This window comes from Oenanthe melanoleuca, chromosome 15 (assembly GCF_029582105.1).
Source record: "Oenanthe melanoleuca isolate GR-GAL-2019-014 chromosome 15, OMel1.0, whole genome shotgun sequence".
NCBI classification, from domain to species: Eukaryota; Metazoa; Chordata; class Aves; order Passeriformes; family Muscicapidae; genus Oenanthe; species Oenanthe melanoleuca.
Window position 1 is genome coordinate 13,389,388 of NC_079349.1, and position 69,571 is coordinate 13,458,958.

Below are 69,571 nucleotides of genomic sequence, written 5' to 3' on the forward strand. Positions count from 1 at the left end.
GAGTTAAAGCCCAGATAAGTGAATCTATTTCTCTCCACTGACCTTTGGCCCCTGTCCTGCACAGAATCCCCCAAGGATCCTGTGAAGCAAGCACAATCTGTCCCATTCCCTGCCCTGCCACAGGAGTCAGTGAGTCTATCCTGCAGCACCACATCCCTGTCACAGGAGCCTGGATCCGCTTCTGCTGCAGTGCCTCTGACACAGCCTGCTCCTACCTGGGCACCTCTTGGCCACAAGTCCACATTGCCTCTGCCTCAGGAAGGAGGGGAGAAGGAAACACTCTCAGTAGGCAGCACTACAGGAGCCCAGGGCACTGCACAGCACCCCACAGTGCAGCCACAAGCAGGGCACCATGTCCATGAGGAGCAGAGAGAGCCTGCAGCAGAGGCTGCCATGGAACTAGCATCTGCTCAGGACATGGCTCCAGGCTGCAGCCTGGTCCCTGGCTGTGTGCCTAGAGGACTAGAGTGCTTGAAAAAGGGCAGGGCCTCGGTGTCAGCATCTCCAGCAACCACAGGGCTGCCAGCCTGCAAAGAGTGGAACCTCCCTTCCCTGCTGTATGCTGGCATTTCCAAATGGATCTGTGCATGGTCCTTGTCCCCCTGCACAGCCACTGCTGCCAGGGCCTGCAGAGGCACTCTGTGGCATCTGAACTTCCCATGGAGCTGTGCCCCTGCTTAGATGGCACTGGTAGCCTGCAGAGTTTCCCGTCCAGCCTGGCCAGACCTCCAAATATCTCTTGTCTGACTGTCCTTTGTCCAAGGGGTTGTATCCCTCCCACCGTGCTGACCCACAGGATCCTCATCCAGCTTTTCTCTGCACCTTGAGCAGTGGTGAGAAACAGGGTCCCAGGGGTACCTCAGCTCCTGGCCACATCAGAAGCTCTGCCTGGAGAGCTGGAGAGAAATATCTTTGTGCTATCAGAACAGAGGGAAGCTCCAGCTCAACTGCAGCTCTGAGAGCTCATGTGAAGCCCTGACTGTGTGTTACACTGAGGGAGGTGGCTTCAGCATTTCCACAGACAGGACATTCCTGGGAGGTAATCTTCTCTTCTGCCTTTCCAATTTCTTTGTCATGCTGAATTAACACAATTCTTTTTTTTTTTTTTTTCACCTTTTTGAGACACCTCAAAAGCCCATAGATCAAATGTTCAGATCTGCTGTGGCCAAGAAAGGAAAGATTTGGAAAAAGAACAGTTGTTCAGGAAAGATGCCACTCCTGGTCACTTACCCTAAAACCCAGGCTCCAGACATCTTCAAATACTGCTCAGCCTGGAGAAGGCTCTACAGAAACCTCATTGCAGCCTTCCAATATGTAGAGGGGTAGATAGTGATAGGGTAAGGGGGAATGGTTTTAAACTTGACAGAGGAGAGATTTCAATAAGATGTTCTTCCCTGTAAGGATGGTAAAGCACTGGCATATTGTCCAGAGAAGCTGTGGCTGCCCCACCTCTTTAAGTGTTCTGGGTCAGGCTGGACAGGGATAGTGGAAGGTGTTCCTGGCCATGGCAGGGGAATGAAATGAAATGAAATGAAATGAAATGAAATGAAATGAAATGAGCTTTGAGGTCCCTTCCTATAGCCTGAACTATTCTGTGAAACATACCAACCCTTTCAGAGCTTTCCCAGGAGATTGGAGAAGCCATCTGCATCCAAGAATCCTCCCTGTCAGTTAGGAGTTATTTTGACCCCTAGGCCAAAATAGGCTGGGAGGCAATCAAGGAATTGTTTTCCAGATTGCCCTAAAAAATGGCTTTATTCACAAGCTGTATGTCAACAGCAAGATCACTCTTCTTGCAGCGATGGGTTTGGGGAAGGTGCCCCAAATCACCATGACTAGAGACCAAAGTGACACTACTGTGCACAAGCAAGGCCAAACAGACCTGGGTAGAGGTGGCCAAACCCCCTCGACTGTCCAGGTCCTCTCAGCAGCCTTGTGCCAAGGCAAACAGACTGCTTGTCCTGGAGTTGCAACACAGCCTGCATGGAGGGAGACACAGCCAAGTCCAAGTGCAAGGTTCAGCCGACACTCACAGGCTGGCTGCAGGCAGCTCTGGCTACAGGCACAACTTCTCCTCCAGGACTGAGGAGCTGGGGACAAATCTGCCTCAGCACTCAGAGGTTGCTCTCTAATGCAGCATGGAAATCGCACCAGTGCCATACGACTCCAAGAAATCTGGAAGCTGTAATGTTATGGAGCACTGTACATGACCAGACCTGGTATTTGCTAATGAGCCACATCACAAAAGACAGTTGGGTGTGCTGCTCCCAATGAGTCATGTCCTACCAGCTGGTGGAGGGCCTGGCTGTGTGTCACACCTCTGGGCTTTCTGCTGCCTGTGGTTGGTGATGGCTGCCCCATGCTCCAAGACTACCATGTCCTTATGGACCAAAAGGATGAGTTTTCATCTGCTGCTCTCTGGTGACAGCTCTGTTTGCCTCTACACCTTCTGTAGAAGAAGAAGTAGGAGAAGCCAGGAGGAAAACACTTCCTTCTAAATGCTTGACTTCAGGGTTGTTTTCTTGGATTGTATTGAATTGACATGGAGATGCAACTCATGCCCAAGAAAAGGCAGAATGTTTTTGATGCTTTTTGATGCAGCTCTTCTCTGTCAGTGAGACTGGCATGCTGTGTCTGAAGGAGAACACCCCATGGAGGCAGCAGCATATTTCACAGCAGAAATTCCCATTCTGTACAGGGAGACAATGAGAACTCATCACACAGCAGAGGCAGCACATGGCATGGAACGAAAAAATGAACCAAAAAGCTGTGAGACAACATGATTTCAAGCCTATTAAAGGAAGCTGCTTTAACGTTCTTTCTACAAACTCAGGGCAATGGAAAAGAGATCCATGCCAATCTGGCTACTGGGGCTTGCAACTGCACTCAATCTTCTTAGAAGTACCAAGGTGAACACTCAGTAGAACAGCACTAACCTAGAACTTCAGCAGCTTCTGTCATGATATAGACAGAGGACCTTGCATCCAAAGGCAATGCCATTTTTTCCTTCCAAAAAAATGAAGGATAAAGGAAGGACCAGTAAACACCTGAGGACTACTGGTGGTGTCTGATTTATTTTTCACTGCCTGCTTATTTCACTCTTGACACTGAAAACTTCATTTCTACAATGCAAAGTTTTACATTTCTTCACATACATAAGCACGGATAAAGCTACAATTAACCAACAGGGTGTGGAAAAGATACACCGATGCACTAATGGCACTTGTCTGATGCAGAATCTAGTACTTACCACTATAATGACTCCTGCATTAAGTACTGGCTTAGAAGGCTAGCTTCTTAAAATACAGGGGAGAAAAAGAACAATTGTTGACTCAAGGCCCACACAAGTGTAGAAGCAGTTACCTTCAACTTGCAGAACAATGGCCACATAAATAAGCCCTTCAATGACCTCAGGCTATGGCCTGGAGTCCAGTGGAAAGAGGCTTAACAAAAGCTATGCCAGAGTAAGGACCCAGCAAACACCACACTGCATGGGAACCCACACCACAGCCTAGAAACAGATTTTGAACAGTGTGGAATCAAAAGACTAGTTTTACAAGAGGACTTGGGGATTATTTCAGAGTAAAAGCTCAGCTTTAGGGTTAAAGAATAGCAGTACAGTTTGCCCCAAGCTCCACTTGTACAGGCTGGACAAACCACCAATGCATGGGTCATTTATGAGGAAAGTTATGTGCACCAGAACAAACTGCTGCCTTCTACTGCATTGGAGACTTCAAAGATGAGGGGGTATTGCCTGTGACACCTGAGCAGCCAGACTTGTTTTGCTCATACTGCAAGATGGAGAGATATTCGGACTGAACAGGAACTCAGGGAAATGGTGCTGGTAGCAGAAGGAAAATAAAATAAAAAAAAGGTGAGGTTGCCTGTCGTAATCAGTATAACTGAAAGATCTAGAACTATTTGAAGAAAGTTTAGGAAGAGAGTTTCCAAGGAAAAATAGCTGCCCCAAAAAAGGATAAATGTGAATTCCAGTGGGAAGACTTCAATCTCTAAAGTACTGAGAAATTCAGCAGTTTGCAGCAGTGGTACACAGGCCAAACAAGCTTGTTATGTCTCTATCCACGGACAGAGAGGTTCCTGTCAAAGCATAGCTCTGCCATGGCCAAGACAGAACTGTGATGTAATCTAAATGCTGCTTTGCATAAGAAGAATTAATTTCATTACACCTTGGACCAATGTCTGGCAACTCAGAGAGCCAGCAAAGGAAGGTATAAATCTTCCAAGACTTGTGCAAGCGAGACCAAAGAGGCTTGGGAAAGTATAAGAATGAAATTCTCACTTCTCTTTTGTCAAATCGATCACCAGCAAATGGTGAGATGGTGATGAGCAATTTCCTGCCGGAGCTGGCCAAATGAAATAGATCTGCAACATACTGGTCTTCTACCAAGGGCCAATGGAAAGGATTGCCATACAGCCAGCCCATTATCCAAACAGGTCAGATCCCATAGGAGCAGCCAGAAGGTGTCCAACTGCTCTGTCCACAGTGCTGCAGTACCCCGATGATGTTATAAACCTCTCCAACACCAGGAAAGAAACATTGGTTCCTCCCTGAAGGTAAGACGATGAGACAAAGTTCCTGGTAGGCACAGAGACACTCACTACCTGAGAGGACAAGGTTGATATGATGCGTAAGTTCAGGTTCATGTTCCTCAGGAACACATATTTGGGTAATTACCTTGCCCTTATACTGGTAGGATTTATATTGCTATTGAATATCTGCTGCTGATACTGACTACAATGTGACAAAACAAAAGCTGAGCACAACAGACCATGCTACAATCTTTAACAGACTCATTGACTGTAATACACCTAATACACCTAAACACAGCTCTCGCTCTCAACAGTAATTTTCCTAATTCTTTCATGCCATTTGATGTCCTGCTGCACACAGCTTTTCAGAGATAAGGTCTACAAGAGCCACTGCAGACACATGCACAGTGATTTTTTTACACCTTCACAAGAATACAGAGAAATCCCTGCCAGGAGGAATGACATAACTTGCTGGCCTAAACAGGCCAAACAGAGCTAAATACTGTTCTGCAAAGTTCTCAGGCCAAAGCTGCAGACTTATTAACTCAGGCTCACAGACCACTGGAGATGGGGAAGTCAAACAATTCAAATATGAAACTTAGATTTTAGCCATTTAATCATGAGTAAGATTTAAATTTAATTTTTCACCACTATCTTGGATACCACAGAACCATGGAATGGTTTGGACTGAAAAGGATTTTAAAACTCATCTTGTTATATCCCCTGCCACGGGCAGGTACACCTTCCACTAGGCCAGGTTGATTCAAAAAGCTCTGGCCAGCCTGGCTTTGCATACTTAGAGGGATGGAGCAGCCACAGCTTCTCTGGGCAGCCTGTGCCAGGGCCTCTCCATCTTCCCAGGAAGTTCTTCTCAATAACCCTGTCCTCTGGCATTTGACTTATTCTCCTTTCTCCAAAGTCCCTCTCCAGCTCCCTTGGAGCCCTCTCAGGAACTAAGAGGCTGCAGTAAGGTCACCCTGGATGCTTCTCTTCCCCAAGCTCAATAATCCCAACTCCCATAGCCTTTTTTTTTATTTTTTTTCCCTGATAAGTTAGATTTTATTGTTAGAAAATTAACAAAATAAAGTGTGTGGGTTTTTTTTTTTTTGTTTGTTTTTTAAACAAAACCTTTGCATTTTCCCTGTGGTTCCATATAAATAAAGTATCAAATAATGTTTATCCTTTTTAAATCTGCAATCTTACATGTTTCATTCTTGCTGGACATTCTTCAAGAAGAAATATGCCACAATAATTTCTTCACAGACTGAATTACTTCAGATTTTGCATTAAGTTCTGATTCCTACTACCCAAGACACAGCAGACACAGTTATGCTGTTTCAGCGTCCATTTCAGAAGGACAATTGGGGGTATTCTTCCACTGGACAACTCAGGTGCTCAGACAAGTATTCCTGGAGTTCAGGCTGCATTTTTGGGGGGCACGGTGGGGGCAGGACAGAGGTAGGACAGCCCCTGAGTTCAATCCCTTCCCATTTCAAGATGAAACAAAGGCACAGAATTGAAACAAGAATATTTACAATTTTTATATACCCTGTGCATTAATTTTTTTGGGAAATACAAGCACGTTCAGGAGCTTCTCCTCGGTGACTTCCCAGAGCCTTCACCGGCGCAGCAGGACCGGCACCCGCCGAAATCCGCGCGGAGCCTCCGTAAGAGTTCAGCGGCGCGATCCTTCCACCGAGATGCATCTCAGCGCCGCCTCCGAGCTCGGAACCGCCGGGCCTCACCCGCTCCGAGCTGGCGCCCAGCGTCACCGCCAGCGGGTGCTGCCCCGCGCACGCAGCCGGCACCGCGGCGATCGGCCCCTCCCGGCTCCGGCGAGTTCGCGCAGGGCCGGACGGGCCCCCGGCTCCCGGGCCCGGCTGCACCACACCCGCTCCCCCACCCAAGGAAGCCGCGGCGTTTGCTCCCGCTGCGCTGAAGCGCTCGGCTGCTGCCGGAACGGAGCCTGGGGGAAAGCAGGGCTCCCGCAAAGGGCCTCGGAGGGTCCCGGAGCGGCCGCGCACACCGCACTCACCCACCTCCGCCGCTCCCTCCCGGCCGCGCGCGCCCGTCACGCGGCGGCGCAGAGCCCACATTGGCCGCGCCGAGGCGCTTGCATCACGTGCCTCTTCTTGACCAATGGGTGGCAGCCGCGTGTCTCCGCCCCGCGGGGGCAGTTGCGGCGCCGGGTGCGATCCCAGCGCGGCGGAGACAAAGCGGGCCTGTGTCGGGCCGGCACGGCACAGCACAGCACGGCACGGCACGGCACGGCACGGCACCGCACCGCACCGCACCGCACCGCACCGCACCGCACCGCACCGCACCGCGAGGGGGCGGTGGGGCGCGGCATTGCAGTGCAGTGCAGCGCCGGCTGCTCATCCGGTGGGGGGCCGTGACTGGTAGGGGGCGGGGAGGGCTCGAGGCGCGCGCGCGGCCGCTGCTGCATGCGGCGCGGGCCCGGGCCCGATGGCGACCGCCGCCGCCATGTCCCTGGGCAATTACAGCAGCCTGAACCGGGCCCAGCTTACCTTCGAATACCTGCACACCAACTCGTGAGTACCGGCTGGGGTGGGGTGGGCCTGGCCGAAGCCACGCGGGCCCGTGGGGCTCCGCGGCCCCTGGCCTCGGCGCCTCGTGGTCCCTCCGGGGGCCGGCTGGTTCACCGCGGGCAAGTCCTCGCGTCACGGAGATCCAGTGTGTGGGGACAAGAGGCCCCGAGGGGAACGGAGAGGCCCCTTGGGCAACGAAACCGGCACAACCAGACCTCTGCAGAGCGGTGTTTGCGCTGCCATGCCAGCCACCTGCATCTGCAGCCATCTGCAGCATCTGTCTTTGTGTGTGACTGAGAGTTTTGTCGGTTTATTTTTAACATGATTACGATACTCCTTTTCCAGTCAGATTTTTGCATGTCGCCAGTGAACCCCCCCAAAATAACACCTCTTGAGAAGAGGCAAAGCCATTATTTGAAATGAATTTCTTCTGAGCGCATGTCTAGAAAGCGAGAAGCATCATCAGGAAGCAGCGCTTAGCGGGGTCAGGCACCCATCAACATCTGCCTGCTGCTTCTAAGCCTTGTAATGCCATGTATAGAGGAGATGAAAGAGCTTGTTCTGTCTGAACTGGAAGAACTCTCTGGAACCACTTGACGTAGCTTCATTTTGATCAGCTGTTCGGTCACCGGCATAAGATTGTCTGTTGATGTTCTATGGAAGAGTTGACTTACTGTTATCCATCAACAGAAGAACAAATAAAGTGCAGGTTTATTTTTTTTCCCCTTTTCAACATGTGAAGGATCACAGTGGTCTGTAGCAGTCTAAAGATGGCACAGAAACACTGGCAACTTGGTTTCAAAATACTTTTGTCTAGTTCTGTTGAGATGAGATACATCTGCAAGAAGAGTTAAGACTAATCTCACATATTCCAAGATCATTGCAATCCATTTATTTTCAGAATCAGGAAAGTAATGGGCTTTGAACAGGGAATTAAACCTAGTAATGGCTCCATGTCACATTTGGGTCTGCTCTCTAGCTTGGCTGGTAGCAGTTGCATATGGAGTGAACAGTCTGGTGCCTGAAGATGGACAGTACTGAGTCATGTTGTGGTGCATTTGTTAATTTGTGAAACTCTCATGTCCAGCTCCAGAAGACAATCTTTTTTTATGGATTAGAAGACTGTGCAGATGATGGCAGTGCTCTGTGAGCAGGTTGTGTATGCCTGCAAAGCTCCAGAACTCCATCCATCTTCATAAGAAGATAAAGCCTGTGCTGTAGAAAAGACTGAGTTGTTGCTGCTGCTCTCAAGTATATTTAAGCTACTTCATGTTGCCATTGTGCTTACGCTGCTGTCTGCTTGTGTCCTGCGTGTCTACAGTGATACCTGCACTACTGAATTCTTGGGAGGAGCTGGAAGCTAATGCTTGGATAAACCAAAGCCAGAGCTTCTTGTTCATCGTGAACAAAGAGCCTTTTGAGGTTATGGGAATCAGTGCATAAGTTAAATGCTTCCCTAAGAATGGCAGTGGGAATAATGGAAGTCATAAAAACAAAGAAAACGCCAAACTAAACCATAACAGATAACCTTTCCTGCTCCTCTAGTAAAAAAATGAGCAAAAAATTAAAAGAGCCAATCCCCAAATCAACCCAAGGCCAGCACAGGGATTTTGATAGAGGAGACTGTTCTTTTGGACTGTTCTCTCTTGCTAAGGAAGGCCATTCCATCATAGATAAATTCTAGTTCAACGCTAAGCATGTTCTCAGTCAAGGAGGTAGAAAAAGTTTAAATTGCAGTGAAAGACCAGCCATCTGGCTGTTAGGATACAGAAGAAAACCATGCTTTTTTTTTTTCTTTCTTTCTTTCTTTCTTTCTTTCTTTCTTTCTAAGACCTTTCAGAAAAGTTTCTGTATGTCTAACTCAGAATGCTTGGTCTGAAGTGCTTTACGGGAGACAGTTGATCAAGTCCCTGAGCTTGAGGACTTGCAGCAGATCTTTCCAATAGTGGCCTAATGCTTACATGTCCGATGGTACATAGAGTTGAGCCTCCAGCATCTACATTAATTGATTCAGTTGCCATATTTTTTAAAAATAAAAATATCACCATGCTTTTCCAAGTTCTTTATTTGATGAGTTGAGTGGAGACAGACTTTTTAGTAAGTTCTGTAGTTATTAGACAAGGTAATGACTTTAAACGAAGAGTGTAGATTCAGACTAGATAGAAGGAAGACATTCTTCCCTGTGAGGGTGGGGAGGCCATCCCTCGAAGTGTCCAAGGCTGCTTTGGGTGGGGCTTGGAGCAACCTGGCATAGTGAAAGGTGTTTCTGCCCATGGCTGGAGGTTGGACTAGATGACCTTTAAAGGTTTTTTTCAACCCTTAATGTTTCTGTATTAAAGTTCTTTTAGTTCCTAGACTGAAAATCAATGTGCAAAAGCACATGAAAATTACATGTGCATTGTTTTATGACTTTCCAGTCACCTGCTGGTTTTCCTTAACAATTAAATGATGTTATATTAAGATACTTCCAGAGTTATTCATTGAGATGATGCCAAAAATATAAGAGAGACCAACCAATCTGTATTTGCGTATTTTGAATATTTATAGTAAAAAATTGAAGGAGTTTGTTAAAAGTTGAGGACCTGAAATTGTCTTCTAGCAGTAGGTAGCCTTTAGCTTGTAACTTGTGTGTTGTTGTGTAACTAGAATTGTCCTGCTAAATAGCTGAAGTGGAAGAAGGTCACTCAAATAGATTTCAAGATGACTAAATGATGGACTTGAGGATAGTTAGTAATAAATATCTCCCTATCCCCCAAGTCACCTCTTGTGCTTTTTGCCTGTTTTTGGTCTGGAACAGGATGCATTACTTAGAGAATGGCTGGTTTTCCTGATACATGTTTTAAAATAAGACATTTTCCCAGATGCGTCCTCCTTCAGAGCAAAAGTGAAGTCTTAAGTCTCTCATTAGTTACTAGGTACTTGTCTGCAGAGTCTGGAGTCGAGCAGGAGGTTCCTGTAGGAACTGCTCACAAAAGCAGCTTTTCTTCCCTTGGGACATTACTCAAAATGATTCTTTGTGGAGGTGTTTGAAGTTGGTCGTGTTTTAGAGCCGTTTGACTTGACCTTTTGTCACCTATGTTTCAATAAATTGCCAATGTTGGACTCCCTTGTTCTATTCCTTTTCAAGCCTCCAGTTCTGCATGGAGCTGGCTCAAATGGAAGAGGCACACTGTGGGATGGTCCAGGCCAGTCTTTGTCTACCCAGATGAGCTGTTGTTGACACTATGGATTTTGATAATACTTTCCTCCCTTCTGTATGTTGTTTCATCCAGTGTATGGCAGTAATAGCTGTAGAAAGGGTGATAAAGTATTGGAATGGTTTGCCTGGGGAGATGGTGGAGTCATCATCTCCAGATGATGATTTTTTTTTTTTGTAAAAAGACTGGATGTGGCACTTGATGCCACATTGTTGAGGTGCTGGGTTGGGTTGGACTTGATCTTGGAGATCTCTTCCAACCTTGTGATTCTGTGTGTGTGTGATTCTTTGTGTGTGATTTGGATGCTCTGATGCAGGCTGTTGTTGCCTCTGATGATGCCTGTCTAAAATAAGCTCACCGTGTTTGCAGGTTACATGCAAGCTCTGACAGACTTCATTTTGCCAACAGCTTCTCATGTATTTTTAAAGTTGTGTTGCAAGTAAAAGAATCCCAAACTTTTTTGGGGAGATGTGAGAAATGGTCACTGGTTGATCACGATGGATGTGAAGTATTTTAGGCACTTTTAACTGTAAGGCAAGACCATGGGATTTGTTTACGATTAGTTGATTAAATCAGGCCAAAGCACTTCACTTGACTTTAGTTAGATATTGACAAGCATGTTCAAACTCATAAATTGAATAGAAGACTTTTATAGCATATATTCATTTCTGTTAGTGGTGAATTTCATTGGCTTGTGGCAAGGTTTCCCTTTGCTTGTGTCAGCACAAGAGGTTATAGTTTTGGGAGATGGTTGAGGTATGTACGGTGTTGGGCTATGTGGAGATGTTTTGTTTTGCCTTTCTTATCATCTATAGCTGTGTTATCAGTTGTTTTGTTCCAGCATCTTTCTTTGGAAATCCTTATTTGTATTTTATTTGTATCTGTTCTTCGAAGGATTCCTAAACTGTGGAGTAAAAGGTGTTCATGAAGCATAGTTACTAGTGCTAAAGCATCCATTTGCTTATGGGTTACTTCCTAAATAAGGAAGTATGTGGTGTTGACCTGTGGAGCTGAATAGACACTTGTAAACTCAAGAGAACACTTGAAATCTGTAATCGTGTTACATATCTGCTCACCCACCTCCCCAGTGGGATGGGGAGGTGAATTGTACAAGGCTATGACCCGTGGGCTGAGATAACAGCAGTTCAAAGATGGGAGTGAAGGAACGTACAATAATAATAGAAAAAGGAGAGGGAGGAACAAACCCCGAAAGTCAGGTGATGCTCAATACAATTGCTCAGCACCCACTGACCCATGCCCAGCCTGTCCCCCAGCAGCGATTGGCCCCTCTTGACCAACTCCCCTGGTTTGTAGGCTGAGCAGAACATTCTGTGGTATGGAATATTCCTCTGGCTGGTTTGGGTCAGCTGTCCTGGCCATGCTCCCCCCCAGCTTCTTGTATAGCTGACTAGCATAGGATACTGAAAAGTCCTTGACTTAGGGTATGCATGGCTTTGCACTAGACATCAGTGTGTTTTCAACATTATTCTCACACTAAATCCAAAGCACAACTCTGTGCTTCACACCTATTGGGAAGAAAATTGACTCTATCCCTTCTGATACTGGGACAGCATGAAGTCCTGTTCAAAGGAGGGAATGCCAAGATTGTGTCTCTCTGTAAGTTTTCTGATGGGGTAGATACCGTTCCCATTGGTCTTGTCTCTGCAGGAGAGTGGAGATGTGGAAATCTCTGTTCCCATGACTTTAGTGATAACTTTGTAGGCTGATGTGTTTTCCTCTGACTGGAGCTGTGTTGATGGGTTCAGTATGATGACCCTGAAGATGAATATGAAAGTTTGTTTTGGATTATTAACAGTGTGGACAGCTGTATATTTTATCTGTGGGAAGTACGTATGTATGGGAAGTACTTGGAAGTGCTTCTGTTCTTGGAAGGCTGAAAATATGAACAAATACCTTCTCTTTAGTCACCTGTTGGCTTTATGTGAGAATTTTGTACAAACTGAAACATGTTGATAAAACTAATTTCTGAGGTCTTGGTCTCTTCATTGAACAGCCTAGAGAAGCAACAAATCCCATCAACTGTTTCTCCACATCTTTGCTGTTAACATTATGGTGGATGTGGCTCATCTATGTTTGAAATAATTGTTAGATTTTGAAGTTAGGTTGCCAGCTTGGGCATGAAGTGGAGATATGACACTTATGTCAACAGACAATGTATTATAATGATTTTTATTAGCTGCATTAAGTTTTTCTCACCATCTATATTGTTTCAGTGTTGAGGCATGTAAGTAATGGCTTTTAAATGGGAGCTGCTTGTAAGAGGTGGCAGTTAAGAGGCTGGAAACTAAACATGTCTCTTGAGATTGTGCTGAAGCGGTAGTTGCAGTTGCACCTGCTGACGTTAGTCAGGATCTGGAAGCTTTTTTCTGTCACAAATAACTTCTGCAATTAGACTGTATGCATGGGGGAGACTCACCTTGTTCATGATGTTGTTCACAAATAACTTCTGCAATTAGACTGAATGCATGGGGGAGACTCACCTTGTTCATGATGTTGTTCACAAATAACTTCTGCAATTAGACTGAATGCATGGGGGAGACTCACCTTGTTCATGATGTTGTTCACGTCTTGTTGCCCAGAGCAACTGTGGCTCCCACATCCCCAGAATTGTTCAAGGCCAGGTTGGATAGGGCTTGGAGCAAGGTGTCACTACTCATGGCAGGAGGATTGGAATGAAGTAAGCTTTAATGTGCCTTTTGACTCAAACTGTTCTGTGGTTCTATGATAATCCTCATCTGGCCATATTTACCTATAGACAGTATTTAGTTGCCATGAAAAGACCTGTCAGTGTGCTGAATAAGGACTTCCATGATCTCTTAACTGGGTCATAGGCTGGTTCATTGGATCATCATGTTCTCTGTCATGTCTGTATAGCTGCAATATGTTCTAGAAACAGTGAGCTGCAGTTTTGGGCAGACTGGCTGCTGCATGGAACTAGTCTGCTGTCAGCTAGACTGTAGTGTTGTACCCATTTGCTGGATTTGTTTAAAGTGTAGTTGAGATTCTCATTTATTTAAAAGTCTCTCATTTTTTAAGTGTTGGTGTAACCCTGCTGACTTCTGTGTTTCATTGCAGAACTACCCATGAGTTCTTGTTTGGTGCCCTTGCTGAACTTGTAGATAACGCCAGGTATGTACCTGAGACTGCCTAATTCCCAAGGTAACTTTCGTTAAGGTTTAATTCACCTATATGTTAATTGATCTTAAGCAATTTTCACTTCTAGTAGACTTTACAAGAAAATAGAAGATATTGCTGCAATTTAGTATGACTATTGCACTTGCTCCTCTTACACTGCCACATCAAACTACTAAAAAAAATTATTCCTTGAAAGACAGGTTTGAATGAATCCTGGAACAACTCATATTGGAAAGGAAATTGATAGCAGACACAAGATAGATTTGAAGAAAAAACTAGTCTGCCTTTTTGTGTAAAGAAATTGCTAAAATAACTATTACAGGAGCTTTGACTCTTCTGATAGCTAAATAATCATAGTATCAAACATGACAATGAAAATCAAATCAGAAGCGGGATGCTGAAAAATAGAGCAGTAACAGCTAAAGGAATTTTGACACTTGAGGAGATACAGTCTTTGGAAATTGCAGATGTTGGGTCACCTGTCTCGTGTGTGGGGACTCCCTGCTATAGCCGCCTCCCAAGCCTTGCATGCTTTTCTCTTGAGCTGCAGGAAGTACATGGAAATATTTTGAGATTGTTTTCTCTCAAATGTGATTTGTCACTTTGTACATTGTTTTCTCTCAAATGTGATTTGTCACTTTGTACATTTTATGATGTAAGGAGCTGAACCTGGGGCATTTTTGAGCTGGAAAGCTTCTGTTTAGGGAATCAGCTCTGTGTGCACGTGTCTATGCGCCTGCGTGCCTGGGAACTGGTGATGTGTTCAGGGTTGCTAAAAGGTAATAAAAAGTAGGGTCTTTGGCGGTGGTTTTTCCTTGTGTTGGTTGCCCTCTGGCTATAGGGAGGTAGCTGGGCTGGGCTGAAGGTACAAAATTGAAACAAAGTGGCTGTGGGGTTTGTCAAGAGGTGTTTTGTTATGGCACTACAGATCCAGCCTCTAATCAGCTAACCGAGGTTGGTTTGAAAAGAGGGCTGGAGTGCTGTACACGCTGTATCTTCAAACACAGAGGAGGATCACTTCAGTGATCTTGTAATGACAGTTTCCTGTAACGAACCTGAATGTATTGGGATGAAAATTTATGTGGAGTTGCTAAACCTTTTGTACGCAGCTTGACAGAAAAACTGTAGGTATTGTTTGTTTTGTACAGGAGGGAGCTCAGAAGTGTGTACTCATTTGATTCCCAGTCCCAGAATTACTTTTGTTAGAATGCCAGTGGTACTTCCTGTCACCAGAACTGTTCATTCATGTGCCAGCAATGTCTTACGCTGGAGTATAGGTTCAAATAGCAAAAAAGTAGGACAATGTTTTCTCTCTGTGATGACTCTGAGGCCTCTGTGGACTTTGATCTGTGCAGCCAGTTATTTTGGGAATGATTGTATATGCCTGGATTTTTAGCTTCATTTTTGTCTAACACTTGAATAACAATTGTGGTTTTATTTTATAGAGATGCAGATGCCACAAGAATAGACATTTATACTGGTAAGTCATTTCCTAGCATGTCAGCAATTAAGTCAATAGTTAACTTGGATTTAGGCTGCCAAGTGTATGTTGTCCTTGATAGAATAAGAGTGAAGGTACTTATGCCCAGTCCTCGGGTCAGTACTGGGCTTCTCCAGAAAAGGAAGACATTGAGGGGCTGGAGCATGTCCAGAAAAGGGCAAGGGAGCTGAAGAAGGGGCTGAAGCACAAGTCTGATGAGAAGTGGCTAAGGAAGCTAGGGGGGGTCAGCCTGGAGAAAAGGAGGCTTGGGGGGGCCTACGTGCTGTGAAAACTCCCTGACAGAAGGATGCAACCAGGTGGGGGTTGAGCTTTTCTCCTGGGTAGCAAGTGACAGGAACAAGAGAAAACAGCCTCAAGTTGTGTCAGGAGAAGTTTAGATTGAGTGTTAGGGAAAATTTCTTCACTGGAAGTTCTAGTCGGACACTAGAACAGGCTGCCCAGGGCAGTGGGGGTGTCACTATCTACCTATATTTAAAAAATGTGTACATCTGGTGTTGAGGGGCATGGTTTAATGAACTCAGTTGTGTTACGTTTGTGGTTGCACTTGATGATCTTAAGGGTTGTTTCCAACCTGAATAATTCTATTGTTCTACCTGTGCCATAGTACCTGTTGTCTTTACAAATACCTCGGAGAAGCAATTAAGTCAGCCTTCACGTGGGTCAGGTGAACTGAGTCGCTGTTTGTAATGGATGCTGAACAATTCCACTGACACAATACAGTTCTGTAGTGCAGAAGTTCTTAGTCATTCTGTAACAAAAGTCTAGTGCACTTTCTTACAGCTTAGGCATATTGCAGGTGTAAAATTTGTTGTGTTACTTTTGTTGTTAACAATGATCAATCCTGTTTTACGCAACTTTTACTTATGGGAGCAATGAATACCTCGTCTGTTACAGAGCGACGAGAGGACCTGCAAGGTGGATTCATGCTGTGTTTTTTGGATGATGGAACAGGAATGGATTCAAGTAAGTGACAGAAAGTTACACTTGCCTTTGCAAGCTGGGGTTTCATGTTATGGTTTAAGCTGAATTAACAGCTTAGTTCCATTGAAAATGGAACATGTTTCATGCCTGTATACATGTTCCTGCCTCTCCACTCGCTCTTTCACACCCTATTACATATTAAATCATTTACCTCTTCCATTGCAGAAAACTAATCTGGTCAAAAGAAAATTGTTTTGCTGCATTATAGAGTCGGGTCAGCCTGGCCTGAAGTTTCCCAGTACAGTGAAGTTGGTCTTGGGGTTGAAAGGAAAAGAGTGGAGCAAGAAGGGGAATAAGTGTTTGATGGCATAAGCCTTTTCCCCATCTGGCTGCCAGGTGATCAGTGTATCTCAGCTCTAACCAGAAGGTGTTCCATGACTGAAAGTAAAGGCTCTGCTTTGAAAACAGTTTACCATTGTTTCATCATGGACATTGTGTCTGAGATCAATACTGGACAATATAAAATCTTAGTAATATGAGAAGAATATAACAAATGTATTTCTGCCTTGTAAGTATTGATGTAAATTGGTGTTGTATCTAGCAGGAGAATGCAAAAAGCTTTTCTGCTTTATATTTAGCACCAATGAGCAGCACTGTCAACCCACCTTTGAGTCTTGAGGACTGATAAATCGTCCTGTGAGGAGCTCTGTACAGGGCAGAAAAATTGTGTGAAACTGGGAGGTGAATTTGGAGAAGACAAAGGAAATGGGTGAATAAACAACTAATATTTTTGCACTCAATATTCCTCAGTATTTTTAAGTTCCTCTTGTGATATTTTCATAGTTTAATCCTAGCTGGCAACTCATCCCTACATAGCTGCTTATTCCTCCTCCACTGAGATGGTGGAGAATCAGAAGGGTAGAAAGTGAGAGAACCTATGGGTTGAGATAAAACCAGTTCAAAAGGGAAAACAGAAGCCATGCACACAAGCACAGCAAACCCAGGAATTCATTCCAGACTTCCTATGGGCAGGCAAATTTTCAGGCATCCCCAGGACATCATGCCTCCATCACGTGAAATGGTGACTCGGGAAGACGAATGCTGTAAGGCCACGTGTGTCCCTCTTCCTCCTACTTTCCCAGCTTTATCTGGGGAGCACTACACCAAGTTGCATGAGGCTTGGAGCAACCTTCCCTAGGGGAAGGCATCCCTGCCCATGGCAGGGAATGGAATGAGATGGCCCCTTCTAATCCAGACCATTTGGAGATTATATGATATTGTCTGGAATCTCTTGGGTCAGTTGGGATCAGCCATTCCACACTTGTCCCCTCCCAACTGCTTGTGCAACCTGCTTGCTGGTAGTACAGTTTGAGGAGCAGAAAAGGTCTTGATGCTGTGTAAGCTGTGCTCAGCACTAATGAAAATACCCCTATATTAGCAACTCTCTTCTCTAAAACACAGTCTATGCAAGTTAGCATGGAGAGGTTGAACTCTATCCCAGCCCAATGCAGTACAGATAAGAAGCATTTAATTCAATTTAATTTGTGTTTTGATACACAGATTTGTGACTTCTGTAAGGGAATTTGATTTGAACTCTAAGTACCTTCTGTATATTCTTTGGAATACGATTAAGGATACTAAAGAGGTCTCCCAAGAGTGTTTTTCTGCCACCAGTGTAACTGAAGGAAACAATAAAGCCCATCCATAAAAAAAAAAAGCTCCGAGATAGAGGTGTGGTCTTCTCGTAATCCTTAGGATCTGGGAGAGGAAGTATAACCTTCTCTGCCTGTGTTGAAAACTGTGTGTTTCTCTGGAAGGTGCCAGATGTGTGTTCTAATGCTGCAGAATTTAATGGAAGTTTTTATAGTGTTATTGCTTCTGTATTGATGTTTTTGTGACAAGATGGGATTTAAGTATTGGCTGTTGTCCTGGTTTACGATCATTTAAGGGGGATGCTCTGAAATAAGTTTTGTCCCCTTAGTTTTAACCAAATGTAGCTGCTTAACAAGCAAAGTGAGGTCTGACTTCAGGAACACCAGTTCCTTCATCCCAGGCATCCAGTGTTTCTTATTAAGAATCTTTTTATATGTGCCCTTGATTTTTTGGGCTTTGAAGATCAACCTGCTGTCTTGACCATCTTGAGTGAATTTCTTCAACTGTTTTTTCTCTTCTTTGTTTTGCATAGATCTCTCTCCCCCATTTTTCTTGCTAGGGAGTTTGGCTGTTTTTTTAATCTAGTAGCTCTTAGACACAAGAAAACAAAAATAGTGTGACTAAAATAGCCTTAAGTGAAACACCCTCCAGAGCCTATAAAGAGCTGGAAAAAAAGATTGTGTCTTGATTTTTTTGGGAGGATATATGTATTAAATCTCTCCTAAAGACAGCCTGGAGAGAGGTACTACCTCACTGTCCCCTCTGCTCAGCATCACCTTCATCCCTCTGCCCTAAAAGAAGAATCATAATAGGGTGATTTCAGACATCCAGCATTGAGTGATAAACCATCTGGTCACCTTTCCTGAGAGGGGAAATGCTTTGGATAATTACTCTTTACCCTTTTTAGGCTTCCTAAAAGTTTATTAAAAATAGTTACTGAAAAATGTTTGTGGAGCAAAAAGGTCCCAATCCTTCTTCTCTTTTTAGAATATCCCGTATCTGCTTTCCTTACCAGGCTTTAAAAGTAATGCAGTTATAGTAGTTAGAGTAATAATATCATCATCATCATCACCGACATCCTTACCCAGATCTCAAATATAAGACATTCCAGTGTTTTCTTTCTTTGGCTAGAAGATACTATAGTAGGATGAAGGGAAGGCAGAGGTGCCCTTATCCAGTCCAAAGCTGCTTCTGGATTAGGTGTGGAGCTCCGTTAAGAACAACTGCAGTTGAGGCAGCAAGGTGTTTGCATAGTTGTTCTCCTATATTTGTGTCTTTAAATCTGAATATGATTTCAACTGAAAATGGGATTCTGACACCAGCTCAGTGATGTCACGTCCAACTAATGGTGTTAGTACAGAATATTTTACTGTAAACCTGGTCAACGCTGATAAGCCTGTGTGAGCCTCCTGCATGCTGAAATCTAGCTTGTCTGTGGGCTCAGCCTCCCCATAGTTGCCTGGTGGGTTGAGTGATGACTTGTGCTCCCTTACAGCTTGTGTATGCATTTGTTTTTAGCCCTCATGGTAAGGCACTTTGTGTTCCTTGTCTCTGGAATTAAACTTTATTTTTCCCAGTAAACTCTCTGGTAAAATGATTACTGTCTCTTGGGGGAAGGGAAAGGAATCATTCTGTCCTAGGATGATGTTAAAAGGCTTTATCCCTTGAACAATAGAAAGGCTGAAACTAAAAATCGCAGACCCTCTGTTGTAAAGCCATTGCATCCTTTCATTGTGTCTTGTGCTAATTAAATCCTCTGCTAATTGCTGTAGGACCTGCTTGTGTTGACTTTCTCCCCAGCTGTCCTGCTGCCAGGGCTCCAGCAATGTGCTGCCAAAGTTAGCTTGTGTCCTACTAGTGCTTTAATTAACCAGAGTGTTCAGTTCAGCACTGTGAAGAAATAGCAGTGTTTATTCTGAATTCCTGACCTTTTTAATAGTCCCTACTTATGCTCTACTGCCAGTACTCTCAAGTGTGTGGTGTCATGTGGGACATGGGGTGCAGCAGACCCCCTGCATCCTAGAGTCTTAATTTATGAAATTGATAGCTGTGATGGACACAATAGACCGTTTTTGTGGATGTTTCTTTTTTTTTTTTTGCAAAAAGGAACGTCTTCATGCAGTTCAGATGGGACAGTGAACTAGACTGAAATTTAAGACTCTTTTTGTCAGCATCATGGCGCCTGTTCACAGCTTCTGGTAACATCAGTGCCCTCAAGCAGGGTGTATCTTACAGGGCTCTGGTACAGCTTCAGGATGGAACTTCAGCTTGGGCTTCTTCACTGGCCTGTTTCCAGTGGTGAAGGAGTTACCTTCCTTGTGTATCTAAAAGGGGGGGTGTGTGTCTGTACACTGAAATAAGCCTTTTTTGTTCCCTGTCTCTTGTTGCAGATGAAGCGGCCAGTGTTATCCAGTTTGGTAAATCAGCCAAGCGATCACCTGAGTCCACTCAAATCGGGCAGTATGGGAACGGCTTGAAATCGTAGGTACAACAAGAGCCAGCCTCCTGAGGTTGGGAAGGTCCTAGTCCAGGTGATCGATGTACTTTTTGCTCAGAGGTTACAGCCTTTTTTTCAGGAAAAAAAAAAAAAAAAAAAGCAGGTGAACTCTAAGATACCCTGGTTTGGTAGACAGAAACTCTCTCAACATCTGCTGTAGTTTTCCAGTGGCCAGGAAGGCTCCGTACAGCTAATGACAGTGGTTTGGCACTATGTTTGTCTAAGGCAGAGAATACAGGTCAGAACTTGGTGGAAAGAATGGAAGAGCTGGAAACAAAATGATCAGTTACACTCAGGTAGTAAAATGTGAGCAAAATAGTGCTGCAGCCTCCCAACAGGAAAGTTGTCTGGTGCAAGGCAGATGGACTTAAGCCTTTTCTTTTTGTTCTTAAACCAGACAAATGCAGGGAGAAGGGGAATGATGGAAGCAATGAGAGGAGGAGTGGAATTAAGTGCAGGGGAGCCCATGGGGGAAGGGAATCTTACTGGTTGGAGTGGATTTGCTAGGAAGAAGGAAGAAGTTTTCTGTGTCTTTGGAAAAGTTACAGGGGTTTGTGACTTACTCTGGCTGTTCTGCTTTGTGCTTACCTATGTGACTTAATTATATGCATCTTCCTGGGAAATCTGTGGGACTCTATAACCTGGGGGAAAAAATCCAGGATTAGGGGATCTTGAGACACTGTCGGTTCAGCTGTAGTGCAGGACAGATCCCAGATCCTGACTGGATGCTTCCAGGATAGATCTCTGTCCTTTCTTAACCTTGAGCAAGAGGTGTACTGTATTACATCTGAGAAAATGCTGCCTGAAGCCCCAGCATGTGAAAGGTAGGTTATGGTATTGACTTAAGCCAGTGTGAAGAGAAGTGCGCTGACATAACACTAATACTTCCTTCAATGCAATATTGTTATCTGTTAAGGTGTTTTGGATGAATTTGGTAACAGGATTACTTGGTAGAGAAGATAGAGAAGATAGAGAAGATGCAAAGACACCATTTGTGATAGGAGAGTGGGGAGGAGGAAGGGACTGTCCCTTGTTGTGACAGCAAGCTGCTAAGCTGTCTTAGCTGGAATGTCATTAAGGCTTTAGTTAGGTTAGGAGATGAATTTTCTGTCTTCAGACTGCTGCACTTGATTCTAGGTACAATGAAATGAGAAATGTGCTTGCTTTCTCACTGACATTTCTGCTCAGAGGTTTGAAGGTTATTGTCGCATCCCACCTCAGTTGTCTTTTAATTTTTTTTTTAATTTTTGTTTAAACTTTCTACATGTGTCTACAGATATGTGTCTGCAATGCTGTGCACCTTTTAATTGTAGCTGGTGTTAAATTTTCTGAAACATTGCGAAAATGCCCAGATTGATATGCCTTCTGAAAGGAATTAAATGTTTAGAGAGAAATGGTAGTTGCTGTTTCAGCCTTCCTGCTTAACGTGGTTTTGGCATCTCATAACTGAACATAATGGGAAGAAAGCTCAGTAATGTGGCCTGTGTTCTGAACAGTGTGGTACATCAGGTGTAATACGCAGTCTGGTCTCTGTCTACAGGGGCTCCATGCGAATTGGGAAGGATTTTATCTTGTTCACCAAGAAAGATAACACCATGACTTGCCTCCTCTTGTCACGGACGTTCCATGAGGAAGAAGGCATCGACGAGGTTTGCATGTGCTTCTTGTAGTAAACTAATATAGTAGTAATGCAGCCTCACTTGAACTTGCCCAGCTCTCACAGAAGAGTCTGTGTCAGGGCTAGTTATGACTCTGGTAGGATCAGTGTGTGGTTTTCTTTTGGCATTATGCTTGTAGGCCTTTTGCAAAGTCAACAGAATTTTTTTTCCTTTTAGTTTTAATTCTAATTGAGAAGTCTCCCTAGAGTACAGCAAGTTTGAAGGGCTTGTTTCAGTCACTTAAATGTATGCTTATGCTAAGTTCAGGACATGCCCATACATCTTGCACTTTCCTTTTCCCACAAATTTTGAGTTTGAGATGTGTTTATTTTTAGCGCTCTGATTTGATTTTGTGTAGAGAATTAAAGGTGTTTAAAGTTGCTACCCACAGGTCATTAACTGCAGGTGTGTCTCTTCCTAGAGAGATTTTTGATTTTTAATAAAAAGTCAGTGTAGTTCTACCTATGAAAAACTTGTATATTTTAATAGATTACTCAGGCATTGTTGTTCCAGGCAAATTTAATAATTAAAAGTTTTAAATTTGCACTGGGGTGGTATCTCAGAAAGAGTCTTCCATTATGAGGGAGGGATTGAAGGGACAGATCTGTGCAGAGAACCTGGGGTGGGGGCAGTGCATGCTAGTAGCCAGCCCATGACTGAAACAGGTTGGGAACAGTAAAGTAATTCTAATTCCCCCAGCAGCTCTGGCCACTTTTTGGCTTGACCACAGTTCTGGAATGGGATTTGTGTCCTTGATGTGCAAATGCAGTTTATAATTCTATCTATATCTTTGCTCTAAATGGCAGAAAAATCAAAGACTGAGATCACGAAAAGTATGAGTGAGGGATATCTACGTTCAAGGGAGAAATTAAGCCAGAGTGGTCTTTTTAGTATTACGGAAGTTGCTACATGGGAAGGGGAAAAAAGCCATTGAGTGTGTGAGTAGCCAGTATTTTGTCCCTGTGACTTGGGAATGATTCACTCTGAGACCAGTGTTGTAAGAAGGCAACACAGAGGCTGGCAAAGAGGGTCTGTGAGCATTTGACAGACATGCAAGCTACTGAAAAGCTGGAAAGGACTCTCATGGTGACTTAGGGGTCTGTCAGGAGGGGTGAGTCACTGGACCGTGACCTGCAGGAGGGGCTGACTGGAGTGGGAGAGCCTGAGTCACTCTCAATACAATGGGATTTGCAGGTCATTGTTCCCCTACCCACCTGGAACGCACGGAGCCGTGAACCTGTGACGGACAACATGGAGAAATTTGCTATTGAGACGGAGCTCATTTACAAGTATTCCCCTTTCAAATCAGAACGGGAAGTGATGGACCAGTTCAATAAGATACGTGGTGAGAAAGGTACATGGGGATGGTGCAGGTCACAGGTGAGGTATTTGGGGTCTGGCTGGGATTCACCTGGTCAACTTGTTACTTGCTCAGGCACCCTGGTGATCATCTTTAACCTCAAACTAATGGATAATGGAGAGCCAGAGCTGGATGTGATTTCTGACCCTCAAGATATTCAGATGGCAGAAACACCCCCAGAAGGAACGTAAGTGTGACTGGTGTTAACAGGCTGATCAAATTTGGTGTAGGATGTGGCTATATACTGTGTGCATGGAGTTTTTTTAAACTTCTCTTTTTGTAGTGAGTTAGAGAATTTAGAATATCCATAGTTTGTTCCTTAGCAGTTTGGGGTTTGTGTGTATCAGCCCATGGGCATTGTGCCTGTGTTTAGGGCGAGTGCCTGTGCTGGCTGATCTCAGCTTAGGCAAGGCAGCAGACTCAGTGTCCATTAGATACCATAAAAAAAGGAGCCCTAAGTTATATGTTTCATTTTCTTCACCTATCAAAGATGTTTTTGTCAGAATGAGAGCTGGTTGTGAGTCAGTGCTGCTCCCAAACTGCTTTTCAGTTTTGTGATTTTCTGGCAAAACATGAGGTTCTACACAGGACAGCCTCTGGGTGGATAGTACAGGAGGCAGGTGAGGTGTATCACATCTGTCAGGGAGCAGGGAGCACTCCTCCCTGCAGAGGGGCAAGAAGGATGTGCTCAGAGGGCAGCTGGAGGAGCACAGGGCCCTGTTTAGAGAGAGCAGAGTGTTTGCTGCGTTGGTCACCTGTAGCCTGAAAATGAAAAACTGAGCTGCAATGAGCCAAAAGTTTGATTAAATCCCAGAGCTTCATGGGTACACATAGAAAGCTTTACTTTTTTGATGAGATTACATGCTTCTTCCCTGAAGTGCTTAATTTTTTCATAGGGAGTTTCAGACCCTGTAAAGCATCTTGGTCTATGTATTAGAGTTATGATACTGAACAAATTCCTTGGGGCCCTCCAAGGGACCTCAGTATCTTTAATGCCTGTTTGTAAGGCAGGCATAATTGCCACTGATCACTGCCTCTTCCCTCTGATGTTGTGGTACCATGGTGTCAGTGAGTAGTGCAGATTCTGTGGTAGCGTACTGCTGGTTCAATGAAGAGTAGAAAAGCTCTGGTAGGTGGGCACACTTTTAGTGCTAAATATCCAGTTTACAGCTTTGGCCATTATTATCCAGGTCGCAGTAACATGTATCAGTGTCTTGCAGCAGTAGTTATGATGTATAGCTCAACAAAGAATCTGGAGAAGACACAGGTAGAAAAAAAATTTAAAGAAAAGCTTTGCTGTGTAGTTTCATGGTAATTCAAATAGAAAGACCTTTTCTTTCACCTGTCTGTTTTGCTGAGGGTATCTCTTGGGCATGTTCTGAAGTAGGTGGCTCTCTTGCAGCAAGCCGGAGCGCCGCTCCTTCCGTGCCTATGCTGCTGTGCTTTATATCGATCCCAGGATGAGGATCTTCATCAACGGACACAAAGTACAAACCAAACGACTCTCATGCTGCCTCTACAAGCCAAGGTAAGTGTTGGATCCAAAATCTGTGGATGTCTGGGACCATTTTGAGTTATAGAAAAGGTGTAGTGTTTTGCTCTCCAGGTGTATTTTGCATAATTCCATTCCTAACCCTAGCCCTGAAGCCACAGAATCAGACCATAGGAGAATGGCATGTGCTGTTGATATCATGGGAAGAGAGATACATAGTGGAAAATCTAATGCCTTTGAAAACCAGCATTTGTGGTTGTGTTACCACATTCCCAGCTTCCCTAGGAATGGCCTGTGTCTCCTGAAGGATTGCTTCCATATCTTCTCTTCTCCAGTACCTGTTGGAGCTTGTTTAGCAATATGGGCTGTGCAGGTAGAAATAGCCAGGTCACATGCAAGGCATGTGCCTTCACAAGGACGCTCCAAGGCAGTTGGAATGAGTGTCTTGAAGCTGGTGATGGCTCACAGTGCCATCAGCTAGGACACCCACAGTTGCTTGCAGTGCTCCCTACACCAAAGGAGCGCTGTCCCTACAGTCCCTCCAAGTGCTGCCCTGCCCTCTGAGCTGGGCATGGGGGGATAATCCAGCTTCACTCTGCTTCTCTGTCTTTATTTTCACCTCAGAAGTCAGGCAGATGTGGGTTAAGTAATGTAGTTATGCCTACATGTTAAAAGCATCCTGGCTTTCAGAGTGTGCTGTCGCCTGGCCCCAGATAGCTTTCATCAACCTTACATAGGTTAGAGATGGTGCCACCAAAATCTTGACTGTAGCTCTTGACATGATAAAATCACCAACTGTGATTTCTGGAAGCCTTAGTACCTGCCTGCTTTTGCCCCAGGGAGGAAATCCTTATAAATTGCAGAAAAAAAAGCTTAGCAAAATGTATTTCTGGGAACTGTGCTTATGGTATTAATTTTCTAGATTTGGGTGCAAAGGATTCCTGTTGGTGAGACTACGTCTGGTATCAGTACTAACATCCATGTGTGCTCATCCACAGAAACAAACAAAACTTTTCATCAGTACAAACTTGTTTCTCACAAATCCTGACAGTTTATCAGCCATTTGTGGGGAATTTTGTCTCTCATTGGTATCCAAGTGTGATTCCAATCAGTTGATCAGTCAAGTGTTACATGCCACCCGTGTGTTTTTGCCTCTCTGTAAAGACAGCATTTCTAATGGCTTTTGCTTTAGCTAAATACTGGAAAATTTTATCCCGTCCATTTGGGATGGGATTTTTCCTCTCAGTATGTCCAAAACTTTGTGTCTTAAGATGATCTGAGTTCCTGCAGGCTCTGCTTGTCCTAGGTGTCATCTTTCCTCATGACATGCTTGGAGGTGATACCCATTCATGAGCTTCTGTCTTGCAAACACCCATCTCTCTCTCTGCAGCAGTCAGTGAATTTGGATCTGTATTTGGCATGTTAGAATACAGGGAAGGTGAAACAAGCTGCTCCATGTCCAGCACAATTTACAAGGTTGTGAATCAGAAGTGTCCTGAAACTTGAAGTTCTGGTCAAATTGTTGCTCTGCTTTGAGCTAGCCCTGTGTGAGATGGACCTGACAGACTGCACCTGTGGACAGCTGTTCACAGGAAAGGTTATTTAGCTGTGGTGAGAGGGCTTTCCATATATATTCACTCCTCCTTTCTACTTCTGAAGAAATTGTTTCTTGAGATTTGCTACAAGAATATGGATATATTTCACCTCCACTGATTAATGCAGAAGAAGAGAAGGTATTGTGGTTGCAGCTACTGCTAAGACATCTCTGACTTTAAAAGATTTTGCCTAGCTTCATCCAAGTATGTCCAGTTCATGATATGTAAACCTTCTCCATTTATTGAATATTTTGGGAGGAGTAGAGTAGCATGTAGGTTCCTTGTTCTCTCATGCAGTGATGAAATTTTGGTTTGACCTTACTGCTGAGTTTGCTGATTTATGAATTTTGATCATCACAGGATGTACAAATACACTTCAAACCGTTTCAAGACCCGTGCAGAGCAAGAGGTGAAGAAAGCAGAGCACATGGCGAGGATAGGTGAGTCATCAGGGTATGCATGTGCCCTCATTCAGCTGTTGCTAAGGGAAAGACCAAACCCTTGATTGGTGTGACCTGAGATCACTTTCTTCTGGGATCTGTGGGATTGCTCAGGATCTGAATTATTGCAGCAACTACTGATGACACAGATTTAGGTTCATGCAGTGGAAGGAAAGCACATTGTTCCCAGAGATCATTTAATCTGAGTAGCAGATGCACAGGATAACCCTTGGAGTCCCAGCAGTTTGCCTCCATTCCAGCAGAAGCCTGGCTGAGCCCTGTCACCCTGCAGTTCTTCTCTCACCTTTAATGTACTATGAGCTTTTGGTTGTGTTTTTGTTCTGCGCATTTCCTGTTAAGACAGTTAAAAAAGTAGATTTTTATTCTGTCACTTTAGTGTAAAGGGATTGATCTGGGTGTACAAGGGAGCCCTGGTTTGTTTGGTTTTAACCCTTCCAGGCATACCTTTTGCCAATCTAATTTTCCTTTCCTGTTAAGTCCTGTAATCCTCAGGGAAAACTCAGTTTGTCATTATGGGATATTCAGCATATAGAAATCACGCAAGCATATAAATACAACATTAAACTGTATTATAACTGCATTAAATCTCCAGAAATTTAATGTGCAAAGCAGTGTCCCTCCCTAACCCTTTATGGAAAAATGCTGTAGTGAAGGAAGGAACTTCAAAGTTGTAAGTGATTTATATGTGACCTGTATCTTCTGGTAGGTTTCATAAATCAACTACATAAATCATTCGGAGGCATGTGTCCTCTGACCCTGTGTCAGAGCTGCTTTAGGCACGTCTGTGTGTGGCTGCAGGTCAGATGCACAAGGGATGGTGCCACATTCAGCCTGTACAGCGTCTCAGAGGGTGGTGTGACTGTGACCCTGACCCAAAGAAAAGCAGCAGAGGGAAATGTTGTGAATTGCCACGTTCCCTGTTCCTCCTTCAGGAACTACAGACTGGCAAGATAGACTTGATAAAATGAAGTTTCAGCAGATTTTATTGTGTGCCTCAATCCTCATAGGTGAATTTATTTTTAGATCGAGTCCTATATCCAGGGCAGATCTTGAGCACACACTCTCATTGCTTTTCAAGAAGATGCAAAGAGCAGGATTTAGAGGGGCTTCTTCCCTGAAGCAGTCTGTGAGGATTTCATGACACTTAAAAGATTGGGTTTAGTGTCTGGCGCTGAAAAATAGTGCCCATTGTTGTCCCAGAGACAACAATGTTGTTGCTGAGAACAGGTCCCATTGGAACTAAAATGTCACACATTGCTGTCACCAAACCAGCCTGGTGCCTTTGGATATGCAGGGATCACTGAACCTGCTATGTGCCCAAGAAGGCAAATGGCATCCTGGCCTGTTCTAGAAGTAGTGTGGCCAGTAGGACCAGGGAAGTGATTCTTCCTTCCCACCTGATTCTCAGCACTGTTGAGGTCACACCTCAAATAGTATCAATTCTGGGCCCCTCATTTCAAGAAAGGCATTGAGGTGTTAAGAGTGAGTCCAGAGAAGGGCGATGGTGCTGGTGAAGGGTCTGGAGTGCATGTCCTATGAGGAGAGCTGGGGTCGTTTAGCTTAGAGAGAAGGAAGCTCAGGTAAAACTACCTGAAATGAGGTTGTAGCCAGCTGAGGGTAGGTCTCTGCTCCCAGGCAAGTAGTCACAGGATGAGAAGACGTAGCCTGAAGGTGCGCCAGGAGAGGTTTAAGTTGGACCTTAGGATTAATTTCTTCACAGGATGGGTCATTAGATATTGGAATGGACTGCCCAGGAAGGTGGTGGAGTCACATACCTGGAGGTGTTTAAGGAAGGACTGTGGTACTTAGTGCTCTAGTCCAGTTGGCATGGTGGTTTTTTGTCACAGGCTGGACTCCATGTGTCCTGGTTTGAAGGACAGGTGTCTGCCAATAAAGGCAGAAGTTTCTCTTAGAAATGGAGAATGTAAACCCCCTCCCTCTAAATTGTTATAATTTTGAAATTAAGGGGCTCTCAGGCAAAGATATGGGAATTAGAAATAACAGTTCTTTACTGGGAAAGTTAAAATAGAAATACAGTATTACAAAGAACAATCCCAAAAACACTGACAGAGTCAGAATGCAACCTGACACCCTGTCAGTCAGTCAGGGTGTTGGTAGCAGTCCCATTAAATGGTGGCTACCGTCCTCCTGCAATGGCAGATGTGGTTCTGTTGAAGCAGTGGTCCTATAGAAGGTGCAGTTTTCCTCTGAAGGTCCAGGGATGATGTGGAAAGGTCCAGCTTTCCTCTGGAATCCAGTGGAAAGAAGGTGTCATGCTATCCAAAATCTCAGTTTTAATCTAGGTCGGAAAGGTTTGGCTCCTCCCCCTGGCTGGAGCATCTCCCAGTGGGATGATGTAATTTTATCAGTCATACAGTGGGACTTACTGTCTCATTAGCAGATGATATCTTCCTGGAGGTAGTATGGGTTGTGGAAAAGATGATTGGCCCACTTAGTCTTAAAGATGGCCCATTAGCAGATAGTATGTGCCACGGAGATAAGGGTCATTGCCCCACCTGGCTTCAACAGATGGTGATAGAATACACATTTCTGGCCACATCAACTCAACACACCATGATATCAGAGGTCTTTTCCAACCTAATTGGTACTGTGATTCTATGAGCTGGGCCAGTGCTTCTGGTGTGCAGGGATCACCAAACCAACCCAGTACTTCAGGGAGTACAGTGATCACTAAACAGACTTGGTGCCTCTCGGGGAAAGAGGGTGCTGAGCAATGGGCTTAGAGCACTGTGTTGAAAACTCCCAGCTGATCTCAGACTGTTGCTACAAGAGTGGGAGCCTCCAGGACTAAAACATGCTCGGGGCATTATCCTCGGGGGCATGCATCTCATTGCTTAGCTTGTAAGAAAATAGATTTAATCTGTAGCACCAAGCTTTCTTGTTCTGCTGGTAGAAATGATTAATTTCTCATGGTCTTCAGGACTCCAGAGGGATCCTCACTGAGGAATGATTTACAGTTTTCTCTTTTAAATTCAGAAGTACGTTGTGAGAAATGGTGGGTCTTAGCTGGGTGAACAAGAGTTTCAGAATGCCAGAGATACCTGCCTGCAAGGAATGTTTTGTAATCAGTCAGACTGAGAGATTGCTGAGTCTCTGGAGGTACTTATGAGCTTGTGGAATCAAAACAGGATAACCAAAAAATAGCTGGAGGGGGAAAGATGTATGAGCAGCAGTGACGATTGATGACATGGCTATCGCTTATCTAAAAAGAGCCATGGCTCAGGAGTGAAGGCATACATATATTTGAGATGAGGAAAAGCCACTTTTCATTCCCCAGGAACTAACTTTCTGCCTCATGCAATGAGCTGTAGTATCCAGCTCTCCAAATGAGTGGGTGGATCTAGGAAAAAACTACCATTCCTGGGCAAGGTGGCTGTGAAAGACCATCAACTGTTTTCTGTGTTCTTCTGAACTGTGACTGAATACTGCACTGAGGCATTGCCATTGCCTCGCTTCTTGAAATCCCCTTCCAAAGCTGGGAAAGCAAACAAATGGAAGAGGTGAGGAGTCACGCAGGTGTCAAGTACTGGAAGATAACAGCTCTGTACTGCTCTAGGTAGTATTTCAGATTATTTTGGTGTGTTCAGTGACCTGCTTGGCAGTGCCATGGGTACACCATGCCTGTTGTCCCCTGGGAGGATGTGTATGGGTTCCAGCTGCTGCGTGCTTACTGTCCTGCATAGGACACGCATCTTTATGCCTTAGGGCCTCAGCCTTGTAACTCTATCAGTCCATGTCAGCTGTCTCAGTTGTCACTGCATTAGTGGAGCAGGTTTGACCTATGCCCTTCTGGGTTACCACTGTGTTCTTTCCACTAGCCACAAATATGTTTAGCCACCAGCAACTTCCCTACAAGCTCTGATTGAAGTGGACCAAGTGCTTTAAGCAGCCTCCAGCCTCCTGTTGGCTTGATTTAGCCATGCTGACTCTTGATGATGGCTAGTCACACAGCACAGTCCTCGGTAAGCAGCTGTGAACCCCAGAGCATGCTGCTGTGGGAGTGAGGTGAATAAAACTCCAGTGGGACACTACGTAGAAAGGAAAAGGGATTTCTGTTGTACTGGTCTAAGTGAACTGACTGGCTATAGACTCTAGTTTCCCTCTGGCTGGCAACCAAGTGCTGCTTTGTGGAGAGATATTGGTAATCCCTAGGTGCCAATTGCTAGCCTGTCATCTTCTTGCTTACCTTGTCCTATGTAAATCTTATGCAAGCTTACTCCTTCACTGGTGTGTTTTCTTGTTTTCAGTGTCTCACAGCTGCAGTTTATCTCCCTGTAAGGAGAACAGGGAGGGAGATGTGTGTGCTGTGTGTGCTTCTGGGTGTGCTGTAACCAGGCTGCTGCACCTCCAGGTGTGGGGGTGCAGGCGTTGTTTGCCTTGGTGGTGATGCTATGCCATCCCTCAGCATGCACCTGTTGTATTGCCAAATTACAGAATCACAGAATGACTTTTATTGAAAGGAATCTTAAAGCTCATTTTGTCTAAAGTCTCCCTGAAGCCTTTTCCAGGCTGAACATGCCCAGCTCTCCCAGCCTGTCTCCAGAGCAGTGGTGCTCCAGAACTTGGAGCACCTCCATGGCCTCCTCTGGACTCTCTCCAGCGGCTCCACATCCTTCCTGTGCTGGGCCCCAGGGCTGGAGGCAGCTCTGCAGGTGGGGTCTCACCTGGGTGGGGCAGAGGAACAGAATCTGCCACCCCCTTTCCCCCTGCCCCCCACAGTTTGGGATCGGTCCAGGGCTGGGGGAGTTTCTGGGAGTCAGTGCAAACAGCTGGGGCACTGCCAGCTCTCACCCACCAGCACCTGCAAGTCCCTCTACTCAGGACTGCTCTCAGTCCATTCTCCTTGTGGCAAATGACGTTTATTGAATAAAGTTTAAGTAATACAAGGGTGGTGTGTGCCTATCATCAGCATTACTGTTTGTCTAAGAGCGAGGCAAAAGGGGAGTTCCTTTTGCGTGGTAAGTTTCTTGCATGCGAGGATCATGTGCAGGGTAGGTTCTCGGAATGCTGGGTCTTATTTAATGTGTAGCACAGATTTGTCTTTTTTCCAGGCAAAATTTAGCAATTATCAGAGATAAAAGCGTTTCTGAGAGTAGTCCTTTCCGTTAATCTCTGCAAGAAAATTACCTCTTTGGGACTCCTTTTCAAGCCTCAACTTAGTCCTGGTTTTGTGAGAATCTTTCTCTGAATCACATTACTAGGCAGAGCAGGCAGGGCCACAGGCATCCTTATACTTTCCAGTTCCTTGTTGACTTCCTCATGGATCCTTCCTTCAAATGTTCTTTTGCACAGTTTATCCTTGCTATTGTGCCAGTGGTGACTGTGATCTCTGAGCATGTTTAAGATGTCGTGTCTGTGGGACCCTCTCATGTAAGGTTTGGTTTTTGTATATTTCTGTGCACCCTTGTACACATCAGTGAAGCAAAGGCTCTCTGGAATTGCTCTCCTTGGGTGAATGTCTAAAGATACCTGTTTGTACCAATTGGCTGACATCATCCTTATCCCTGTATGTTTCAGCGGAAGAGAAGGCTCGTGAGGCAGAGAGCAAAGCCCGTGCCCTCGAGCTACGCCTCGGTGGGGATCTCACGCGGGAGTCCAGGGTGAGCCTCGTGCTTTTGGCAGCATGTTGTGTTTTGGGCACCAGAGGATGGTTTGGAGCACTGATGGTGGAGTGATGTTGATTGGGCAGCACCCCGTGGCAGCTGCCATGTGCTGGTTAAGCAGGTGATGGCTCCAGTCAACGGTGAACTGCATTTATGCATCTCCATGGCCTCATCACCACTGGATGTGCTTCATCATCTTCACATGGTGTCCAGCCCAAGTGAGAATGTGCTGGCATTCCCCTGCCTACACCCCAGATATATCCTGCGTGGGAAGGTGACCTCCAGACTCCAGGTCCTGTTTGCTGACAGCCTCTGTGGAAGCGGCCCGGTGAACAGAACTAGAGCTACGCGCTCTTTGGCTGTTCCCTGCTGCCTGGGCAGCTGTCTCTGAGGCGTTTGGGCAGGGGCTTTTGGAGAGGGCCTCTTCGCTTCCTTCCAGTGGGACTGTGGCTTTGAGAGGGACAAGGCTGAGCCCTGGTGGCAGGAGTTGGGAGGAAGGCTGGCAGGGACACCAGGAAGGTCAGCAAGTAACACCAGTTAAAATCACTTAACTACCCATTAGTATGTCATGGAAACAGCAGTATCCAGGTGACCTGGATGTTTCCTTGTGCTCCATTGCCACTGGTTTCAATTTCTTTAATCCTGTTTTTGTGTGTAGACATTTTCTCCAAGCAACTGTAGCTGCTTAAACAAACTAGCATAAATGTGCCCTACATTGGAGTCACACTGGTTGTCACCATTTACATTTACATTTAAAACATTTCTCAGCTCTTTGTGAAAGAGCAGTAAATCATAAATTGAGTGAATTTGATGAATTTCCCAGCTTGACTATGCATTGCCTGTTTCCAGGTGACACTGCGTCAGGTCCAGAACTCGGCCATAACCATGCGGCGGGAGGCTGACGTCAAGAAAAGAATTAAAGATGCAAAGCAGCGGTGAGTGCAGGAGCTTCCACACTCTGGTACCCAGGCTGTTTGCTCCAGGTGCTCATATATCTCTCCTGCTTTGCATGTGTGTTCGGTTCAGCTCAAAGCTTAAATATCCATAGGAATCTTATATGCCTTGGCTGTTAAACCAAGCAGCTGGGGCACTATGCTGATTACCTCTGCTATTCCCCTCTTACCTGCTGAAACACCCATGGGTCTCTAGATTGGGTTGTTTGCTGTAGATGTTTACCTGGTTTTCACATAGTTTTTTTTCACTCTTTCGTTTTTTCACCTTCAGATAAGATTTAGGCTGATGTAGTGTTCACAAGTTACAGTGAAACAGTTTTAGGCATTTTAGGGATGTTTTCTAAAAACAGGCTGAGTTTTGGCGTAGTCACTGCTGTGAAATCCCAAGGAATTCTTCTAGTTTAGCTCTGGTGGCAATTAACTTCGATTTTTGAGGTACTCACGGGAATATTTCACACTTCATATATGCTTGTTTTGCATTTTTCAAATTGTAATGGTCTTGAAATCAAAGCCAGTGAAAGACTCTAAATCAGAAGTACAATTTAATAGGAAAAAGCAGAAAAAAAAAATACATGCAAATGAAAAACTACTGACAGAGTCAGAATAGAACCTGACACCCTGCTGGTTAGGGTGGTGTTAGCAGTCTGGATGAAGTGTTCTTCTCAAAGCAGTGATCCTGTAGAAATCCTGGCAGTGATCAGGGTAGCTCTTGTCCTCTGGAAACCAGTGGGTAAGGGCTGCTTTGGTGTTCCAAATCTCAGTTTTTATCTAGGAAGGAATGGCTTGGCTCCTCCCCCTGGCTGGAGCATCTCCCAGTGGGATGATGGAATTTTATCAGTCATACACTGGGACTCAGTGTCCCATTAACAGAAGATATCTTCCTGGAGGAAAGATGGGTTGTGGAAAAGATAAAGATGACTGCTCCACCTGGTTTTAACAGACAGCTCATTAGCAGAGAATATCTCCCACAGAGATAAGGATCACTGCCCCACCTGGTTTCAGTAGATGGTGATAGAATACATACTTTTCGTCACATCCTGTATTGCAACCTAAGACAACCTTGTTCTTTAATTCTTGGGTTTGGTGATATTAGTGTGCAAGGAAAAATTTTGTGAATAGTCTTCTGCTCTTCCTGCCCATAGGCAAAATACTTCTTCCTGTTACTAAGTTGACCAGCAAAAAAAAATGCTCTGGGCAGGTGTGTGGCTTTCCCTCTATCTGTGTATTCATCACTTGTAATCAGAAGCAGTTCAGGGGATCATGCTTTTCCACATCATTATACTTCATTCAGAAAACAAAAAATTCTGAAAGATATGTATAATAGGATAGCTTGGAGCTAACAAACCATACTAACCAATCCCTGTTGTCTTTTGGAAAATTCTTAACTTACAGAGGATGTCCTAGGACAGTTTTCTGCTGTTTCCCTGATGCTGGGTGCATCAATGAAAGTTCTTTCTGGTTTCCAAAGGCTGTGTAAGATCAGGTTGGATCTGAATCCAGACAATAGGACAGGTACTAAATTTGTAGTAATGAAATCCTGGCGTTCGACCCACCAATTTGCTCTTATGGTTTCCATGATAATTTTACTTTCTGTCTTCTCTGATAAAAATGAGTAGATGTGCTTCTTGTTTTGTAGGTGAGTACATGCTATTATTTGAAGTGTAAGGCTCTTCTTTTCTAGAAGTTAGAAAAAGAAAATGAATCCCTGAGATGGGTATTTTGCCACACTTGCTCATGCTCTTGAATCATGGTTGTCTACGTTGAGGGATGAGACCACAGGGTTACATTCCAGCCCAGCAGGTAGCAGTGTTGAAAATCCCTCTTGGCAAAGGTTTAGATTTAAAATTACTGAAAGCTGCTATTTCAGGTGTTTTCCTAGGAATGTGCTACAGCCACCTGTTTTAAATGAGTGAGTGTTTCATCTGTGTGAGGGAGGATGGCCTTAAACAAAAAATGAATATGCATTTAATTTGGTTTTGGGATTTACTTTGCAAGGTTTCACCGTTAGGACAGACTCAGATCTCATATCTGCAGGTGATGTAGGGTTCATGTGTGCATGGATCAGGTCTTCCTAATGTTTGATGCTAGTAGACAGTCAACAGAATATTTTAAAGAGTTCCATTATCTTCAGCTAACCATTTAAGCAGAAGTCAAATTCCTTGCTAAGATAAAATACATAACTGCAAAAGACTTGATGGGGGCAGGTGGGTGATATAAAGGAGGTCAAAATTGAGAGGAGTGGGCAGGACCACTACTGCCTTGCAGTAGTTAATGGTTTGGACTTTGCATTTGAGGATACCTTCATCCTGAAACTGAGGATCCTTCTTACGAAAAATCATCAGCATGGATATCAGGGAAGCTGTGGAACCTGATAAATTTAGTATGTTGAAGAGCAGGACTTCTGTTTGTGAGACACAGGGATTTTTGTTTGATGTATAGCACAAAGAGATCAAAATCTCAAGGCTTTTGACCTTAATGGAGATAGAATTCGTGGTAACCAAAGATTCAGTTTGAGAAATCCTATAGACTCACAAATGTACTCAAGGCCAACTTTTGTTGGAGTAATCTGCTGCATAGATAAGGGAGAAATCATGCAAATTGATATCCTGACATTCCCAAAAATAAAGCTCTGCCTGGGCTATGTGTTGCATCCTCCAGGTTTCCAACTTAAGGAGCAGCTTTATGAAATTTGGAATTAGGGGAACATCTAGAATTGGAATATCAAGACTATAGTTTTGTATTGAAATCTGAATTTCCATGCTTTATCTAGAAAGGGATATATAGCTGGAAAATACAAATCAAAATAGCATAGGAAAGGACCAATCTGGATGCAACAGCACTCTCATGAATCTAGTTCACTGAATAAAAACATCTGAAGTAAAAACCAGAATCCATTCTGAAGGAGAAAACATATTCAAATGAATAATTAAATTATCTGTCCAGCCTAAATTAGTATCTGTATTGCAAAGCTTTTGTATTTTGTTCATATTCAGTTGTAACATTCTATCAACAAAGATTTTGTATTTTTCCCAAGTAGCTGTTTACAAGATTAATTTAATGCTCAAGGGTGCTGGATTTCCGTACCCTCTCTAACACCAGCAAATAATACGTTTTATTTTCAGCATCTCTTGAGGCTCTGTTTCATTCCCTACAGGGCACTGAAGGAGCCCAAGGAGTTGAATTTTATCTTTGGGGTGAACATTGAACAACGCGAGCTGGATGGCATGTTCATTTATAACTGCAGTCGGCTGATCAAGATGTATGAGAAGGTGGGCCCACAGCTGGAGGGTGGCATGTGAGTCCTGCAGATTTTTCTGCAATCTTTTTGCTTAAACCTGGCACATTTCTACATCTGACTTAGGCTGTGCAATAACTGTGTTCTACATTAATCATTCTTCATGAGGCTGAGGCTTGCTCATTTTGTCAGCCTTCAGTTTGCATTCTGACAAATAAATACTATTTAATACTGCCAAATATTTCCCTGTTTTCTTGATAGAGAGTTTTCTACGCAAATTTTAGTCATCCCTGCAGCAGTATGAGGTGCTTGGCATTTGGTGCTGATGAGTGTTGGTAATAATAGTGCCCCATTGTAGAGACAGGCAAAATAGGTCTTGACAGCAAATACAAATATTTGAGCCCGTCTTACATTTTGCATGACGGTTCAGGTTGCCAGCCTGTCAGTTTAATGTTTGTGACTCTGTCCCTCTTCCAGGGCATGTGGAGGAGTGGTAGGTGTGGTGGATGTGCCCTATTTGGTTCTGGAGCCAACCCATAATAAACAAGACTTTGCTGATGCCAAAGAGTATCGACACTTGCTGAAGGCCATGGGAGAGCATTTGGCTCAATATTGGAAGGATGTTGCAATAGGTAATGAAACTTCATGATTACCAGGGTCTGGAAGGAGAAATTTGGGTGGCTGGAGGGCAGCCAAGAGAACAGGCGGTGATTTTTGTGGTGGTGGCTCTGTGTTGAGCAGGATGTGGTTTATTTTCCAGCCCAGAGAGGTATCATCAAGTTCTGGGATGAATTTGGCTATTTATCAGCAAACTGGAACCAGCCTCCGTCTAGTGAACTGCGCTACAAGCGGAGGAGAGCCATGGAGATCCCCACCACAATTCAGTGCGGTGCGTCTGACCCAGCTGCTTCTCCCTGGGGAAGGGGGGGACACTCCTGGCTGCAGATGGGGACAGTTAAATGCTTAGGAGATGCTTTGGGATGGACTGCCATTCGCTTCCTAGGGCCCATCTCCTCTGCAGTTCGCCTTTGTCTGCACTCAGTGGTGCTCTGTGACATCCTGGCATGAGGCTGCTTTCCTGCACCGTTCACTAACTGATCTTCAGGTGCCCTGAGAGAGCAGGGCGGCTACGGCCAGTAGCAGTGTTTGGGAGCAGGCTTACAAATATCGTGTGAGCTGGAACTCACCAAAGGTACCCATCCCAGCACCAGAATAAGATCTGAAACATCCTCACAGGCAATGGGAAGTGGCCGAGGAATTTGTACCCTGATGCACTGGCCTGCACTGTATCAGCACAGTGGAAACATTTTACCTTGGAATTTAGTGGAAGTCCTCTTCTGGGCACCTCTAACAGCTCTGGCTAAGCTGTTGTTAGAGTAACAGGAAGTTCAACATCATCACTTTGTCACCTGGTGGAGGGACACCAAACTCCCTTATTTTCTCCCTGGACTTGAGGATGTGGTTGTAGGAAGGAATCTAAGGCCTGTGGAATTCTTGTGGAATTTTTTTTAGGCTCTGTTGGTGGTTGTCTCTTGATAGTTGTCTTGGTCTTTTCAAGGTTCTTCTTGAAGGAAGGAGGGGCTTGATATCCTTCCAGAGCCTGATTTAAAGATGCTTGGATTTTCTTGGCAGAACTTGATTTTGTGAAGTTGTTGGTTTCCTGGTAGGCCAGCAATACTCTGGAAGACAAATTTGTGTTCCTGGTTCATCAAGAATTGAATAGTTTTTTTTTTTTGGGTTTTTTTTTTTTTTTTTTGTTGTTGTTGTTTTGTTTTGTTTTTTTTGTTTTTTGTTTTGTTTTTTGGGGTTTTTTTTGTAGTGGATAAGTCTCTTATTTATGTTACTTTGATATCATTAAGAGACAGCCTGATTGCTGGGCTGAGTTGTGATGTCAGGACTGGCTGTTCAATTCAGTTTGTATGTGTCATTGTTGCAGCAGGACTGGGAGGTCCTCTGGTGTTGGTTGATGCCAGGCCTCATTGCATTCTTGTTAGGGTTGTCTTTGAGGGTTTCGTTCAAGTGTTTGGGAGCTCAGGGAAAGAATTGACTCAATATATTCTGTGACTGTCTCACAGGTCTTTTTGGCCACTAAAAGTGTTGTCGGATACACTTTGGTGTCATCCTTGGGCGATAATTGGGCTATGGGAAAAAATAATGTGTCTCAGCCTGTGTGCTTCTGACTTGCAAAGTGTCTGTCTAACAGATGTCTGTCTGAAGTGGCGGACTCTCCCGTTCCAGCTGAGCTCAGTGGAGAAGAACTACCCTGACAGCTGGGTGTGCTCCATGAACCCTGATCCTGGACAAGACAGGTAAGAACCAGTTCATATTAAGACTTCTGCAGGGTGCCTTATCTGCACATTTGTAGCTTTTTTCTGGTCGTCTGTTCTTTTAAAACAGTTGGAAGGATTCTGTACCTTTAAACTGTGCTCTCAGTCTGTGGAAAGGCAGCAATGGCAATTGTACAGGGAGCTGAATGCTGGGTGAGCATTTGCTATGTGCAAATTGCAGAGGACATCCTCAGCAAGTGATAGGTGACACCAAACTGGGAGGAGCAGGTAACAAACCAGGCAGTCATAGATCCATCCAGAGGGACCTGCAGGTTGGACAAATGAGCCAGCAGAAACCTATCCTGACATTCAATCAAGAGAATGCAAAGTCCTGTCCTTGAGGAGGACAGCCCAAGCAGTGGTGTGTGCTGTCCATCCCAGAGCTGAGCAGGCTCAGAGCCTTAATGTATACAAACATCTAAAGGCAGGATGCAAAGAGGATGGAGCCTGGCTCTTCCCAGTGGTGCCTGTGGCAGGATCAGACACTGTGGGCCCAAACTGGAATGCTGGAGGGTCCCTCTGCACGTCAGAAACAGGTTTTTCCCTGTGAGGGTGACCAAATCCTGGCCTAGGTTGCTCAGGGGGATTGTGCAGTCTCCATCCTTGGAAATATTCCAGGATGTGGTCCTGGGTTCCTGGTGCTAGGTGGCTCTGCCTCATCAGGGTGGAACCAAATAGACCCCAGAGATGCCTCTAGCCTGTCAACCAGTGATATGGTGAAATTTAGAGCCTTGGTGAATTTTCTGCACTGGCACTAGAAATACTATTGTAGGTTTGGATTATATTAATTTTGCCATGGGCAGAATAGATGGCAGTTGAAGAACTGTCATAGTGCAGGCTGGGAGTTAGGTGAGTTTGGGGGGGCGCTTTGCAGTTGTCTTTATTGTCCTATTGGTCCCACCTATCAGAGACCAAACTGCAGCAATTCCACTTGGTTGGGTGAGCCCAGGAGGGACATTTTGCGTGCTTGAGGGAGCAGCACAATGGTTCACTTTCATGTATTACAGTTCCAAAATGTAGGTAGAATCTAGTCGTTTATTTGAGTGAAGAAAATGATTGCTCTAGGCTGCTTTTCTGTGGAGAGCAGCACTGCTGGAAGCCAGTTTTTGTCTGTATTGTGCAAGGAAGGGAAGCTGCTCCACTGTAACTCAAGGTCCCTTGGCTCAGGGTTTAAAGACAAAGGGGATGAACCAGGCAGTAGCTTTTGATTGGAATAAAAAATTTAACATCAGTGGCCAAAAATTTTGCAGAATATTGATGCTATTTCGAAGTATTGACTTTCTGTCTTCTTCCTTTTGGTACCTCCCAGTGGAAAAATACCTGCGCTCACTTCCTTGTTTGCTCCATATGTATGTAGAGCTCCTGCTGTAGAACTCTGAGGAGTGTGGCAGTTATGAGGGTGTTCCTGGACAAAATGCTGGGGCAGGGCTGAGCCTGGAACCTTAGAAGGGGCTGCCACATCCCCAGCCCTTCAGGTGGAAGCAGTAGTGATGCTAGGAAGATACTGCTTGTAGACACACATGAGCACAGACAGATTGTGTATGTACACACATTCAGCCTCACAGATAGCAGAGGTGCGTATGTGCAGCCCTCCTACAGACTGCACCAGCAGCTTCATCCTTTTCCCTCTTGGCTCATCAGGATTAAGGGCCACTAGTGGAAATACTCATGTCCATATCTGGCCTCCAGATCCCATGCCTCTGGTTACAGGCCTGCAGTCCCAAGGGGTGAGGTGTACAGACCTCCTTCTATGATTACACATATCACACACACACTACAGACCTCCCAGTGTCTCACACTGGGCATCTCTCTGTCTTGATTGAATCGGGATCTTTGTTCTTCCCAGGTGCTTTCTGCCTAGAGACACCCACAGCTCCACCTATACCCCTATATCCATCTCTATCAGCTGGGCAGGACTCACCTGTGCCTCCAGTAATCAGCTCCTGCAGGTCACCCTTAGACATCCCTTCCCCTGCTCCCAGGTAGCCTCCTGGTTGGCTCCTCTGGCCTGATGTTCCTGTGGCTCATGTTCATTCACTTGTCTGTAGTCACAGCACCTGGTGGCACTCAGGCACATGGGTCACTGTCACCAGTGGTTCCGCTCCAGCTGCTGGCACGTGCACTCCAGGTGCACACTCGGAACAGAGTCCCTCACCTAGGAAGGAGGGCGATGTGGAGGTTAGTACACAGAGGTGTACTGACCAACCAAAGGTATATGTACAACTGGCCCTTGTTATAGTCTATTTTTCCCATGCTTGTTCTTTCCAAATAATCTCAGTTCTTTATTTACTTTTTGTTCCTCCTGTTGGTACAAAAGATGTTTCAGAGGGCTGCCCCCATTGACCAGACACGGGGGCTGAGGTGGCTGTAGGGCATTTCTGCCAGGACCCCAAATGGGGTGTCTGTTCCTCTGAACAGACTTGCATTCCACAATTCCCGAGAAGCCAAATTCACATCCCCTGAGCTGCCTTTAGGCCTCTGGGCTTGTGGAAATGGACCCTAGATGGGCTGGTAGCTTCTGGGAGGGATGTTACTCAGGTTCCCTCACCTACCATTATATTTGTGCACTTCTGTCTGCAGATGGGGTCTTTATGGTATCACCTACCAGGAACCTGATTTATCGATGAAAGAATTTAAATTTTTTGTTTGCAATACTTTGAAAACTGGGGATGTGTGAGGGTGGCTGGCTGCATTTCACAAGAGAACATGTTGAGGTGCTGTTTGGAGTGAGTCCGAGTGCCTTCGCAGTGCATGCTGTGCCATCCTACATCCCCTATGCAGGAAGCTGGGAAAGAGCAGGTGGTGCACCTGGCATGAGTGAGCCAAACTTCTGGTCATTTTAGCTTCAAAAGGGATCTCAGGAGTCTTACTCTGGAAGAATAACTCCAGGAAATTTTTTTATTAAGTAGGCTTACATGTGCTTTCCAGCAGCAAGTGGAGTTGTGTCCTTTACATGAAGCAGAAGTTGCTCCACCATTTCTCTGGCTTTTGGCTGGGGCCAATTCCAAGTGCTGCATTGTTGGGTCCTTTTGCAGGCTTTGGACACCTTCACATCTGTGTCCTGACCATTCCAGGTATTTTTAATGTCTGAAGTATGACAGGATTTGAGAAGCACATGAGTGGCGTCCTCAAGCTTGTGTACTGTGAGAGTCTGTGCAGGGTCTCATCCAGTCAAATTGGAAATGAAGCAATGTCAGAGCAATGTCAGGTCTTGAGACTCTACTGGCATCAGAGATCGTATGGTAGTTTTGGCTGCCTCAGCACAGTGTCCACTGTTGGTGCTGAGCTGTTCCCCACTCTTCTGGTTTGTCCAGCTACACTTCAGTGGCTGCTCATGGTATGGTGTTCCAGATCATGGGAGCTGAATGCCCTTCTCAGTCTCTGTCATGGGAAACAGTCACTCCCTCCAGTGCCAGTGTCTGTGTTGTGGTCAGCACCAGGTGCCACCATTTCTCACTTTGTTACAGAGAAGGCAGCGTCCCTGTTTCACTCTATGAAATAGTGTCAGACTTGCTTGCCTCTATTCTGCTATCTGATATCCAGTGGGATCCTAAATGTCGTTTGAATGGGGGGCTAAAGGACCAGCTGAAGATGACTTTGTGTCTCAAAGCTCCTTGACCACCACCAGAGTTTTGGTTTTAATCCATTCTGACTACCAAGATAATTCCTTTGTTCTGATTTGCTGCCTCCAGTGATGCAATCTCTGGGTTTGGATGCCATGAGTTGTCTGAATTTCTCTTGTTGCAGAATTCAAGGTACTTTCATCCTTTACTGTGCTGTAAGACACAGTTTGGCAATGCTTCCAGCCTTGCCATGGGCTGAAAGACATATTTCTGTGCTGGGAAACCTGTGTATGGTGCCATTTGTTCAACTTAATCTTTGAGAACTGCAGATTTTGTGTCAGGCAGTCATTTTGCAGTGGTGACACACACTTCCAAGGAAGCCAAGGAGGTAACCACTCTATGGAAAACAGTGCAGCTTCACGTCGGAAAAGGCTGATGGAGGAACTGCTACTTTTGCTCCTTCTCACTCACAAAGCTGATCAGTGTGTGTCTGGTAGATAGAGATCTTGATAAAATCATCTCTCCTCAGCTTTTTGGAGCTTTGAGTGTTGTACAGTGAGAGCCGGGTTCTCTCTTTACTAATAAGACTCACATATGCAGGTTACCAGCTTGGCTCCTGTGCAGTGAGATCTGCTGGATCTCTTGTGTTGTAAAAGGGCTGTCTGCTGCTTTCCTGGCTCAAAACCATTCTTCCATGACTTTACCCTAGTAGGGTTGATCTGGTCTGTCTTTCCATGACTCCGTTTGATGATAGGAGATGAGCCTGGGCTCAGTCCTCTCTTCCGCCTCTGGCAATGCTCTTGAGGGCCTGCTGCTCAGCCAGCACTTTGAAGGTGATGCCAGTCCACTTGAGAGAGTACTTCCTATCTCTGTTTTCCTTCTCTCTCAAGGACTCTTCCAGGATTCTGCACCTGAGAGGACCTGGGAGAGTAGGATGCTCACCACAGTTGTAGGTCATAGGCTGAACAGGGTGGAAAAAGCTAATAGCTACAGGATATTGCAAAGGTCACTGCCTGGCCTTGAGTGGCAAGGCAGAAGGCATCTGAGACTGGAAGGCTTTTGGTAACATCTTAGTCATGGGTCTCTGGTACTGTGTTTTCCTTTCTGAAGGGAAAAAAGTCTGTAGAAAGAAGAACTGATATGAAGGAATAAGCTGATAAGAAGGAAAATTGCTGAAAAAGTCTGGAGTACAGATACAGTACAGAAGGTATCACAACTGTCACAGTTCCTGGGCTCCAAATTGACGAATCCCAGCATAAATGCCCTTTTATTAACAACTGTTTTTGATCCTTAATTAATATCTGTTTTCCAAGATGAAGACTTTTGATGGCTGCTTTTGAGATTGTGGGTACTGCAGAAAGGTAAATGGCTTTCCTGTTGCATCTGGAATAGGATGTTGAGATAATCCTGCATGAGATGATACAGGTTCTGCTGTCCTAGTTAAGGTTTTCTTGCATTCCCTCCATGCTAGATGTGAGGCTGCAGAGCTGAAGCAGAAGGTACCACTGGGAACTCTAAAAAAAGACTTGAAATCAAATGAGGAAAAGCAGAAACAACTGACAGAGAAAATCCGCCAGCAGCAGAAAAAGCTGGAAGCTCTGCAGGTGAGTCTAGAGGTCTCCAGCTTAGCAGAGCAGTTGTGATGGACATCCCTGTGCAAAGAGCTGCTGCTGAGTCTGAAACCATCTATGCTCCTTCATGGAGCTGAGGCTGTTCTAATAACAGAAATTGACCATCTCAGCTTGCATTTCATTTTCTGTTGGGAAAATGGACATGACAGCTGAAGGGATGTCTCTTGAAGGACACAAACTGCACCATATAATTACTGGTTTTAGCCTAGAAAACTGCTGGGATGGTTTCAGGCAGCCTCTGGCAGCTTGTAAACATGACCTTTGTTTGTTTGTTTTTTTTTTTTTTTTTTGTAGAAAACCACTTCAATTCGGTCTCCAGCTGACTTAAAGAAACTGCCTCTGGAAGTGACCACATGGCCTTCAAGGGAGGTAAATGGAATCCTGCTGTAGGCTTTTACTCTTTTGTGCTTCCTTAGCTGTTCTGAATAGCATTTCCCCACTCTTCTACCCTTCTTCTCCTTCTAACCTCCTTTGTTTCAGCACACCCAAGCTCAGCGCCCGCGATCTCCTCCTTTGCCTGATATAATCAAGAATGCTCCCAGCAGACCACCAGGATCTTCACCTCCTCCCAAGTCCTGCAGTCAGCTGAAAAAGACCTCTTCAGATCGTCCAAATACCAGCCCTGCCAAGCTAGGCAGCATGCCCTTCAAGGAGGAGGCCAGCACTTCCAGGACACACCATCACACTGTTACAGCTGGGAAGTCTAACAGCACTTTAAAAACTCTTGCCAAACCAGGTGCAAGCATGAAGTCCCTCTCTGGCCTGCAAAGCCCCAAAAGCCCACGTGAGACACCCAATCCAAAAGCTGCCAAAGTACCAGCAGTAAGGAAATCTGCCTCTGGCAGATGTTTACAGGTAAGAATCAATGGGATGAAACCCCTCAGCTCGTCACACACTGTCCTGCTCAGCCTGTCTGCTCTGTCTTGTGGTATATGCACTGTGGAGGCTGCACAGGACAAGAGAACTCTTACTTTACTCTTGGCTTAGGGTGCCATTTACACCCCTTGAGAAGACTGGTCTTATCTCTTTCCTGTTACACCAAAACTTTCCAGAACAGCTAATTAACTATCAAATTAAATACTGGATGTTGGGCTTTTTTTTATTTTTTAACTTAGCTGTAAGAAAGTTTTGGTTGGATGCAGGCTGGAATTAATAGCTAGAGCTTGTTTGCTTCTTTCAGGCCTCCAGCACGCGAAAGAGGGCCTTGAACATCCCAGAGGATGGGTCTGAGGAGGAGGGGGAGCCCAAAAAGGAGAGGACAAAACGAGGAAAACTTTTGGCAGCGAAAGAAGAGAAGGATTCCAATGAGGTGGTGGTGGAGGTGAGAGTGTGCTGGTTTTCCCAGCAGAAGGTATTAGGTGTTTATAATCTTGATGGGAGGCCACTAATGCGAGCTCTCTCTGCTCCCAGCTCACAGACAGTGCTGGAGAGGAAGAGTTGTTGGAACTGAAGAAAGCACAGAAAGGTGAGAAATGAGCCCTTGGGCTGCCACCAGTATCTGACAGAATTGTCGCACCAGTTAAACGTGTGATTTTAGTAATGAGATTTTAAAATAAGAAATAGTGTAAATTTGAATTCCAAACCCCAAGATTATTCTAACTTGCATGAAACATTTTGGCTGTGCGCCCTTTGATTAGACCAGAGGCAACTGCGGCGTGGAAAGTTCTGTGATTAATGGCTGTGGCACATTGACAGGGGTGGAGCTAGGCTGCAGGGTGTAGTTGATGGCATGTCCACCCTTCCTGAGTGGATCACACAGCCATGTCAGCTGGAAAATGCTCAGGACTGTATGCTCCACTGCTGTGAGAGAAGAGGGGCTGGGGGACTCCAGGCAAGGTGATAGCCGGGGTGCTACTACACCATCTGCCAGAGCAGGGCATCTTTTCAGCATGCTTCCAGGGAGCTGTCTGTAAAGTGGCCCACTAGGGACATGTGGCGAATTGTCCTAGAGCCCACTGTGAGACTCTAAGGTCCATGTCAAACAGCTTGGAGTACAAGAGAAACCTTACATCTGGAATCATCAACTCATTTCCATGCATTTCATGTTTCTCAGCAGGAGCTGACCTGTGTGCTCATTGTGTTTTGATGGTGTCTGTACTGTTTGAGGGCATTGCCCTGCTGAGGTGCCTGAATCTCTAGAGCTCCTGTAGAATGTGCTTTCCAGCAGCTGAATGTTTGCAAACACCTTTGCTTCCCCCTCACAGATAAGGGGCTGCACGTGGAGGTGCGTGTGAACAAGGAATGGTTCACAGGCCGTGTAACGGCTGTGGAAAGGGTCAGGCACACGATCCGCTGGAAGGTGAAGTTCGATTATGTCCCTACAGACACCACACCAAGGGATCGCTGGTAACTATCTCAAGCTGCTGGATTTTGGAGGCTTGTTTTGGTTTTGGGAGGAAGGGCCTATTTTATTGCCATAGATGCTGAAGACAAATATGCTGCTGTCGTGTCAGAAAACATATGAGGTCAGGACTGTCCAGGGCTTCATAAGGAATGGGTATGACAGACTCCATCAGTCTGTCACTGCTGCCTAACCTCGAGGCAGCTGTTGTGTATCTAGAGGTCTGTGTGACACTTGGCTACAGGTTCTGATGAAATTGTGTTTCAGGTATGTCCAATCTAGAAAAAAATTCCTGACATTGCCCTTTAATACTTTTTCTCAGGGTCGAGAAGGGCAGTGAGGATGTAAGGCTTATGAAGCCTCCCTCTCCTGAGTACCAGGCTCCAGACACACAGCAGGAAGAGGAGGTGGTCATGGCTGAACCTTCTACCTCAGATTGCATCAGAATCGAGCCTGACACCACTGGTCCCAGCAGCAGCCAAGAAACAGTTGACTTGCTAGTCCAGATCCTTCGGTGGGTTCACCACAGACCTTGTGAGCTCTGCAGTCTGATTGCTTCAGTCTGGTAAACTCCCAACTCTGCCTTTGTGTTTTGTTTTCCTGCACAGGAATTGTTTGCGGTACTTCTTGCCTCCAAATTTTCCAATCTCCAAGAATGAGCTGAGTTCCATGAGCTCAGAAGGGTTGTTGGCATTTCCCTTGGTGAGTTCAGTACTTCTAGAAAAGTAAGTTTGTGTCTTTCCCTACACATACTCCATTCTTACGGCAAATGTGTGTCTTGCTAATGCAAGAGTGCAGTCTTGAAAAGGTAATTTCCATCCTTGGCAGACTAATATAGCTGAGGAAAAGAATGAGAGCTCAGAGAGATGCTTTGAATCTTTTAACAGTTGTCTGAGGATTTTTCTAATTACCATGCATCTGTGCATCTGTGTGGGAATGCTGTTGGCTGCAACTATCTTAAATTCTTAACCATTGCTGTTAAACTTCTCAAAAAGAGAGACCAGGTTTAAGGTTCGTTAGATGTTCATAGAAGCAGGAGATAGACATATCTCTTGTTTTGCTCACAGCCTTATAACTGATCTGGAGACAATCTTAAAAATTAAAAATAATAAATAATTACCCCCAGATTCACAGAATATTCTGCATTGGAAGGAAGCCACAAGGATCATCGAGTCCAGCTCTTCGAGTCTAAATCACAACGTTAGTGTGGATTCAGTCCCCTTTATAGGCCATTTACTTCAGTGTGAGAGAACATGGAAGCCAGCCCCTTCCCATTTTCCCAGGAGAGTAGGTTTACTGCCAGTGAGTCAGCTGCTCACCTTAAGACTTTTGACCTCTGTTTATTTGAACACAGGACCAGGTGGGACTGAGCTTCCACCAGCAGCCTGGTACTGGGAGGACCAGTGCTGGCTGGAATTCAGGGCAAGGGAACTGGCCTCTCTGACTTTTTCCTTTTCCAGTATACCACCGAGACCTTTCCAAGGAGGCACATGTAAAAAGCTGCCTGCAGATGACTACATGACCAAAGCCAGTTAGTTCTCTTTTGTAGTTCCACACTTGGAGTGTGTGTATTGGCAATCTCTCTCTTGTCTCCCCCGCCTTCTGATAACTCAGACATCTGCTGGTATTTGCTGGAGTTGCCACTCCTGCTTGTTCCACAGGATACCTTGGTTGTGTCTGGGGTTTTTGGTGCTGTCCCTACCTTGCAGTGAGAGGCTGTGTTGTCTGCGTGATCTGTACCACAGATATTCACAGTGTACAGGGGATGTCAGGCCTTGCCTGCAGCATACCTGTGGGTTCAGGCTTTTTAAACTACACTTAATCTACATTCAAGCAGCTTTGGGGGCATTTCTGGTATTGGAAGAATGTGAAAAGCTGTGTGAATTTCGTCCGGGCTGGTGTAGGCAAATCACATGTAAGTATGAGTGTGGGCAGGGCGTGCAGAGGCAGGATTTGATCATGGGGGCCAGGAGTTTGGATCTTCTACAGCCTGTGAGTGCTCATGTTTTTGTGATGCTTGATGCTTTCTCTCTTAGGGGATAACTGTTGTGTTTTGTCTACTACAGAAAGAATATTTTAAGCAGTATGAGGTGGGTCTGCAGAACCTGTGCAATTCATATCAGACACGTGCCGATGCCCGAGCCAAAGCCTGCGAGGAAAACCTGCGGAACTCAGAGAGGAAGCTGAGGGAAACAGAGGAAAAACTGCAGAAGTTGAGGACTAATATCATGGCCCTTTTGCAGAAAGTGCAGGAGGTGCGTGAGGAGGAGTAGCAAACCCTGAGCTGCCTCAGTGTAGCCACCTGGCTCTTCCCCACCAGGTTCAAGTGTTTCAGTCCAGAGTCTCATTGGGCTCCAGCTTCCTCAGCTGGGAACAGCTTGGGCTGTTCACTACCCACCTTTGGGATGCAGGCCTGGGTGTTAATTCTCACAAGTGATTCCTAATGGTTTGTATATAATGCACAGCTTCTGTTTGTTCTCTGCCATGAGACTGCTTGAGAATTTCCCCAGGCATAGGCAGTGCCCAGCAGGGAATTTTTGTCCCATTCTTGGGCAGATTCTGAACTCCACATCTAGAAATGCAAACCTTTAAACAAACAATAAACAATAAACAAAAAAAGTCTTGTGGTAAAATTGATATATTAGTTATACTATTAAATTAAAATAGAAAATACATAATTAAAACATTTAAATAAACTAACTTTAAATTATAAAGCTGCTTTAATAAAACCAGGATCAACCTGGAAAGGCTAGGCTACTGAAAGCATCTGGAAGCAGTTGCTCTCTGTTAGAAAATCTAAAAGAACCCCAATGAAACCTGCCTCGACTGAAATCAGTACAGCAAATCAATCTCTTGAGTGCGTTCTTTGAGCATCACGTGCTGATGGGTTTCCAGTGTTTTCTTTCAGATGCTGACAGTGAAATCTGGGGGTGCTGCCACTGCAGCAGCTGGAGGGTGCTGAAGGTTGGGGCATAGAGACTGAGCAGGCCAGATGTAACAGAGGATGCTAAGCTGCTCTAGCTCCTCTTGTCTTGCACTGTTCTTCAGGATTCACTTCTCACATGTGTTCCTTGTTGCTTTGGTTTCAGGACATTGATATTAATACAGATGATGAACTGGATGCATATATTGAGGACTTGATCATGAAAGGAGACTGAGCAGCTCCAGTACAAGTCCTGGAGAGGTGCAGAAGAGCTGGCTGCTGCAAAGGGTGATGTGGATCTCTGTGCAAGTAGTCTGGGGCAGCTGATGAGAAGAGTTTTTTAGACAGTGCTCATATTGGTGTACAACTTGTTCCTGTGACTGTACATGAGAAACATTCCTGCTGTTGGCAGGAAAATTTTTAACTTTGTAGTTCTCTGAATCTCTTCCTTTTGTTTATAAATATTTATTTTGAAAGAAATGGGAACTGTGCCTGATAAGATGGGTGTTTTTACTGATGTAGGAGTGTGAGTACCCCTTTTGCAACTTGAGTATATTCATATGCTAAACGTGGGAGCTCAGAGCACTGTGCTTGGCTTACTGGTTCTCCAGTAAGAACCTGGCAGCAATTAAAAAATAAGCCTTGAGTTGTAGCAGAGTGGTTTAGGATTTTTTTGTGGAAGATACTGAAGCTGGGCTAGAGAAAGCCAAGCCATGAATTGGAGCTACAGAAAGGAGATGTCCCTGTATGAGTGTGAGCAGAAGGGATGGAACCTCGGTAGAACTCAGAAATTTGGCACTGGCACCTGCAGTGAGCTTCCTGAACAGCAGGTCACTGCAAGTAGGTGTAACTGCCAGCATGGTAACAGCTAAGAGGGTAAAGGTCCTTCTAGAAAAGCATCACCTCCTAGACTGCTCACGGTGGGCTGTGGGCTGGAGTTCCGGTTCTCTGCTTGCAGTCACTTTATCACTCAGTTCCACTGCTGTTTCTTTGAGACATAATTACAGCATCAGAAGGACTCCTCGACTGCCTGACAATAAAGTGACCCCTGTTCTATTGTCAGCCCCTCAGGTTTGTGTTGCTTGGATCAGTTTGCTCTACCAGGTAATTTTATTATTAGAGTTTTCTAATTATTAGAGAGAGGCTATTTGGAGCCTTCAGAGTTCTACACCACTGATTGGCATCTGGCCCTCTGCCTGCAGCAAGGAAAACACCTGTCCCTTAATCCTTCAGCTGCAGCCAGCTCCTGGTAGGCCACTTGCAGACAAGGGGACTTGGTCAGAGTTTGTCAGCTGGCCAGCAGCTTCTTGGGCCTGCTAGGACAAAGTGTCTGTGGACTCATGCTCAGAAACTGGAGCCCCTTGCAGGCCAGATAGTTGGAGAAACATGGTGTGAGCAAGAGGTACCTACTATCAGGGAGATCAGGTGGAGTGGACCCTTGGGGTCCCCCATGAAGACCAGGGCTTGTATATCTGTTCCTCCTGAAGAGCAGGTAACCTGGCAAACACTGCACCCAGCTTGGTCTACCTGCTGCCAGGTCCCACCCTGAGCAGGAGACGAGAGGCAAACCCACCTCCTCACCTTTCTGAAGAGCCCATGCCCCCTACAAGGCCCCTCTCCCCATCCCAGCCCCCATGGTCCCAGCACAGGCCCAGTTGTCAGACAGCTTCATCACCAGGCCTAGACCACTCAGTCCAGGTGGGAACAGAGGTATTTATTTATTTTGTATCCACAGGTGAGCAGCCTCCCAGCTGCATCCTCGGCAGCCACTGCTGCAGCCACAGCTTCAGCCTTGACCCCTTACATGCTGGACCAGCACTTGGAGCTGAGGTGAAAGGGAGAGAGAGATGTCCAATCAAACAGACAGGCAGAAGGCAGAGAATTTCTGCAGGATTGGCTCAGGCCACCTGGGATCAGATCACGTCAAGGCATCCATGGAGATGTGCTGGCGATTTCCCAGCCCATGAGAAGGTCCCTGGTGCAGCTGAGGCAAAGCCAGGTTGGGCTTGGATGTACCATACAGGTGTCCCTCCTCAGGACAAGGTGTTGTAGGGTAGGACTCTGCCAGTGAAAGACATGCTCCCAGGTTTGGGGAGGGGACAGCATGCCATCAAGGTCCCTCTGTCTTCAACATGGACTTTACTGTCCCACATGGGAAGCCTGCTGGATGTCCCGCTGGGTGTCAGGGGAGTGTCAGGCAGCCCAAAGGTGGCCTTCAGATCCCGCTCCTGTCCCTTGGAGCTACCTCAGCAGTGGGGAAATCCATCCCTTTGGAGTTACCTGCAGAACTGCCTCTGCTGCTCCTGCCGTCGCCGGTTGTTCTCAGCCAAGAACATGAAGATGTTCCTCCGTGTCTGATGTGGCTCCAGCCCACAGAGCACCTGGATGGCTCGTGGGGAAAGGTGTCTGCAACAACAGGGAATCCTCATCCCAGAGCTACCATCTGCCTCTCCCTTCTCCCCAACCTGTACCCACACAGTCCCACATCCATCCACCTGGTCCCACATTCACTGACCTGGTCCCAGGCTGGAATCTCTCTGACATTTTCTCTGTGGGGAGGGGGGTTCCAGCCCTCCCCCACCTCCCAGTGACCCCCTTTCTTGGGAGCTGGGATGGACGGTGGGGTGCCCAAGCACCTCGAATGCCGAATACCTGTCAAGGAGAGGACACTCAACAAACCAGACGTGTCTCTTCCCAGAGGACTCCTGCAAACGTGGGAGCCAGGAGACTTGGCACCTCACCATGGCTGACAGCTGCTCTTGTCCCCCAGAGCTCTCCCTTGGGAGACATGTAGGTACAGGGAACCTGTACCTGTACCTGGGTGTCCCCCCAACTGGACCCCAGGGACACCCATCTCTTCGAGTCCTAAGAGTCCCCTTGAAGCCCCAGGACACCCTATCCCCATCTCTCTCAATCTGGGTCCCTAGAGACTCCCATCTCCTGGGGTCCTAAGAGTCCTCCCAGTCCTCAGGGACTACCCCCAAACTAGCCCACAGGGGCCCAAAAGCCCCCTGGGACACCCTAAACCCTCTAGAAACATCCAGCCCCTCTCCAAGGGACTTGTCCCATGCCTTAGTCCTTCATGGTCCCCCCTGACATCCAATTCCACCCCCTGTGCCCCTGACCCAGGGAGGTTCTATGGGCAAGCAGGGTGACCTGACACAGCAGTTCTCTTCCCCTACCTGCGGCATCTGCTGGTCCTCCCCAGCAGCCCAGGCTTCCCATGCTGCCCATTCCACCTTCTGTTCTCTCCAGTGTGAATTCCCATGTTCCCATTCTGCAGACAGCTGCCAGACCCCCTGGAGGTGTCAGGCATGATTAGCCTCAGCTTTCGAGAGGCTTCCTTCAGGTCTGATCCATCTGGGACATACCTGCAGTGCTCTCTGGCAGTCCTCAGAAGCCAGGAGTGTGATGTCAGGTCTGGCTGAAGGAGCTAACTCCTTCCCACCTACCTCCCTCATCCTCAGAGAGCTGCAGAAATACCAGCAGCCATCAGCATGAGTGTGCAGCAGATAGGGAACCTGTTTCCCTTGGGGCCAAAACTCCACAGGTGTTCAGAAGGGGGGAGCCAATGCAGTTCCTGTGGACCTTCCTGAGTTGCTACACAGTCCAAGTGTCTGAGGAGGATTTCACCCAGGATCCCTCCAATCTGATCCCACAAGAGTTTCACCTGGCAGGTGGCTTTGGCCCTGGCTCTTGCTGCCTCATGCCCGGCCTCTGGTATGGCAGTATAGGGAGGGAAAAGTTTCCAGGATGTTCTTTTTCTCCTGGAAAAAGAGGAAGCTCTTGGGCGCAGCCTGTGAGGTTGTGTGGTAACAGGATGTGATTACCCCATGTACGTCAGGGCAGCAGGAACCCCTTCCATACCTGTTTTGACCAACTGTTTCTCTGCAGCCTTTGTAGGTTGAGTGGAAAAATCCTCAGAGACAGCGAGCTGAAACCTAGAATCACAGAATGACAACATCCTGAATTTGAAGCGACCCACAAGAATAAATGTGGCCAATTCCAGAAGCAAATGATGCCACAGGCTTGAGGAATGGCAGACCCCACACTCTGCAGGCAATGAAGGAACCAGACAATCATCAAGAAAATGCACTCACCTGGGGAACATGTGGGCCTGCACTCCCTGAACAGTGGCCACTCCATTATTGACACCAGAACCCAGCACATTCAGCCTCTGCTGAGTGACAGGGAGGTGTCAGATTTCCATGGAGGAAGCAGACCTGTTCTTCTGCCCCTATAGGATAAAAGCCACTTCTCCAAACTCCTCTTCCCAAACCTCATTTGTGAACATCGTGGAATCAATGAACCAATAAGATTGGAAGAACCCTTGGAGTTCTTCCAACAAGTCCAATCATGGCCATATCCACATGCCTTTTAAATCTCTCCAGGGATGATGAGGCCACCACTGCCCTGGGCAGCCTTTGTCAAGGGTGGACAACCTCTTACATGAAGAAATTTTCCCTAAAATCCCACCTAAACCTCTCCCGGTGCAATTTGTCTTTTTTTATCTGGGACAGCAGGCCTACCCCCACCTGGCTTCACCCTCCTTTCACGTAGATGCAGAGAGCAAAAAGGTCCCCCCTGAGTCTCCTTTTCCTCAGGCTCAGCCCCCACAGCTACTCCTCATAAGACTTGTGCTTCAGACCCTTTCCCAGCCTCTCTGGCCTTCTCTGGGCGTGCTCCAGCACTTCAATGTCCTCAGATTCGAGCTCACCGTGAGCAGCAGAGCCACCCAGGTGTCCTGACTCTCCAGTCCTGCAATGCAGCTGCAGTGGAACTGCATGCACAGGACATTGTCCTGGCAGGACAGGATACCAATATTCTCAAAGGCGAAGGCAGGGCGCTGCCTGTCCCTCAGCTGGAAGGAGTACAAAAGAATGGTCTCTTCCACACAGCCCCTCACCACGTCGGGTGGAAGGGAATTGGTCTGGGACAGCCACCAGTAATCCAGTGGCATGATCTCGATGTCACCTGCAAAGAGAAGTGCATTTTCACTACCACAGCTGAGCAAATGTTCGCATGAGACTCATGGCAAAATGCCAGACAGGTTTGGGGGTCAACCCAACTCTGTCCTCCAACTTTGGAGGTGGTTCCCCCCTCCCTCTAAGAGCAGAGGGCACACAGTCCCCCCAAATGTGGGCTTGGATCCCTTCTCACCAGGTATCATCACTGTTGGAAAAAGCAGCTCCTGTAGACAGGACATGTCCATGTCCAGCTGGAACACAGGTCTTCGAACCTCATACAGCTCTTCTTTGCCATGTATTTGCTCATGAACCACAGCAAAGGTCCCAAGACCTGGGACAAGAACACCCTACCCAGGAAGAAGACAAAACATTTTAGACAGCTGTTACCCAGACCCTTGAACCCAGGGGTTAAACTCAAGGTGCCTTTACTCTGACTGGTACAAAGGAGAAATCCCCACTAGCTATTCTCAAGAGATGAAAAATCACACAAAAGGCAGAAATACAGAAAATTAAAGAAACTTTGGCAAAGGAATAAATACTCTAACAAATTCAACATAAAACCACTTATCATCCCATTACTTAGTATCTATTTAGCATTTACCAAAAAGGTTCCATGAAAAGAGGATTAGAAGGAGAGACAGAGAGAGACAGAGACAGAAAGGGTACAGCAAAACACACATGTAGCTACCAGCTCCTGGGTTCCCCCCCAGAGTCCCAGGCAAGGCAGGGTCCACATGCTGGCTACCTTGTGGTCAGCCTGTTTAAAGCTCTTAGGCCTTTGTGGGCCTGTGCCCCAGGTGGGACTGCTGGTCACTCGCCAATAAGAGGGCAGGTTAGCACCAACCCCTAGGTGCCATCATTGACAGCCTGGCTGGGCACTGGGGGTGGGTCTGGGCACAGCTTCATCTACACAAAGCCTGGCCTGCCCCTCCCATCAGACACAAACTGGCATTACAAGTGCAAGGCATCTTGAGATGTTGTTCTAATCCAGTCTCTCACAAAAGGAAATGTGAAAATTGTGGGAAAAACTCATGTTCTCAATGTTTTTACTTTCCCTCTTCAAAATATTCACAAAAATTCCTTGGCTAAAGAAGATTGCAAGCAATTTCAGCCCAGGTAAAGATTCCCTGGGATGATCTTTGGCATGGACCCAGCAGGATCCTGTATCTCTCTGCTAGGTCTCTCTACCCTTGGCAGATCAGGGAACACTTAGAGGAGTTCTCTCGGAGTGGTGCCATAATGCTCAGGAAGAGGGACCACAGGGGTCCAGGACACCAGCCAACCTTCTCCAGCTTCATCTGTCCTAGGATGTAGGCAGACACAAAATCCCAGATGGCCACCACCTCTGGAAAGTACCAGAAAGAAGTGTCAGGTTGCACTCATGGCACTTCGTGGAGCTCTTGGAGTGATAGATGGGGCTGGCAAAGGGCCTGGACTGGACTGTGCCCCTGGTTCTGTCGCCTTCTACTCCCCAGGCAGGGCTGGGGCAAACCTGGGAGTGTGAAAAGGGCTCAGAACCAGGGCTATGGTCATCTAACCCCCAAAAGGAGATGGCAACCCAAAATCCAACTGGCTCCTGAGAGCCCAGTAGGAGCTGTCAGACTTCCCATAAGTGCCAGAAGCTTGAGAGAGGCTCCCAGAGAGCTTCCACAGCTCAGAAACTGGCCCTGGTAGAGGGATATGTTATACCCATGAGACTTTCAGAGCAGCCCCAGCCCTGTCCAACCCTCCTTCTGGCCCCTGGGGGGCTTGCAAAACCCTCACCTTTGATGGAGAGCTGCAGGAGTGTGGGGAACAAGCAACTCTGCTTCTTGCTGATGCGAATGGTGTAGCACCCCTCCATCTTGCTCCCCAAATTTCTCTCCAATCAGGCCCGGCCTGTCCTTGAGGGCCCTCCCATAAAAGCCTCCACACCCACCAGAACAACCCCCGACCCTGCTCGAGGCTACAGGCAACCCCCGGTTGTCACCATGGGGTCTCCCAGTGATGGGTGGGTGCCTTGTGATGTCAATGGCAGCCGGAGAGGTGCATTGTGATGTCAGCAGAAAGATGGCACCTTGGAGATGGGGAAGGGGGGCTGTGGAAGGAAGAGCCTGTCCTGGCCCAACACAGATGCCGCCAGGTAACAAGACGTGTCACTGCTGCTCTGTTGGGCTGAGTTCCTAGAGAAAATAATAGCTAATAACTGAAATAAACATATGAAATAAAAATTCCTTAATATTATATGATAAAAACAATGAAGAATCCATTTACTGGGATTTTTTTTTTTTTTTTGCTATGAAATGTGATGGATGAAGGGTTTTTATCCTGGCTCCCACTTACATTTTCAGGGGTCCTCTGGGAAGTTGCATCTGTAGATTGGACCCCTCCCTTCCTCCCTGCCTTCCTTCCTCCCAGCTCTCCAATGCAGGATGTCTGAAAATCAAGGTGAGTGTATCCTCCAGGGTTTGTAACAAACAGAGGTAACAGCATCACTGAATGGATAATCACAGCGGAGGGTAAAAAATAAACTCATTCATCTGCCTATGTTCCACAGCTTGTCAGTTACAATTATTGAACATGAAATTGTCTACTAGCTGGCCAGAGGATAAAAAATATTAATGAATTACAAGCACATAAATATCATTCTCCCAACATTCATGCTGTGGGATTTATGCTGTTACACTGAACACTCTGGACGTGTCTAAGCTCGTCTGCAGAGAAAAACTGAGTATTCTGGGGTTCATCAACACACTCTAATCTCCACAAATTCACAGAACAGATGAAAGGAGAAAAAATTCCCTCCTCAGGTACATAATTTTCAATAAGGCTTTACACAGGGCTGAGGGAATGCATTTTTTCCTGCAAAGGTGATCTGATTTGGGACTCTCCTGACCGTGTTCCAGCTCAGGGGTGGGACTGTGGGTGATGCAGCTGGGTCACATCTCCAGACAGTAGTTTAGCAACCTCACGCTCTGCGTTCCTAAGTTCTCCTCCAAGAGCTTGATAACACCTCTCTGATCAGCAAAACTATTCCCTAGAGAATCAGCCAAATCCAAGTTTACTAACGGGTACCTCTGTATGCAGGGATTTGGTACCTTGTCATTTGAAGACACTTCTGTCATCAGAGGCTCCTCATCCATGAAGAGATCCCATCAGCCTGATGCTCCTCCTGCTTCTGCTGCTGCTCCAGCTTTATTTCATTGTCCCGGCACAACAAGATGCTCAGCAGGTCCACACAGAGATCAACAAGCTGAGGACCCAAAGTTTTACCAAGCTATGAAAACAAAGACATGTTGGAAGTGAAGAGAAGAGGAGGATGGGAGCAGACGGGTAATTATACAACAGGAATAGGAGTTAACTAAGAACTACTTAGATTACAACCTCTTCTGGGGGAAGGAACCATTTCCCTATGTAGAAACCTGATTCTAAGAGAAGTCTCAGGTTGCCAAATAAATAGTGATAGAATTTCATTTATGCTGTGACATTTGGAGGTACACAGGCCAGTGAATTTTACTCTCTGCAAAGGCTTCCTGGGGAGACCCAGGAGCTGGATTAAAATCTCGAGGTTATTTGCACTCACACTGATCAGCAAGGTAACCCATGCAAAGTAAATCCAAAGCAAATTCTCAATAATAAGAACTGGCATTTGTTTACAAATTACATGCAGTTTTGTATGGTGCTGTGTAGGCTCAGAGACAAGTACAGGAAAAAAGAGCTACAGAACTGGAACCTAAGTTTGAACAGCTAAGTCATTTGTACCTTCTACATGAAAATAAATCAAACATAACCACAATATTATTACAATATTGCTCTTATACTGCTGAAGTTCTCCACTGTGGATTTCAGGTATAACAGCACATGCTTTACTCACAACAAAAGCTGGTCAGGTGGGAGCCAGAAAGCCAATTTTGTCTGAACACCACCTTCCAGTAGGGAATTGCTTCCTCTCTCATAGGCTCCCTTTAGCAAAGTGGTAAATACAGAATCCAGTGGCACAGCAGGTTCTTTGCTCACCTCCTCGTGATTTTTAAACTGTTTAAAGTGAAAAAAAAAGCATAAGAGAAAAACAATGATGAATATGAAACAAAAATCTCCTCAGCTCCCCATGTTTTGAGATGAGCTCTGAGCTGAACCCAGGTGAAGCTCCAGGAGCACAAGTGTGCAGTCCTGCTGGAACAGAGCTGTCCAGCAGTGCCCCCAGGGAATCTGTAGTGTTCCCTGCTGGCCTTGAGAAAAACTCACCAAACCCAGCCCAGGGGGCCTGTGATCCCCAACCCAGCCAGGGGCAACTCCAGGCACTCTGAACTGACACATATAATCTACAAAAGGAAAAAAAAGGATACAAAGTAGCCACCTACTCATTAGAACTGATTATCTCTTCTAGATATAGAAAGCCATCCACCCAAGTTTTCTTCTTTTGGCACACTCTGTCACAAATTATAACTGTGTTTGACAATGGTCAAATGAGTGTTGATGCCTTTTTTTTTCCTCTGAAATCTCACCTAGGTGCTTTATCTTTATTAAAAAGGAAAGGGCTGTTTGTTCTAATTGTACTAGAAATAAATCAGGTGGTTGAAGAAATAAGTCAGGTGGTTGCACACCTTGTCTGGCTGTGGTGTCTCCCTTCAGCTCTAGGAATCACACTTATCAAGGTGTCCTGTTTGCAACACAAGCAGAAAAAGATACCAAAATTCATCTTGGAACTCATATTTATAAAATGTGGCTAGATTATTTTTTTAAGAATCAAAAGATAAAATAACCCAAGTATATTTTTTTTCTGTAACTTTTTCTCCCTGCTCACAATATAGCTGCACCTCAGAGCAGCTCCACATTGCTTTCTCTGTACAGAACTGATGACACTTAGATTGTCTTCTCTAGCAGCTCCTATGACAATTAAAGCTGAATTTGTTTCTTGGCCTACACAAAAAAAACCAAAAAAAAAACACACAAAAGAAACAATAACACACCAAACAAACAAAACAACAACAACAACAAAACAAACAAACACAAGCAACACAAATTTGGGCCTCTAAAAAGTTTGGAGGCCATTCCAAAATACCACTAAAGAAGACACAGGAGCAAGTTCATATTTTGCTTTTGACAATATAGAGAGAGGAAAAATAAAAGCAGCATGAGTTGGTGCTTAGGTCTAATGACAGGGTTTAAAATATCTGAACTGCCATTTCACCTTCAGAATAATCATATAATCTCTGACACATTATAGCCACACCATACCTCAGTTTTACCCTCTGTATATCGAGGACAACAACATTCACTCCCATTCTTGAAGAGGTTTAAAAGTTTTGTGAAAAGAACACCAGATAAGTATAAATAATTATAATAATCAATTTTAGTTATCAGAGAGCTTAAGGGGCTCCCTTCACACATGACTGATGGGTGCTTTGGGAGACAAATGAAGTCTTTAGGCAAGATTGTGCCTTTTGTTACCTTTTCTGCCTTTAATTATTACTGTTCACCTTCAGATAGGCTAATGCTGATCAGGAAATCTTACCCACACTGTTAAGTGAAATAAATCCCTCACCTTTTTATTTGACAGCACTGAAGCTCTTTCATTGCACATGGAGCCACATTAATCACCTATTCCTGCCTTCCTTCTCCCCACCACACAAATGAAGAGGCTCATCCTGTTTTACTCATCATCAATGACAGCAAAGGTGTGATCCATTTGTTCTAATTTAGTCACCACCTGCCCAGGATCTGAGGCAGGCACCCTCAGCTCTGTTTATTACCAGTAGAGAGAAACAGGTACCCCCAGAGAGCAATTTGTCTTATCCCAAGATGGGGGTGTCTAGAACAGGTCACAAAAATCACACTCTGGAGGGTTTTGGCGGCATTAAGGGAGCCTGAGGTGACTGGCTCAAACTTGGGTGCATAACTTTTGGACATCCCACTCAGAATGTCCACAAGAGCTGCTCAAGTGATGCAATAATTCTCACTGCAGGCTGACACAATCTGAATGGGACCAGCATCTCCCAGCACAGATAAACTCTGGCCTGGACAGTCATAGTTAGCAACCCTGCATTTGATGCCTGACATGAACCAGGAGATAATGGTGGGATTGCAGCTTTGAGAGCCATCAGGTGAACTCCACCCAGCCATCATTAATCAAACACACTCTGCTTCCACATCCCAAACTTTGGGGCCTCCAGGCATGAGGCAGCAATGCTCAAATGTGCAGCTGAGCATCTCTTTTTTCTGGAGCAGCAAGTTCCTTATTGCTAGTGACAGTAAATTAGTTACTATGGATTCCCAAACACCTGGTGATCCCAGTCTAATCATTAACCTTCCTGCAAGGTGGGAAGGCTCCCTGTCAAAAGGATTAAATTTTAAATTTGGAGCCTCACTTAAAAAAAAAAAACCAAACAAGATTCTTAAAGTTTGTCATGATTGCTCAGAAGATTGACTGGAGGTAATTTTGACAAAGCAAAAAAGATGTTGGAAGGTTTCTTTTCCAACATAAATCCAAACACAAGACCCAGATATGTGGATAATCATCACTGCAATGCAATTGTCTCAGGGGACACTGGTACATCTTACCAGGGCACACTGCAACAGCACAGAGCAGCTCAGGACAAGAATTAACTAAACAGAGCCAGCTGCTGACACTCCTTCCCAAGAAACTCTGGTTTCTGTCCTACTGGCAGAGAGGCCTCAAGTGAAAAGATAAATTAACAAACTTCCAACAAACTCAAAAAGAAGAAAGGACAAAGGTGGTGCTTCTGTCTGTAAAAGCCTATTAGTACCTCCAGAAATCTGTCTGTACCTGTCCCACCCTTGAGTTCTTCTCTCCTGCAATCCTGCTGCCATCCTAATCACTTTTGAAGTTGCTTATTTTACTGTTTTATTAAATCCCAATTCTTCATACTTCAAGTGTTGGAGGTACTGAACATAAATTATGTTCTGCCCTATTTCCAAGGTACAGAATTCTTATTGTTTCTATGAAATCATTGCTTAGGTCTCTGCCAAACACTTGGGCTGTCTGAACACCTGATGCCTGCAGCTGCAGTCTCTCCCTGCAGGGATCTGCAGAGGTCCCTCATCAGCTGCAGCCAGGAGAGTTCCACACTGATGCAGGAGGAGCATCTTTGCCTTTGGAGTGGGAGCTCTGCTCGCTGTGCAGTGAGAATTGCCCTTTCCCTGCGTTTTGTTGAGTCAGCTCAAAGCACAAAGTGCTTCTTAGTTTTCCCATCTGCGCTGGACCTCACTCAACAAATGATGAGCCAGGGGTGTGTTGTGCTTCTATCCTCTTTCACCTTTACCACCTGCTAATTTTGGAACTTGCAGTTTATAATTACAGTGCTATGCCAGGGCTCTTGGCTTGGGAAAGGAGAGTTTTAAAGGGAAGCTTAATGGCTGCATTTTGGTTGAATACACCGTGAAGAGCTGAGCCTGACCTACATTAAAAGCTTAGAGAACTCTTCATTCTGCAGATGAATAGGGGGTCCTAACACTGAGGGGAAGGTACATACCAATTTCTAAACCTGAGTCTGCATCTATTATACTTTTGTCATGAAGAGGGGAAGCTTTAGATAAAGGGGAGGAGAATTAGAGAATAATTTCCTTTCCTGAGGCTGCACCTACAATCAAAGGAGAATATCAACTATTGCAAAACCCCGAGCATGGGGAATTTTACTCCAGAGGAAGTCAGTGATCAGGGCTCTTCTCTCTTTTTCTAGGGTTATTAAATATTATCTCAGAGTAAACCATCTGTCTGATGATTTTCCACTGACTGATACTTAGCTCTGGGAAAGGATAAACTCATTTTGCCAAAACTGCCTCTGGATTAGGCTGTTGCATATCCCATTGCTAGGGACATGCCTATTGCAAAAAACACTACAATTCAATTATATCGGTGAATGCAATATTATTTGTGAAATAAAACTGCCTTATTAGGATATTTAGCCATCTTGGATCTTTAGAGAATCATTAAACAATTTCCTACTAGCTCAGTTAAAAGGAATTAATGAAAGAGCAGAGTTATCAGAAATGCCTGAAAGGAAATGTTAATCTGTAAGGAGCAGAACGAACGCTGAGGGAGAGGTGGGTGCCCCGAGTCGTGCTGAGGGGGTGTGAGGGTCACTCCGGGGAGGGCAGGTGCCCCTGGTGTCGCCGAGGAAGTAACAAGTCACTGAAGGAACGGACGGCTGCCCGTGTGCTGCTGAGGGGACACGAAGCTCCCGAAGGGAATTAGACGCCATTTGTGTTACGGGGCGGCAGGAGCGCGTTTCCCGCTCAGCCGCGGCGGCTTCGCACCCTGCCCGGCCCGCACCGCGCCCGATCCGCTCCGCACCGCGCCCGATCCGCCCCGCACCGCGCCCGATCCGCACCGCTCCGCGCCCGATCCGCTCCGCACCGCGCCCGATCCGCACCGCTCCGCGCCCCATCCGCTCCGCACCGCGCCCGATCCGCACCGCTCCGCGCGCGATCCGCCCCGCACCGCGCCCGATGCGCATCGCTCCGCGCCCGCTCCGCACCGCGCCCGATCCGCACCGCGCCCGATCCGCACCGCACCGCGCCCGCTCCGCACCGCGCCCGATCCGCGCCGCGCCCGCCTCACCTCTCACCGCGCCCGATCCGCTCCGCACCACGCCCGCCGCGCTCCGTCCCGCACCGCCTCGCCTCGCACAGCGCCGGATCCGCGCCGCGCCCGCCTCACCTCGCACCGCGCCCGATCCGCTCCGCGCCCGCCTCGTCCCGCACCGCGCCCGATCCGCCCCGCCCCGCGCCCACCTCGCGCCGCGCCCGCCTTGCCTCCGCCCCGCCCCGCGCCCGCCTCGCCTCGCACCCCGCTCGCCTCAGACGCACCGGCGCGATCTCAGCCGCGAGGCATTCGCCGTGTGCGGCGGGAATTCAGACGGCGGGTCTTCAGACGGCGGGTCAGCGCCTCACAAGACGCCATTTTCCCTGAGCGGAGGTAGACGCCATTTCAGTTGCGGGGCGGGGCGGCAGGAGCGCGTTCCCCGCCCACCCGCGGCGGCTTCGCGCCCCGCTCGCCTCGCGCCCCGCCCACTTCTGACGCAGGGGCGGGATTTAAGGCGCGAGGCGGCCGCCGCCCTCACGTGTCGGCGCCTCCCGCCACACGAGTGTCCTTCAGGGGAAGGAGACGCCATTTTAGTTGGCGGCCAGTCGCGGTGACTTCGCACTCCGCTTGCCTCAGACGAAGGGGCGAGACCTCAGTAGCGAAGTGTCCGCCATGTAGGCGGGTCGGCCCCGCTCCCCTCACGAACTCCCGGGAATTCGGACTCTCTCGGTATCCACCTTGAGCGGCGACGCGGAGTTCCACACACGGTCGGGGAGGCAGCCCCTGGGCTCAGACATGGCGGCCGTCGGAGGATTCCGCAGTTCTTGAGGGGAAAACATGAGGTATGCCGGAGGGAACACCAAGAATGTGATGGGGGAGGATTGCTGGAATACCCAGGCGTCATCTGTGGGCAAGGAATGAACATTTTGGGGTAAAATTGAGTCTCTGGGAACAAAAGCTGCGGTAATGGTTGAGGGACATGGAGCGGCTGTTTTGGGCGGAAAAATCTGAGAGTCTCTCTCAGGGAGACAGTTGGGGAAAAGTCTGAGGTGATTTGGGGAACATGAGCAGAGAAGAGGTCACTGAGGGGAGTGGCAGGTGCCCCACACGTCACTGAGGGAATAAAAGATAACTGAACGGCCGAGTGCCCGTGTGCTGTTAAGGCGACACGAGCGTCCCTGGGCGGGGGAGGGGGGTTAGACGCCATTTCCATGGCCGTGCCGCAGTGCAGCGGCGCATTCCCCGCCCAGCCGCGGCGGCGTCGCACCCCCTCATCTCTGGCGCAGGGGCCGGAACTCAGTGGTGTCCCCATGTGGGCGGGGCGGGGCCGCTCCCCTCACGCGGCAGCGGCGGTTCAGACAGGTGTGTTGCTGAGGGGGCATGAGGGTCCCTGAAGGGATGGTGTGGCCGCTGCACGTTGCTGAGGGGAAGCAGAGGTGGTTTGGGGCACGCAGGTGCCTCTGGTTATCGCCGAGGATCCGTGAGGGTCACTGCAGGAATGGTGTGTACGTTCTATGTTGTTGACGGGACGCAAAGGTATTTCTGGGGACGTAGGTGTCTCCAGTATCGCTGAGGATCCGTGAGCTTCTCTGAGAGGCACGGAGTAGCCTCCCTGTAACTGAGGCGAGGGTAGATAGTGTGACGCTGAGGGGTCGTGGGGATCACTGCGGGGGAATGCGGGCTTGCCGCGTGTCGCTGATGGGGATGTGGGTGCGCCCTGAGGGACATGAAAGGGGCGGCCGCCGCCTCCCGCTTTGGTGCGCCGGCCCGGCCCGGTCCAGCTCCGCTCCCCCACCTGCGCCGGCCCGGCCCCGCCCCGCACCACTCCCAGCCCGGGCCCGTTCCGCTCCGCTCCCCCCACCCGCCCCGGCCCCGCCCCGCTCCTCTCCTAGCCCGGCCCCGCGCCGCCCCGCCCCGGCTCCGCCCCGCTCGACTCCCAGCCCGGCCCCGTTCCGCTCCTGTCCCCCCTCCCAGCCCGGCCCCGCCCCGCCCCGGCTCCGCCCTGCTCCACTCCCAGCCCGGCCCCGTTGCACTCCTGTCTCCTCTCCCGCGCCGGCCCCGCCCTGCTCCGCTCCCAGCCCGGCGCCGTTCCGCTCCTGTTCCCCCTCCGGCCCCGGCCCCGCGCCGGCCCCGCCCCGCTCCTGTCCCAGCCCGGCCCCGTTCCTCTCCTGTCCCCCCTCCGGCCCCGGCCCCGCGCCGGCCCCGTCCCGCTCCTGTCCCAGCCCGGCCCCGTTCCTCTCCTGTCCCCCCTCCGGCCCCGGCCCCGCGCCGGCCCCGTCCCGCTCCTGTCCCAGCCCGGCCCCGTTCCTCTCCTGTCCCCCCTCCGGCCCCGGCCCCGCGCCGGCCCCGCCCCGCTCCGCTCCCCCCTCCCGGCCCGGCCCCGCCCCGCTCCTGTCCCAGCCCGGCCCCGTTCCGCTCCTGGCCCCGGCCCCGCGCCGGCCGCGCCCCGCTCCTGTCCCAGCCCGGCCCCGTTCCGCTCCTGTTCCCCCTCCGGCCCCGGCCCCGCGCCGGCCCCGCCCCGCTCCTGTCCCAGCCCGGCCCCGTTCCTCTCCTGTCCCCCCTCCGGCCCCGGCCCCGCGCCGGCCCCGCCCCGCTCCTGTCCCAGCCCGGCCCCGTTCCTCTCCTGTCCCCCCTCCGGCCCCGGCCCCGCGCCGGCCCCGCCCCGCTCCGCTCCCCCCTCCCGGCCCGGCCCCGCCCCGCTCCTGTCCCAGCCCGGCCCCGTTCCGCTCCTGGCCCCGGCCCCGCGCCGGCCGCGCCCCGCTCCTGTCCCAGCCCGGCCCCGTTCCGCTCCCTTCCCCCTTCCCGCCCCGGCCCCTTCCCGCCCCGCCCCGCCCCGCTCCTCTCCCAGCCCGGCCCCGTTCCGCGCCGCTCCCCCCCCCACCCTCGCCGGCCCCGCTCCGCCCACCCGCGGCGGCGCGGACTTAAACCCTCCGTGTCCGCCTGTCGGCGAGGCCCCGGGCGGGGCTCCATCCCCTGCCCGGGGAGTACCATGGGGCAATTGCTGTGGGGGAGAAATGGAGGAGGGGTGAAGGGTCGCCATCACGGGACTGCACGGCGTTCCAGTTTGCAAGGGGAAGTGTTGAGGAAACTCAGAGGAGTAACAGGAAGTTGATGGAGCAGGAATGCTGGAATTCCCTGGTGTCACCTGTAGCGCATGCAGTGAACATTTTGGGGCAGAATTGAGCACTGAGGGCACAAAAGCTGCTGTTATGTGTGGAGGTAGTGGAGCGGACATTTTTTGTGGGAAAATCAGAAGAGATCTCCAGAGCAGAGTATTGTTTTTGAGGAAGTGTCTGAGGTAAAATTTGGATTGGATGTGCAGAGAAAATTTTGTGATAAAACCTGAGGTAATATTGAAGGGCCAGAAAGAATATTGAAATCTCAGGTAATCTGAAAGACGATGAATGAAAGTAAGATCATAAGTAATCTCTGTGATATAGAATATTTTAGGAGCAAAATATGTATTAATCTGTAGGAGATATTTTGAAGGGAAAATCTGTGCAAGTGTGTGGGGCAGAGAACAAATATTTTTGTAATAAAATTGTAGGTGATATATTGGACACAGCTAGGAAATGAGTTGGAGGCAAAATCAGACGCAGTCTTTTGGGAGGGTCCAAAGTCCCTTTCTTGTTAGAAAACCTGAGGTAATGTACGTGAAACAAACTAGTGCGTTTTTTCCAAGGAGAATTTGCAATAATTTAAGAGACAAAAAATGAGAACGTTTGAGGGAGAATCTGTTGTAACACAGCAGTTAAAGGCATCATCTTTGACAGAAAATGTGGGATAACTTAGAAGGGAAAAAGGTGACATATTTAGCTGAAAATCTGGGATATTTTGCAGAATCAAACAGAATCACAGAATACTGAGGTTGGAAGAGACCTCCAAGATCATAGAGTCCAACCTATGTCCTAACACCTCAACTCAGAGTATAGACTATAACATGGCACTAAGTGCCATGTCCAGCCTTTTCTTGAACACTTCCAGAGATGATGATTCCACCCCCTCTCTGGGAAGAGCATTCCAGTACTTTATTATTCTTTCGGTGAAAAATTTCTTCCTAACTTTCAACCTGTACCTTCCCTGGCGTAGCTTGAGACTGTGTCCTCTCATTCTGTCAGTTGCTGCCCGATGGGAGAGACTGACCCCCACCTGTCTACAGCCTCCCTGCAGGAAATTGTAGAGAGCAATAAGGTCACCTCTAAGCCTCCTCTTTTCCAGGCTAAACAGCCCCAGCTCCTTCAAACGTTCCTCCTAAGGCTTGTGTTCCAAGCCCTTCACCAGCCTTGTTGCCCTCCTCTGGACACGTTCTAGCATATTGTTTTAGTTTGGATAAATTTAGGGGAAAACACTTTCAGAAGAGCTTTTTAGGGAATAAACTTTTAATTTTTTATTTTTATTTGAGGCTTTATTTGCTTGGCTTGCTTGATGGCAGCGCAAGTGTTACAATTATGAATAACTTGAGTAATGCTGTTTATGGTAAGATTTACTTTTTGGTTTTGTGCTTACTTATAGGTGGCATTTTTTTTTGATGGCTTGAGGCATTATGGGTTTATTGAGCTAGGAACAACTTTTTTTTATGTTTTTAATTTAATTTAAATTTATTTTTAACTTTTTTATTTTTGCTGCTTGATTTGATGGTTATTTTACTGTTTTTTGTTAGCTTTACTTTTGGGGATATGGGCGTTTACATGGCGAATTTTTACGGGTAGTTTGTTTAACTGAGTAGCTATGTTTTTTTACTTTTTTGCAGCTATTTTTACAAAGCGTTGGCTACTGTTTAGGGATTAGTGTAAAGATAGAGCTTTGGCTATTTTATTTTTTTTGGCAATATTTAAAGTTAGTTGGAAAGCTTTGAGTTTAGCGAATTGACTAGATTTTTTTTTTTTTAGTAGCTTTTGCAACTTGTTGTGTAGGGCTTTATATAGCTGCTTTTTATTTTTGATTTGTTTTTACAATGCGACAGGAACTGTTGGTGAACAGGGCATAATGGATTTTTTTTGCTAGTAGCTGGTTGTAAGGTGGTGCTTTTTTAGCTTGGGTTACTGGTTTTTGTTTTTTGTTTGTTACACTAAAACTTTTTCTTTTGGCTAGTTGGTAATTATTTTTAAGATTTTTGGGCGATTTAATTTTTTGATTTGGGCGTGCTGCGTAATGAGGGCTATTTACTTGCTTTATGTGGCACTGGTGGCATGGTGGGTGGAGGGAACTTTTTTACTGAACATTTATTTTAGCACTGGCAACTGGGGTGCTAGAAAGAGTTGTGCTTTTGTGCTAATTACTTTTGAAGCAGCTTGGACTTTTTTATAAGCAGCTAGGATTTTTTTTTTTTGTTGGGGTATAATTACTTTTAGACTTTTTGTAATTTTTGCTTTAGAATTTTAGGGGTTGGTTTTGGGTTTTACTTGATAATTTTTGCTACAGACTTTGAGACAGACTGTGGTTTTTAGCTGCAGAATAGAGCACATTTTTTACATTTGGCCCCATCCTGACGGGACTAAGAGCTACTGCATGGGCGATTTTTTGTTTAATTTGGATGAAGGCTTGTTGTTGTTTTGGGCTTTAATGAAAATTATTTTTTTTTTTGAGTAACTTGGTAAAGAGGGCTTACAATTTGACTGTACTTGGGGATGTGCATTTTTTAAAAGCTTATAGCACTTAAGAAAGCTTGTGGGTTTTTTTTGTTAGTAGGTGGAGACATAGCTGTGATTTTATTAATAATATTAGTAGGAATTTGACGTTTTTTATTTTGCTACTTTTAGGAATTGGATTTTACGAGCAGGTTTTTTAACTTTATTTTTTTTGGTGGCAAAACTGGCTTTTAGGAGAATTTGGATAATTTTTTTTTTTTAACACTTTTTTTGCTGTGTTTTTTTACACAATGATGTTATTGATGTATTGTAAATGTTTTGGAGCTTTACTTTTTTTTAGTGTAGCTTGGATTAGCTTATGGCAGATGGTGGGATTGTGCTTTTACTTTTGGGGCAGTTGGTTTTAGGTGTATTGCACGCTTTTTTAGGTGAAAGCAAACTGCGGCTTGCATTTTGCTGCTAAAGGAATGGAGAAAAACGTATTGGCGATGTTAATGGTGGCATACTACTTTGTTGCTTTGGACTTGAGCTTGTACTGGAGCTTTAGCATGTTTGGCACGGCAGCGCTCAGCGGTGGAGTTACTTTAATGCGCGGTAGTTTACTGTTAATTTTTATTTTTTGTTAGACTTGCGCACAGGCTAGATGGGACTGTTGAAGGGTGAGTGGGTTTTGCTTACTATTTTTTGGCGCTTTAGCTTTTGGATTATTTTATGGATTGGGATTACAGCATTTTGAGTTGTTTTATATTGCTGGCGATATATTATTGAAGTGGCAATTGGTACTTTTTGCTTTTTTACTTTTAGGAGTTTTACGGCAATTGGATTTTTACATAGTTTGGGCAGGGTGTTTAATTGCTGGATTTTTTTTTTGCTATTATAGTTGCTATTTTAAATGCTTACTTGAAGCTTTTTGGGTTTTTAAAATACTTGCTTTGAAGGAAATTTATTTTTAAAATACACGGGGTTTTTGGGCTAGTTACAATTGGGTATTTTTTTTACTTTTTTTTGGTGAGACTTATTTTTTCTTTTATTATGGTAAAGTTTTGTGATTTACTTGTTAAGCTAGCAATAGAAACGGTTTTTTTTTTGACACATTTTGATGGAAATATAGTATACTGTGATTTAGTGTTTACTAAAGCTTTATATTTTTGTGGTTTTGATGTGCTAGGCTACTGAATTTACACGGTTTAAAATACTTGGTTTTTTTTGGCCTCACCCTGGTTAGAGGCAGGGTTTTTTTAAGCTTGTTTATTTTTTTTGACGGGGGTATAGGTTTTAGAAGTTTTTTTAAGTGAATTGGACAT

General features: G+C 46.4%; 2 protein-coding genes and 2 long non-coding RNA genes across 13 annotated transcripts; 2 read left to right on the forward strand and 2 right to left on the reverse strand.

Annotated features, from left to right (window-relative positions):
• The first annotated feature begins 6,935 nt into the window (after positions 1-6,935).
• On the forward strand, positions 6,936-50,273 carry MORC2 (MORC family CW-type zinc finger 2). 5 transcript variants are annotated; one of them, XM_056504207.1, is made up of 26 exons: positions 6,936-7,103; positions 13,394-13,447; positions 14,899-14,933; positions 15,849-15,917; positions 19,919-20,009; positions 21,566-21,674; positions 22,878-23,037; positions 23,119-23,230; positions 24,446-24,571; positions 26,491-26,570; positions 32,130-32,212; positions 33,065-33,150; positions 36,323-36,463; positions 36,881-37,035; positions 37,164-37,292; positions 38,607-38,712; positions 43,765-43,897; positions 44,219-44,293; positions 44,405-44,779; positions 45,105-45,245; positions 45,335-45,389; positions 46,129-46,270; positions 46,588-46,779; positions 46,874-46,967; positions 48,332-48,520; positions 49,355-50,273. In XM_056504207.1, exons 1-26 carry the CDS (start codon positions 7,018-7,020, stop codon positions 49,421-49,423), a joined length of 3,087 nt encoding a protein of 1,028 aa, XP_056360182.1. In that variant the 5' UTR covers positions 6,936-7,017; the 3' UTR covers positions 49,424-50,273. The 5 variants fall into 5 exon arrangements, with proteins under 5 accessions (XP_056360182.1, XP_056360183.1, XP_056360184.1 ...); XM_056504208.1 differs by having other exon boundaries at positions 7,001-7,103; positions 22,878-23,028; XM_056504210.1 differs by lacking the exon at positions 6,936-7,103 and adding an exon at positions 8,234-8,522.
• A 184-nt stretch (positions 50,274-50,457) lies between these two features.
• Positions 50,458-56,497, reverse strand: LOC130259652 (coiled-coil domain-containing protein 81-like). 6 transcript variants are annotated; one of them, XM_056504213.1, is made up of 12 exons: positions 55,920-56,497; positions 55,439-55,500; positions 54,349-54,502; positions 53,906-54,162; positions 53,289-53,365; positions 53,056-53,129; positions 52,859-52,955; positions 52,560-52,659; positions 52,371-52,487; positions 51,704-51,840; positions 51,469-51,594; positions 50,458-51,013 (listed from the first exon to the last, which is right to left on the reverse strand). In XM_056504213.1, the coding sequence occupies exons 1-12, from the start codon at positions 55,996-55,998 to the stop codon at positions 50,989-50,991; spliced, it is 1,305 nt and encodes a 434-aa protein (XP_056360188.1). In that variant the 5' UTR covers positions 55,999-56,497; the 3' UTR covers positions 50,458-50,988. The 6 variants fall into 6 exon arrangements, with proteins under 6 accessions (XP_056360188.1, XP_056360187.1, XP_056360190.1 ...); XM_056504212.1 differs by having other exon boundaries at positions 53,289-53,368; XM_056504215.1 differs by lacking the exon at positions 52,371-52,487.
• A 51-nt stretch (positions 56,498-56,548) lies between these two features.
• LOC130259654 (uncharacterized) lies at positions 56,549-58,595 on the forward strand. The gene is made up of 2 exons (XR_008841680.1): positions 56,549-56,582; positions 57,222-58,595. It is a non-coding gene; the product is annotated as an uncharacterized LOC130259654 (long non-coding RNA).
• A 2,081-nt stretch (positions 58,596-60,676) lies between these two features.
• Positions 60,677-64,182, reverse strand: LOC130259653 (uncharacterized). The gene is made up of 3 exons (XR_008841679.1): positions 63,169-64,182; positions 62,964-63,062; positions 60,677-62,313 (listed from the first exon to the last, which is right to left on the reverse strand). It is a non-coding gene; the product is annotated as an uncharacterized LOC130259653 (long non-coding RNA).
• Between the last annotated feature and the right edge of the window lie 5,389 nt (positions 64,183-69,571).

Bases quoted from the DNA above. Each gene is read 5' to 3' on its own strand.
- MORC2 (XM_056504207.1), top strand. From the start codon at position 7,018: ATGGCGACCGCCGCCGCCATGTCCCTGGGCAATTACAGCAGCCTGAAC. The intron at 24,572-26,490 runs GTAAGTGTTGGA...TGATCATCACAG, and splicing joins TGCTGCCTCTACAAGCCAAG to GATGTACAAATACACTTCAA. The intron at 43,898-44,218 runs GTGAGTCTAGAG...TTTTTTTTGTAG, and splicing joins AAAAGCTGGAAGCTCTGCAG to AAAACCACTTCAATTCGGTC.
- LOC130259652 (XM_056504212.1), bottom strand. From the start codon at position 55,998: ATGGAGGGGTGCTACACCATTCGCATCAGCAAGAAGCAGAGTTGCTTG. The intron at 53,130-53,288 runs GTGAGTGCATTT...CTGTGATTCTAG, and splicing joins CAGGCCCACATGTTCCCCAG to GTTTCAGCTCGCTGTCTCTG. The intron at 51,595-51,703 runs GTCAGTGAATGT...CTGTTGTTGCAG, and splicing joins AGATTCCAGCCTGGGACCAG to ACACCTTTCCCCACGAGCCA.